The sequence below is a fragment of the Ricinus communis genome, chromosome 1 (genome assembly GCF_019578655.1).
Source record: "Ricinus communis isolate WT05 ecotype wild-type chromosome 1, ASM1957865v1, whole genome shotgun sequence".
NCBI classification, from domain to species: Eukaryota; Viridiplantae; Streptophyta; class Magnoliopsida; order Malpighiales; family Euphorbiaceae; genus Ricinus; species Ricinus communis.
Window position 1 is genome coordinate 29,100,216 of NC_063256.1, and position 72,089 is coordinate 29,172,304.

Here is a 72,089-nt window from a genome sequence, read left to right on the forward strand (position 1 = left end):
AGGCTAGCATCCAAAATGACGTCGTGAGCCTTCTATATCCTAAGGGAACTAGCCTCGTGCGAGTTCACTCTATACACGTGCGAGGTCAACCCTCGTGATGAAAAGACATAAAATATTTTATGCATTTTTTAATGTTATTTCTTTTATAGCCTTATTTTAATCTTGTCCCATTTCAATTTCATTATAATGTTAATTTTATTTTCCCTTTTGCATACTTACCTCATCACATGTCTCTTATTACTTGTGTCATGTTTAATCACTAACCCGAGATATAGAGTAGTCGATTTCTAGAAATCCACCCCTTGAGGAGGATTGATTGTTTATTATCTATTTGTTAATTTGTATTAAGGTAATTAGGGCCATTTGCATGTGTAGTTCCCCCCTTGATTAATCCCTGATTTTCTTAATCCCTTTCCGCTTTTTATTTCCTCCCTTTTTTCTATATATGTTTAAATTATATTTAGTATTTCACCTCATATGTAAATAATGAATAAAATTGGACTTAGCAATTGTTTTTATCATTCCACATGTAAAGATAATAAAATTAAAGCTTACCAAAGTAAGTTCCCACATCTCGCATGTGTTCACCCCAAATGCTAAGGCTAAAATAAATCAGACACCTAGTTAGGGTTAATAAAAATCGTGAATGATGATGTGAACACCATGCCATATGCTAAGATAAAATCTAAAACACCAAAGTGCCTCCTGATTAGTACTAGAAAAAGTACTAATGTACTTTTCATCTAAGACTAGTCAAGGTACCAAAGTACCTCCTCCTAGGTTAGTCATTCAATTACTCACCTCTAATGCTAAAAAAGATTAAAAAAAAAGGTTGATGCGTAAAAAGAATATAGCGTGAAATAGGCTAAAACAATATTATTAGGATAGACAAATGCTCGTCTGCTCTAGTGGAGGCTAGGCTTCATCGCTTAGGCGGATAGGGGTGCTTTTGTAAACCTTTCTTATTCATACCTAACTTTTCAAACCTAAAATCTTTGATTTTAGGGAAGGGAAACTTAGGCTCTCCGCGAAGCCACCATCCTCACTCCATGTTCAAGCAAGTTTCAACAATACTATTGTGACCGTTACAGAAAAGGCTTGGAAAAGCCACATACGATGAAGTTTTTTTGTTGCCTTACTTAGTATAATTATATACGAATTTTAATGAACTTTTACCAATCTCATCGGATGGCGACTCCTGCTTTGATTGGTCTTAAGGCCTTTCATAATCTCTTAGGACCCTCAACTAAATGGCTTTTTTTTGAAACGGGCCTATTACAAAGAATGGTACCTAGACATAGTGACGAGGTCGCTCAGCACTTGGGCTACCCCATGAAAAAGTCATGCTCACAATGTCACTATTATAGGGACTACTCAATTGAGTAAGACCCAAATAATTAAGTTTTTTGTATTACCTTAGAGGGACCCGTCATGAACTGGTATCATGATTTATAAATGTTTGCCAAAGTTAAGTGGCAAGATTTGTGTAATTCATTTGTTAAGCAATCTAGTTACAATACTCATCTTGAAGTTTCAATAAGAGATCTTAAATCCACTAAGCAAAAGCTGAATGAGTCCTTCTTTGATTTCCTAACCAAGTGGAGGAATAAGGCTGGGCTGGTAAAGAATAAACTTTTTAAAAAGGACCAAGTTCGTATGGTGGTCCAAAATGTTCTTTCATCCTAGGTTGAGAGGCTTCAAATGATGAATCTGAAGACATTCATAGACCTATATGATGATGGGCTTCAAGTTGAAGAGACTGAGAATGACAAAAGGAAGAGTGTCCGAACTGGCGAGAGGATGAACTATCAGGCTAGAAGGAGTAGGGCTCTTTATGTGAATGTTGTTTAGCAATTAAGGAGGTTCTCCAATTTCAAGCAGTCTCTTTCAAAAATCTTCAAAAGGTTGGTGCAAAATGGCCTGCTCCAACCCACTACCTTTAAAAACCTACTAAATTCTAACATACCCGGATACAAGCCAAACACCTACTGCAAATTTCATAAGCACCTGGACACCATACTGACAACTGCATCCGCCTAGAACATGAAAATTCAACACTTGATTGATGCCGGAACCGACCCTGACCAGCCTAACACTAAAATAAATCCACTACCTGACTATAATAGCACACCACCTCCAAACCAGGTTTCTATGATCACTCTCGACTTCAATAAAGAGGAGGTCATAAGTTCAAAGACATACCTTTCTTGAACCTCAAACAAAGCCAAAACATGAGCTAAAAAGCCTATAAAGAATCTTCACTGAGCTAGGGACACCTTTACCTATGGTGTTCCGTCACCTAGTCAAGAGTAGGAAACTCAAGCCCCTAACACCAAGAAGTGTTTCGAACCCTCACAATGGCCAGTATTGTGAGTATCACCAAACTTTCGGGCATATAACAAATCAGTGTAATCAACTGAGGCACAAGATCCACGGCCTAATAGACTATGGAGATTGGCGAGTGGAGCAACCTCTTCAAGATGAATTTGAAGACCTACTAGGGCAGCCTTAGGGCAATTTTAACTTTAAGATTTGATATTCGAGACCTCTTTTGGCCAGCATCTGAATTGAAGGTAGGTTGGGGATTGGATAATGAGGAGCATGTAATTAGTGACACTTGCCTCTTGGGATTGTCGAAGGAAGGCGAAAAGAATTCAGTCATTACCATTGATATTTGGTACAATTTTGGAGATGAATATGAAGTCTAAGACCACATTGCTAAGGACATCTGAGTAGATAATGATTCATATAAGGAAGTTGAGCCATGGGCTAAGGATAATAACAAGGAGGTGTAACAGCCGAAGCAGGTTAAGAAAGGGCTGGAAGAAGAGGTTAATGGGTTATTAAAAGAGCTAAAAAAGAATAAGAAGATAGTTGACATTTAAAAGCTGTTGATGCACTCACAAGACCATAGAAAGGCTCTGATTTAGGCCTTGTCAAGCATTACTATAAGTATGACAGCCACCCCCAAGGAAATGATCAAAATGATAATTAACAAAACCTTCAGGATGATCATTTTTTCGGATGAAGATTTGCCACAAGAATGAAGAGACCATAATAAGGCTTTATACATTACGACTGAAATGAAAAGAAAAAGGACTCCCTGTGTGATGGTAGATGATGGGTAGACCATCAATGTTTATCCTTCTCGCATAATTCCTAATTGGAAATGACTATGAATATATGAAGCCATCTAACATAGTCATAAGAGCTTATGGCGAGACTAAGAGACGTGAGAAGGACGTTCTCACCACTAGTAAAGACGAGTCCTATAGAATTGTAGGTATAATCCATTATCTTAGACATCCCAGTAACTTTTGCTTTATTATGAGGAAGGTTGTGGCTTCATGCCCTTGGAGGAGAACCTTCCACTGTGAATCAAAAGGTCAAATTCCCTCATGAAGAAGAGATAGTCATTTTCAATGCTAAGGGTGGCAAAGTCGTCTCGACTATTTAAGAAGTTGTAAAGGAGCTTGATGCCCAGGCTGGGTTTCAAATTGTTGTCCTATACGAGGATTATATGGATATGAAGGTGGCTAGCATGTTCAAGAAGATGGATTTCATGCCTAGGATAGGGCTGGGGATGAATCAGTGGGGAATTACGAAGCTACCGAACTTCAAAGGACAAAAGACCTGCCATGGCCTGGGGTACCATGAGGATGAAGATTAAGGAAAATTAAAGGGTAAGACAAAAAGACATTTTTGTCAAGGAGTACAAGCCCTATTTTAGGGAGCCTGAGCCTATAATTGTAGCTGGGACCAAGATGCTGGGTTTCGAGACATTCAAGAGCTTGATTTTTGACAAGATGGTTGAGCTGAGCATTAGAGACGTCCGAAAGAAAGTCATAGCCAAGGTCGAAGAGTTGAAGCTAGAGGAATTCATTTGCCTGCTTGAGGACTTAAGTCCATAGGGTTTAGCTGCACTAGTAAAAGAAAATATCATTGATGTATTTTATGGAGAAACTGATGTAACAATGTTCGGTTTTTATGAGGATGATGACTTTTTTGCTTCTAAGATCAATGATATGAACTCTCATTTTACTTACTTGTGTGATGTCCTTTCTGATGGTATTGTGCATTTTAATAATCATGACATTTGCATATTTGATATTAATTCCATTTAAATTGATTCTTTAATTTAGGCACGAATGAAAATCCTAGGCATATTTTGATTGCTCATGATATAACTCTTGAGGAGAGAAGAGGGTACGAAAGAATACTGGAAAAAGAGAAAGTCAGTATTTACTTGGTCTTATGTCGATATGCCAGGTTAGATAGAAAGATAGTGGAGCACTATATTCTAATCGATTCACACATCAAGCCTATAAAGTAGAAAATGAGAAGGCTGAGTCGAAATGCGTAAAGGAGATCTGAGATGAGGTTGCCAAGTAAGTAAAACCCATTTTCTTGATGTAGTCAATTACCCCAATTGGATGGCGAATATTATCATGGTCCTAAAGAAGGACAAAAAGGTTAGAATGTGTCTAGATTATTGGCACCTAAATAAGGCTTTCCCTAAGGACGACTTTTCCCTTCCTCGTATAGATGTAATAATCGACAGTGCGGCTTGAAGCTCGATGTATTCTTTCATGGATGGGTTCTCCGAATACAACCAAATTATGATGGTGATTATGGACAAGCTGAAGATAACTTTCATTACCGATTGGGGGATGTAATATTACAAGGTTATGCCTTTTGGATTAAAGAATGTGAGAGCAACTTATCAGAGAGCAACCACTATCTTCTTTTATGATATGATGCACAAGGAGGTGGAGGTGTACGTGGATGATATGATGGTTAAGTCTAAAACAAGGGAAGGACACTTCCAAGCTCTTGATAATTTTTCAGGACGAGTGGAAAGATATAAGTAGAGGCTTAACTCGAAGAAGAGCTTGTTCGGAGTGACATCAGGAAAGCTACTAGGGTACGTAGTTAGTCAATGAGGCATAGAGATCAATCGGATAAGGTCAAGGCGATTCAAGAAATGCTAGCACCAAAGATAGAAAATGAGGTCAAAGGATTTCTAGGACGTCTGCAGTAAATTAGTATGTTCATTTCTAAGCTCAAGATGATTTGTGATCCTATTTTCAAACTTTTGAGGAAACATCAACCCGTTGTGTAGGATGAACATTGTCAGTAAGCCTTCGACGAGATTAAAGAGTACCTGATAAAGCCGCCGGTATTGAAACCACTAAAGGATGGGAAGCCATTAATCCTCTACTTAGCCCTAGAAGAGGTACCGATAGGAGAAATGGTAGCACACTATGGGCCCAATGACGTGGAGCATGCGGTCTATTACCTCAGTAAGAAGTTGCTGCCTTATGAGTCAAAGTAAAATCTTGTGAAGAAAACTTGCTTGGCTATCTATGAGAAAGTTGAGACACTATTTCCAATCTTATAGGGTTTGAGCAATTTTAAAAATAAACCTGCTAAAGTATTTGTTCAAAAAGTTAGCTAGGTGTTTAGTGCTCCTAACAAAGTTCAACATCGAGTATGTTACCAAGAAGGTAGTCAAAGGAAGGGTTATAGCAGAGTTCTTAGCTCAAAATACAATCGAGGGAGATGACTCTTAGGATTTAGAGTTTCTTGATGAAAATTTAGGGGCAATCAAGATCCAAGAATGGAGAATGTAATTCGATAGAGCGGTAAATGCGAGAGGTGTAAGATTAGGAGTAGTTCTGATTATGCCCGAAGGGGAGATATTGCCAATGGCCAATTGATTGGACTTTAAGATAACAAACAATATGGTAGGGTACGAAGCATGTTTATATGGATTAGAACCGACCATGGTAGCAGGAGCAAAGCGGTTGATGGTCTATGGGGACTCCATGCTAGTGATTCATCAAGCCATTAAAGAATGAGAAGTGAAGGAAGAGACATTGAAACTATAAATTAGCTATCTCAGGACTTTAGTTAGCAATTTCTCCAAGTGTTCATTCATACACTTAACCAGAGATGAGAACCAAATGGCGGATGCATTAGCCACTCTTTTGTCTATATAGGACAACCCCACACAGCTCCCAATAAAGCCATTGGTAATTATAAAGTCTAGAATCACTTACTACTATAGAGAATGGATCATGGATATTTAGATGTGTCTGGAGGAGAAACCTTGGTTTTACAATTTGTAAAAGTTTGTAAAAAGCAAGGAATATTCGGAAGAGGTGGCTATAAGGGATAGGTATGCATTGCATATTCAGGCTGGGAACTACATCAACCATGATGGGGTGTTATATAGAAGGATGGCTTCAGGTGTTCAGCTCAGATGTTTGACTAAGGGAGAAGCACAAGTAGTGATGGAAGAAATACACAAAGAGGTGTGGGCCTCACATGAACGACATAGTATTGACTAGGAAAATTATGCGTCAAGGCTATTATTGGTTAACGATAGAGAAGGATTGCATAGCCTTAGTTAAAAAGTGTCATAGTGCTAGTTGTACAGTGACTTGAGTCATTTGCCTGCAATTAAACTTCACAATCTGAAGTCTCTTTGGCCTTTTGTAGCTTGGAAAATTGATATCATTAGAGATATAAAGCCTCCTTAAAATGGGCATAGGTTCATAGTCGTTGCAATTGATTACTTCTCTAAATGGGTTGAGGCCGAGTCATTCACTATTGTGGAAGCAAAGCAGATGCCTAGTTTATAGAGAGGAACCTAATCTACATATATGGGGTCCCACATCACATTGTGACAAACAATGGCATGCAATTTATGGGTGAAACAACAAATCTACTAGAGGAATATAAGATCGAGCATCACAAGTCTTCTCCATATAGGCCTCAAGCGAATGGTGCAGTGGAGGCAGTTAATAAGAACTTGAAGAAAATACTCTCAAAGATGGTGTGAAATCACAAGGATTGGTCATTTCGATTATCTTTCGGACTTTAGGGATATCAAACGACTAAATGGATATCGACATGGCAAACTCCGTATTCCATGGTTTATGGAACTGAAGTGGTTTTACCAGTTGAGCTAGAGCTAAAGTGTCTGAGAGTTTTGCTGGAGACTGAAATACCAGAGTATCAGTGGGTTGAGTAGAGGTATTATATGCAATTATACCAGAAAATGATAGCTAGGGCGTTCAATAAGAAAGTGAAACTGGAAAAGATTAAAGTTGGTGAGTTGATGTTGAAGCATACAAGATCTACTATATTTGATCCTAGAGGAAAATTCAGGCCTAATTGGGAGGTCCCATAGCGTGTGAAGAAAATCCTGCCTAAGAGTACTGCTAATATTTCAGACCTAGAAAGATTTCAACCTTGATCGTCTAAAAAAATACTATGTATAAAAGAATAGAAAAAGAAAATAACAGAAAAAATAGTCTGTTGATCAGAAAACCTAAAAAAGCTGGTCAGAAAAAAATTAAGGCAGTAAAGAGAGAATATGTTCATCTTGAAAATATGAAAGGAATGGCTAATAACAAGAGTTGTATCATGAGAGATAAAAATATCCCCAATTAGGCCTTTTACTAAATGAATAAAATTGTTTAGAATTTTTATCAAACATGTATATGTCTATTTGTTACTTTATGCACTATTAAAAGAAAATATAAAAACTAAATCCTAAGCAAAATCAATGAGATCTAAAAAAATAGAAGCATCTTTATTTTCTTCTTTTTGCGTTTGCATCCCTAGATTCAGCAGCTAGCTCTTGAGTTCTCCAAAACCTTGCAAATCTAGGTGTAGTAGTAGTGTGAAGCTAAACCCAAGCCTTGATATTGTCATTTGTGGTGGCCTTCAGCATCAATGTTGTGCTCCATAATACGATGGGGCCATAACCTCTCAATCTTGTCCAAGAAGTCTTATCTCAGTAGGAAACCTTCAAAGTCAGGAGGGGACTCTAGGATCAGTTGCTTTTGCTCGTATTGGTGATAGAGTCTAAAAAGTGTGTACAAATTGGATGCTCATAACTTAGGTAAGGGAGCGCATCCACTATATACAAGGATTATGACGTGCTTAATCCTCCACCAAGGATAAGTCTAATGAATGAATGTGTCTGGAATTCCCTTCATCCAAGAAAATTGGTTCTCGTGACCTCGAGGTATACAATGTTAGAGTGAACTGCACATGCTTCAGCTCATACTTGTTAATGTCCCTTGGGATGGTCAATATTTGAAGCTTCTCGCTCAACGAAATCTGTAAGAATAAAAAAGAAAAAGAAATAGAATATAATAAAGAAATAAAGAAAATAAAGAAGGGCTAAGTCGAATATCTGAGAGGGCAGCTTAGGCAAAATAGAGTCTATTAAGTTAAAAACCCGAAAGGGCGATTAAGTAAAAGTTATTGACAAATTTTTTGGTCTGCAGACTTAGATTTCTCAAGGTTTTTTAGGGTTCTTTTTGTCTCGTTGGTCCATTCTAGAGGTTTTTAGTGTCCTTAGGTGCCTTCTGAGGTTTCTTTCCTTCACTATTCAAAGTTAACTTTGTTGGACTTGTTCTGATATCATCATATGGCTTATATAACAGATAGACAAAAGTTAAGTAATAATATATGGATTTGCATAGAAGATTGAGTCTATATAATCAAGGTTTCTATCTTTTGCCTTTTCTCTTTACTTAATTGTTTGATTTGTTTAGATCACTTCCAATAATTTTTTTATTAAACCTATTTCTCTAAACCCTAAATAATCCTTATATTTTAAAAATGCTAATTTATCCCTTCTCTTGTTACTTACTTGCTCTCGAGAATAATGCTTCTTTTAAGTATCTCTCCCTCAATGCTCTTCATAGTTCTTACTTTCCTCTATATTTCTCCCTTAATACTCTCTATAGTCTCAAGTTACTATTCACACCAGTTAGGATAATCTAGTCCAAAAGTATGTCATATTAATCATCTTTATAGCTATAGTACAATTTGTTCTCATTTCTATTTTATTCAAAAAATTCTCATAGTAGCTCTTTTTTTATAACCATAAGATTTGTTAAAAATTGTACTCCTTTCTGATAGATTCTATAGCAAAATTGTCATACCTGAACTCAATCAATTAAAACTTTCATTCTTTTATTATAAATCTAATAGCCTAACATAAAGAGTGTTGTTTAGATTTATCATTTTACATTAACAATAACTTGACCATTTTCCATTGACTAGCAATTTCGATTAGGAATAAAGTGTTGATAGAATTAAACTTAGGGGATGTTAAGTATTTGACTTTCAAACAAAAGCGAGCAACTGTAATTAGCGTCAGAATCCAAAGGTTAAAATGTCAGTTGCTCTTGAAATTTTAAATATAAAATAAATAAAATAAAAAATAAAAATACAATAACTATTAGAAACTGTTTACTTATTGAAAATTATGTGAGTTTTCTAAAAAAAAATATATTTTCCAAATAACTAAAATAAATCGTTGTAATCCCTTAACTTTTCTGTCATCAAGTTCTTCTTTTTATTCTCACAGGCTATGTCCACACGAGTAACCATAACAAATATCAAAACAACTAAAACTCATTGTTTTACTTATTTATTTATTTATTTATTTACTGATTTTATATTTTAAATATATTATTATATTGGTCGAACTTATGCGTTTTTAAAAATAGCGTAAACTACACGCCTTTAATGTCTGTGATTGAAGGATTTAAAAATAATAACTAGTAAAGTTGAGAAGTCCAATTGAATCAAAGTTGAGTTTGGAGGGCCAATTGTAAAAAATAGACAAGTTCAGGGGCTATTTATATATTTAACCATTAATTTATACTTTAAATATATTATTATTTTATTAAACTTATACGCTTTTAGATGACATTAAATATACGTGCAAAACGTATGTGACCGAAGAGTTTAAAACTAATAATCTGTAAAATTGAGAAGTCTAATTGAATTAAAGTTGACATCGTTAGACCAATTATAAAAACGAAACAAGTTTAGAGACCCATTTATATATTTATTCATATGTTACTCATATAAAAGGCCTTCCATATAAAAAACAGACACTAAACTATTTTATCACTGTAATCAATTTATTAATGACTATTTTTATTTATATATTTTACTTTCATTTTTAAATATAATCGGAATACATAAAAGATTTTAAAAATATTATTTTAAAAATTTATTACAAAATATATAATTCTCAAATATTCAAACTTTCAATTTCTAAAATAATTTATAATCATTTTCTTATTCCGATTACTTTTTTATGAAATTTTTTCATTAGAAGTGAAACTGAATAGGTTGCTCTAACTGTCAAATTAAGTTCATTTGATCAAATCCGTAGCTTCGTTTCCGAGTAGAGTCCAAATTCATAATTCTGAAGCGGACAAGCTAGGGTTTACTTTCATTTCTCTTTCTATTCTCCGTTCTCGTTAAGCTCTAGATCACTCCTTCTGATATCCAAAGGTACGGCGATCAAATCCCAATTTCGAAATTCCAATTCCTTTGTTTGATTTTTCTTACCACCGATTTCGATTTCACGCATTACACCTCATGATCTTCTTTGATCGCAAATTAGTTCCCCTTCTGCATCGATGCCCATTTTACTTGATATCTACGCATTTAAAAAACTTGAATTCTTGTTTTAGAATTGAGTTAAATGATTTCTCAATTAAAACGCCAGTTTTTTTATTTTTGCATTTGCTAAAAGCCTGAATCAGATAATTTCTTTTTCTTTTGACTTCTGCAGGTCTTTTGAAGAGTGGTTTAGGTTGAACTTGGACCATAAATAGCATGGTGAGGTCTCATTGCATCATGCTTGTAGTTATTTTTTTTTATGGGTTTATCACTGATTTTAACTGCCACTTCTTTTTCTTTGCCATAGAATTACCTTCTTGGAGCTTTCAAGCCAGCTTGTAATATCTCCATCACGTTTGCTGATGGGAAAACTCGCAAGCAGGTACCTAGTTTAGTTTATGCTAATAAGAAAAGAGAATTCATAATATTAAACTTGAATGATGTTCAATGAATTTTCACTTGTAGTTATAGTTTGGACTCCAGGATTCTTTAGCATGAAAAAAATGGATTGTGTACTTCAAAACAATTTCCCCTCCATTCGCTATAATTGTACAATTGTGTATATGCTGTGGTAGTGGATCATTCTTTGTGATACTTTGGATTGTTTCTTAAACCCATTAGGTTTATATGTCTAATGATTTCAGCATATTTATGTTTGTTTACATGTCTAGGTTCCAACAAAGAAGGAAAATGGTCAAACAGTTTTGATTCCACTTTTCCAAAGTCAAGAAAATATTGCTGGAAAGGTGAACAATTAGTAGCAGAGTTGTGTGTTATTTATGGTGTGAAACATCTTATACTTCTCGAAGTTTGTCTTTATATATATGATGTTTTGGAATTTCCAATCTGGCTTGTTTAGATCTCAATAGAGCCATTTCAAGGGAAGAAAGTTGAACATAACGGCGTCAAAGTTGAGCTTCTTGGTCAAATAGGTAAATTTTCTCTCAAAATTTTCCATGTGATAAATTTCTAGTGAAAGATAGGGTTATGCTACCTAGATTTACATGCTTTTTTTTTTTCTTTTATTGTATTTGAATCATGCCCTTAAATATTTTTGCATTCTTCAAGGAGTATATAATTGCTAATGACTCTATTGTCTAGAGTATCTGATTTTTCTCTTTGGTGGATAAGGAAGAACTTATTAATAGAAGGAAGATGTATACTAGTTAAAAGAAGGACAATAAAATCCTCTAAATAAAATGGATCTGAAAATAAAAGCGCTATCTTGCACATCAACAGCAGAAACCACTTTTTAAAACCTTATAAAATATAACATACTCAAAGAAGCTAGGAAGATGTTCATATCCCATAAAAAATTTGGAGAATAGAACTTGAACGCCAATATATACTGGGACACACCTCTAGCCCACTTATCCAGGTTAAGTTCAACATATCATTGTAGCTCTATGCTTAAAATTCCTAACATTTCTTACGAGCAGATTTCTTGTAAAGCTAATGCTCCTTAAAAGTACCAGAAAATCAAAACTTTGTATTATACATAACACATAGCAGAATTGGAAGTTGTTTGAGTGAGGCTTACTACTAAAATAGCATAAAAGCCATAATATGGATAATAGAGATTGTAATTAATTATTAGGTGGCCTTATTTGCAACTACGACAAGTTATGTTTGGCCTTTTACCCTTTGACCACAACTTCACATGGTACTCTACCCTTCCAAATAAAATTTACCAAATGGTAAAATAGGATCGTTATGAATAGGAATAAGAAACTTAAAGAATAATCTACAAGAAAATAGAACTGACCCGCTTATATTTGATATTTAATAAATTAATAATTCTATTAACTGATAAAATTGCAAGGAACTAACTTTGTTCCTCATTGAATAATATAAGATTCTATTATTAAATTATGATCAAACCTTGGAAAAAATTATTTATAATTATTAATATTAATTATTAGAGAGAATATTTAAAAGAAAAACATCAAATGTCTATATATGTAATTTTTCTTAGTGTTTATTATTTTAATGCTTATGATTGATGGTAAATTTCAAATATAAGAAGCTATTAAGTACAAGAATTTTAGTTCTTTGAAGTTATCATATATAAAGAAAGTTAATTTTTTACACATGTGCCACCAAAAGAAGTGAAGCCAAAATTGTATTCCCTGTAAGAAAAGTACAGTCATTATTTTTTTTCTTGCAATTACCTCTTCGATTGAAGACTAAGTATTTAGCTTGTATTTTTTATTATTTAATTTTTTTAAATAGTAATTTATTGATTTTAAGTTTATATTTGTGGTTTGTTTTGAATACATTAGTCACATACTATTTTATAATATTCATTCTTTATAAACTTAATAAATTAATATTTCTAATTTTTAATAACTTCTTAATCCAACAAGTATATTAATTATAAGAGTCAATCGTAACAAGATATTTAAGTGTCTAAATATTTTTTATTTAGTCTAAAAGTGTTTGAAAAGAAGAAATAATCAATCAACTGACCTAGATTTTAACCCCAATCTAATTGGGGCTGGCCATGTGTATTTTTTTTCTTTTTTTCCTCTTGTTTCATTGTGCTTATGGTTACATACATCTATAGAAGCTTAGGGACTATTAAATTGTTCTTTACTTCTTCATCCTAAGTCATCACAGACCTTCCTTAGAATTTTCCATTCAATAGCTTCAAATTTGCTAGTCATATAGTCAACTAGTGTTTATAGTAAGTGAAGGATGTTTATAGGTTCTTCAATAATTGGAATCACCATCAAGCAATAGACATTTGTGCACTTCTTTCTCTATTTTCTTTCTTTCTTCTTCCTCTTTTCTTCTTTAATTTATAAGTGCCACTGTTTTTTCTTTTTGCCAATTGCCCATGAGTTTACAAGACGTGGACTTCTTTTCAAAGACATAAAGTAGGGGGTCTAATCTAGTTAAATTGAGTCAATTCTATGTAGTATGTACTAATTGAACTTAAATACACATGAGACGAACTGCAGATTTTATAAATTAACTTTACAAATTGATTATTATTATAAAAGAATCACTGCTTGAATTGGTTAGGTTTCTAGTTGATTGAACTCTTTTATGATTTGCAATTTCTGTTGTGCCAATTATCTGAATTTAGTAGTTTGTTGGTCAATTGCTTTCATAAGATTTATGACTTTCAGTTTTTCCTTTCCTGTGGTGAAATTCATAATAAATTCATTCCACTTTGCAGAGATGTACTTTGACAGGGGCAATTTTTATGACTTTACTTCCCTAGGTGAGCATGCCTTCACTCTCTAGTTTTTTGTGTTTTACATTTTGTTTATGTTTCTTTTATTTATTTGAGGAACAAGATTTGATTATTATGTTCTGAAACCTAATCTAGATTGAATAAATCCATTAACCAACTTTCTATCCTCCTTGGTTTACTGTTTTATTCCCTTTCTTGTTAAAATCCAGGTTAACATTGTGACCAATGGTTACATAAGCTCACTTGGGAAGAAACTTGATCAGTTTGATTGTTTGCTGGTTTTCCATTTTACAAAGAAAATCATTGAGCATATGTGATTAAGGGCTTGAGTGAACACTTTTATGGACAAATGCATGTCCGAAAGAGGCCCTAGTTGAGACTACTTTTGACAAACCTATGAAGCATGGACATGGGCACGGGCTTGGGACACGACATTTTCTAAAAAAGTGAGACACGGATATGGCAGGGACACGACAAATTTAAAAAATATATATATATATTATGATAATTATTATAATAGAAATTTATATAATAATGTTTATAAAAATTAAATTAGAAGTCTAAAATACTTTCAACCTCTTCATCTTCACCAACTTCATCTACAAACAACAATATCTGAGAAGGAAAACAAGTTGTAGAAAAGATCTTGAGATGGAGAGAAAGTGGAGAACAAATCGAAGAGATAAAGAGGTAGAGAGAGATTTCTTTATGTTGAAATAAGCGTGAGACATAGAGATTAAGTGTGGCTAGGGTTTTCTCAAAGATTTATTTTTTTATACTTTTACAATTTGGTCCATTAACTTTTTTAGTTATTTTAAAAAGTACCCATATTTTTCAAATGGTCTAATTATCAATTAAATCCTAAACTTTTACATTTTTTAACAATTTTATTCAATTGTTTCAAAGTTTTAAAATAAATATGTGTGCTTTTAATTTGTTTTAAAAAACATATAGTGATGACAATTTTTGAAAATTCCAAGGTAAGAAAGATGATGTTGTAAATCGACTGTGCTTACTTAAAGAATAATAATTGTGAATTAGCAGAAATAGTTTGTCTTAGATTTAACAATATGACCATTAAAGGTCTTACATATGTGCATCCTTTCACAAATCTCACATATAAAATGTAAATTTTTTTTTGCTGAATCATTAATTTTTCTTTTAGTAAGAAGACTTGACTTGCCATGTCATTTTCCCGATTGTAAAATTTCAAAAATTGTTGCCGAAAAGAGTTTTTAAAAATAAATTGAGCCTATGGGTCTTTGTTTAAAATTTGAAATAATCGAATAAAATTATTAACAAATATAAAGTTCAAGATTTAATTGGTAATTAAGCCTTTTCAAATTTACCTCAAAATTTATCAAAGTTTATTATTTCTCATGTCCCCCGCGCGTCCCCGGTGTGCCCACTGGTTAAAAAATGAGCAAAGGACATGTTTTCTGGCGCTGGCATGTCTGCATCCCCAAAGTATCAGAAGCGCATATGGCAACCCCCTAGTAGTGTCGGTGCTTCATATTGACAAACACACTTCTTTGCTTTGATCAAAACTTGAAAGTATTGAAGACTTATGGAACCTTTTGGTTATAATTAGTCTGGATTTATTATTTCGTCAGTCTTAATCCCAAACCTAGCTGCTTTTCACAAAACCATCAGGGGTTTATTTTTGCCAATAGCAGTTCCCTCACAAAGGATGAGCTATAATTTATTTTCTATTCAGTCGTCTTTACTCCTTTTTTTATAATTAACTGAAAAGCTTGTATACTATCCAGTTCTATTATAGACATGGTTATATATCATCAGTTCATGTTTTTATGGATAAATCTTACCTGGAATCTTGTTGGTCTATGTTTCTTCATATATTTCTGTGTTTTCTTCTAGTTAATCTAGAACAAAACTGATATTTAATATCTCATATTTGTGCATTAGATACAATTTCTTGTGTGCATGAATAGGTTCTTTCATTTATTTTTCTAACAATGATAAAGAATGTTATATAATATGTGACACTGTTTTGGATCTTTGTTCATCTCCAGTACAACACTTCAATGTTGGAAAGACACCCCAAACTAACCTAAACATGTTTTTTTTACTCAATTCTTTTTAAATGTTTGCTTATGGTTGAGAACAATCTAGTCATGTCATCTTTTCACAGCCAACGCCTTAATTCCAGTTTTTGTAATTAAGCAAGTTTATATAAGTGATTGATTTAATCTCCATTTGCACTTTGAACTCAAACATAGTTAGTGTTAATACTATCTAGAGAAAGGTAATTGTTGCATCGTGGTCATGATTTGAATTCTCTTGCTTGCAGTACGCGAGTTGGATGTTCCTGGAGAAATATATGAAAGAAAAACATACCCATTTGAATTTTCTACAGTAGAAATGCCTTACGAGACATATAATGGGGTAAATGTCAGGCTTAGGTATGAAATTGCTAATTCTTAATTTTGTCGAGGTATCCTTGTTAAAGTCTTTGGTTGAATATTTTCACTGATGTTTTATGGACCATCTGCAGTTTATTTGTTACTATATATCAGTTCAATGATCGATCTGATTATGGCAGTTTAATTACATAGAGCAAGTGTTTAGATTCTTTCCTTCCATCTATTTTGTGCCTCTAGGTATAAAAACTTATTGGTAGAAACTGTTGCTTGATCGTTATTGATATATTCTGCTGGAGTCTGAATTGCCTTTTTCCTGATCTAAAAGCAGTTTTTTTATTGTTGAACTATTTGATAGAAGTTCTGATTAACTATGATAGCTCCTTCTATTATTGTTGTTTCTGGAATCTTAGTTGTTGCAGCAAATTACTAAAAGCCCCATGACTTTTGACAAAACCCACAACTACATCCGTCTTGTTTGAAAATTGTATGAAGTCCTCACTTTTTACTTTCAACGCGCCTTATTCCGCACAGTACTATATATTTTAGTTACTAGGTTCGCTGTAGATAACATTTTCATCCTTGAGTTTTGCAAAATAGTAAGGGACTATAATGTTGTTTTATATAAAATGTAATGAGTAAATGTGATTTTACATAGAACGTAAGGGACTAAAATATGATGTGCGGACTAAGTGGTATGTTTTTTTTTTTTTTTTTGTTGCTTTAGAAGTTTAAGGATGATTCCATTCAGTTTTGAGAGAATTGGATGTAATTGTAAAAATTTTGCAAAAGTAAATGGGTTTACTCTAGTAATTTGCTCCAGTTTCTGTATAGTATGATTTCTTCTGGGTATTGTAATATTAACTGCTATATTGAGGATTTTTCAAAAAAAAAAAACTGCTATATTAAGGACCAAAACATAATATTGCATACATATAACTTTTCATTTGTGCTTGTAGAATAATTTATTCGTGGACAAATTTCTATCATGTCCTTAATGTTGTATATGGATGTGGACATGATGTCTTGATCATAAACAACTGAAAGGAGGTCTATCTCTGTGGCTGTAGCACTCTGCATTTTAGCTTCCTGTGTAGTTGCCAATCATGAATATCAATATCGCAAAAGTGGATTACTGATAGGAGTGTCTAAATAGAATGTTTTAGTTTTCTACAACAGTGGTGTTTTTGAGATGATAAAGGTGAATATGATGTTATAATATAAAAATAATGCCACAACACTTTGCTTCTTTGCTGTCTTACAGGTATGTTCTGAAAGTGACTGTCAGTCGTGGTTATGCAGGAAGCATCATTGAATACCAGGACTTTGTGGTAATATTCACATCTTCTTTCTTTCTAGTTCATTCATGCACAACACAGCCACTAGTTATAAATTTCTGGGGCATGCTATTGGGATCTGTACTGGAAACACTACATATTGAAGTCCTGAATAGTTAGTCATCTATTTATCAGTACCAAGGTAGTCCAAAGCTAAAGGCACACTCAAGGTGATAAGTCCTTTTATTGCCCAAGGCGCAAAGCGCAGAAAAGCGCCCGCCTGAGCCAAGTGAGGCGCAAATTTCCATACTTAATGCTTGTTTGAAAATTCAAGGCAATAACACGTATATAATTTAAAGGAAACATCTGTAGGATAAATAAGAATGCTCCATAGTAAGAAAGACAAAATTCCTATACGAAGCATTAAGTTAAGAAACATAATAGAGAAACTTAATGTTGCACAATAGAATCATATTGTTGTTAAGTTTGTTAAATTATTTGAAGTTAATTCAACTAGAAACAAGATTACTGTTTGTTAGTAATAGAAAAATCAAAGTGAATTAAATTACAAATCAATCTCAGATATTCAAGTAGTAGAAAATTTAAATAAATCAAATTTGAATTAGTTCAAATCAGTTAATAATAGAAAGGTAAGAAAAATTATATGGATTTGGTCATTTACCTGCACGTTTGCACGGATGTTATAATTTTCTTTATTATAAAATATAAAATAAGTTTATAGACAAAATCTAATAGAATTCTCAATATTTTATAATTATTCATCGCATTTTAGAAAATAATAATAATATAAATATTTTAGAATATATTTTTAATAAAATTTCTAATGTTTAAGATTTTTATTAAAGCAAAATATAAAATTTATCCTTAATGGAAATATGTGTAGCATAAATAAGAATGCTCCATAATAAGAAAGACAAAAGAAAATGAAGATAACTATAAAGAGCATCAAGTTAAGAAACACAATAGAAAAACTTGATGTTGTAGAATAGAATCATATTATCGTTAATGTTGTAGATATATTTTTAATAAACTTTCTAATGTTTAAGATATTTTTAGAGCAAGATAAAAAAATTATTTAAAAAATACTTATTCATTGATTTCTTAGTTATATATAAAATTGCTACAAGTATACTTGATATTTCTAACTTTTAAAATAAAAAATCAATGTATAATTAGGAAACTAATTGGTTAATTAATATAATATGAAACATTTTCTAGAATTAGAATCAATATTAGTTAACGTAATATTAGAAATACGATTAAAATGCTATTTTTAGGATAAATATCATTATTTTATTAGGAAAGTAACTTATTAATTGATAAATTAATATAAAAAATCACACATAAACTTGAAACTCATGTGTCAAAATTAAGTGCAGATATTAAAAGAAAAATCCTGTGTTAAAAACAGTGAGGCATGTCAAAATTTTTTATGACTCAGGATTTAATATATACTAGTCATGTATTTGTGCGTTGAACGATTGTTGTGATTATTTTGATTATAAATACAATATAAATTAAGTTTATAAAATAATTTAATAGAATTATTAATATTTTTTAATTATTTGTCATATTTTTAAATAATAATATTAATTTAAAAAATTTTAAGTCTCATCCTTAATAAATTTTATATTATCTTAAAATATTTAATGCAAGAAACATAAAAATAATTTTAAAATATTAATTAGATATATTTATTATATTTAAAATTAATACTACAATATAATTGATGTGTTATTTTCTATGATTAAAATCATTGTTTAAGTTAAAAAATAATTTATTAGTTAATATATTTACTATATGATAAATGTAAAATTATACATCAATATGGTATTATATGTCAAAAAGATTCTATATTTAAGAAATAATACTATAAGAAAAATATTTATGTCTTGATTTATTTATTATGTATATAATCTATATAATTAATATGCTACTTTCTAGTAGTAGGAATCTTTGTATAATTAGGAAACTAATTTATTAAGTAATCTAATATTTACAATATAATTAAAATGTTATTTTCTAGGATTGGAATCACTGTTTAGTTAGGAATGTAATTTATTAATCAATAAATTAATAGAAAAACCATAAAATTTCAATTAAGGTTGAATTTCACTTATAAAAAATAAGTACAAATGTCAAAAAAGGTCCTATAGTGACACATGTCAAACAATTCTACGTCTCATAATTTAATATATATATATATATATATATATATATATATAATACTTATATGTAAAAATAAATCACGTAAATGAAAAGATTTTATATCTAAGAAATAAGTACAGGTAAAAAAATATTATTGTCTTGCTTTATTATTATTATATATAATTAATATGCTACCTTTTAGTTGTAGGACTCTTTGTATAATTAGAAATCTAATTTATTAAGTAATATAATATTTAAAGTATAATTAAAATTCTATTTTCTAAGATTAGAATAAATAGATTAATAGGAAAAAAAATATAAAATTACACATAAGCTTGAAGTCCATGTGTAAAAGAGTAAATACACCTGTCAAATAAAAATTATGTGTGTCAAAATAGCTACACATGTCAAAAATATTGTCTCAGAACTTAATATTGATATAGATGTAGATATAAAAAAGATAAGTACGGACACAAATATCAACAAAGATTAATGTCTTGATTTATTTATTATATATATAATTAATATGCTACTTTTCAGTTGTAGGAATCTTTGTATAATTAGGAAACTAATTTATTAAGTAATATAATATTTAAAATATAATTAAAAAAGCCACATCATGTAGAATTTCAATAAAAGAATATATGTGGCATTGATGTGGTTATATAATAATTTATTATGATATTAAATAGTAATAAAATAAAATGATAATATTAAATGCATTTTAAAATTAAATATTAATCAAATAAAATGATATTATTAAGTGTTTATTAAAATAAAATGATAACTAAATATAATAAAAATTAGTGATTATATAATGCCCTTAACTTACTATATATCTATTATTTTTTATTATTTTCTATGACCATTAAATTTTAAAGTAATTAAAGTAAAATGGTAATATTACGTACTTATTAAAGTAAAATGGTAATATTAAGTACTTATTAAAGTAAAATAATAGCTAAATTTTCTTATAATATAACATATTTGTAGTCAAAATAAGATATTTTAAACTAAAAATTTAAATCATAAGATTATCAATAACTGTTCATTAGCATAAGTAAATTGCTAGTTTAAAATATAATTAAGATGCTATTTTCTAGAACTAGAGTCATTATTTAATTAGCAATATAATATATAAAAGGAAAACATAAAATTACACATAAGCTTGAATTCCATGTGTCAAAAATAAGTAACACATGTCAAAAATATTTTATATCTTATAATTTACTATAGATATAGATGTAGATATAGATAAATTCAAAGTTGTTCTGGCAGTTTAGTTAAAGCTATTCCGAAATATAATAGAGAAGAGAGGGAGGGAGCACAGAAAAATAAAAGTTAATAGGATAGACAAAATAAAGAGATAATTGGAAAGAGTGAAAAAAGAAAAAGCAGAAAACATTTGTCAATAGTCTCCCTACAGAATAAACTTTTGGCCCTGTTTTAAGGATGTACAGGTCATTAACGCCTCTCGCCTCATGAAAGGTGCTCTTTCAGTGCAAAAAGCGAGTGCCTGGCAAATGGGATGGAAGGTCTAGTAACCTTATGACTCTTCATCTTGCCTGACCGATTTTCACTACACTGATCAGTACCCATGGAAAAAGGTCAAAATCATTATTGTAATGGATAAAAATAAAACCTTGGTTGTTGAGCAGCTGTTGGTATTTTTTGCATAGGATAGTGTAGTAATGCTTGCATTAATTGCTCATGTTACTAGCATAGCACTCTTATCTTTATCTTAACATCATGGTAATTTATCAGGTTCGCAACTATTCCCCACCTCCACCGGTGAACAACAGCATCAAGGTAATTGTGGTCATTAATTGTAATGTGAACATAAAATGTAGCTTTCACTTCTCAATTTGATGCAGGACAAGAATATTGGGGTAGAAATTTAACTATTGGGTAGTCTTTAATATTCCTATTGTCAATAAAATTCCCAACTGCAACCAAATCTGAACTTGCCATATAATAAGTTAAGAGAAAAAAAAAATTCTTAATTCCATAATTAAGATTTAATTTCCTAATTTGGATATTCTTGTCCTGCATCACAATTTTCCATGTCTGATGACTCTATGGTGCTTGGTGGACATCTCTCCAATTTATTTGTAAAGGAGCAAATGGGCATGCCATCTAGGGCTGATAATCAAGTCTTTCCTTTTTAACTTCTTATTTCTTTTCCCATGGTAAAATCTTCTTTTTCTTATTGTTGTGAAAATATACTTTCTTAGTTGTAACAGTTATAACTAGCTGTAGTTTCCCATCCCAAAGGCATGTGCAATCGCAGTGGATGCTAGCTGGCCCATTAAGGATGAAAGTTTAGCTTACTACAAAATTCTGACAATAAGAGATTTATGTGCAATAGTTGTGGCTATCAAACAGAAAGGATCAGGATGTTCCAAGTAATGTGGTCATTGAGGTTATCACAATTTGATAGATATCCTTGAATGGGATGCCTCCTTGCACATAATCAATAAAAGAATTGACTTAATAACAAAGATTTTAGAGTCTTTTTTCTTTTTCCATAGACACTATCAGCACTCTTTTCTTAGCATGTTGGCTGGCATCCACATCAACAGCTCCACATGCCTTTAAGATGGAATCATAGAGCTGGCTATGATTGATTCAAAGAATTGGCGATTGTTGAAAATTTTGGAAAACTAGTCTTTTTATTTTATTTTATTCAATCTTCTGTGCTTGCATCTTTTGCACCCCTGTAAGTTGAAATTGAAACCATAGCTCCATGTGCAGAGCCAAACAAGCATGTTTTTCTTGTCATGTTGATCTTTATATTGATCATGATCATTTATGCAGATGGAAGTTGGAATTGAAGATTGCTTGCACATTGAGTTTGAGTACAACAAAAGCAAGTAAGTCTACCACTGACTGGGCCTTCAATCAATCTCTTCTTGATTGCTATGCTCTTTTAGGCAATAGTTATTTATTTGTCATGGGATATCGAGGTCTGTAACCTGAAAAGATTGCATCTTTATTCTATTGGACTATATGGTAGCTGCAGCTGTTCATGCAATCTGTTTGCCTTCATCTATACCTGTATATGGCTTCACGCAGGTGAAATATTATGTGGCCTGGCAGTTTGGTTACAGCCACCTTGGAATTTAGGTTGCCTAGGTTTAGCAAGTGATTTTTGTAACCTGTGGAGTCTAGTCACTAGATGAACTGTACATGACTAATCTTCTGGTATGTAGCTTTGGAAGGGTACATCTGTGCAACTCATCAGAAATTAAATTGTACAGGTACCATCTCAAAGATGTGATTATTGGCAAAATATATTTTCTTCTTGTAAGAATCAAGATAAAGAATATGGATCTTGAGATCAGGCGCCGGGAATCAACAGGAGCAGGGGCGAATACACATGTTGAGACAGAAACACTAGCAAAATTTGAGCTGATGGATGGAGCTCCAGTCAGAGGTATGTTCAGCATTCCTGGTGAAGTTAATTGCACAATGTAAACAATAGAATCACTGATACAGTATGGCCAACCGTGCCAAGAGTTCTGTTTCTTGTCCCTCACCGTATGTGCTGTATGTCATTGGAAGTTCTAGATTAATGTTTATGGACCATTAACGTATACATATACCTGCAATGGGCTAAAGCATTTGCTCATTTTCACAGGTGAATCAATTCCAATCAGACTGTTCCTTAGCCCATATGAACTGACTCCGACACATCGCAATATTAACAACAAATTCAGTGTGAAATATTACTTGAATCTTGTTCTGGTTGATGAAGAGGATCGACGCTACTTTAAGCAGCAAGAAATTACAATATACAGGTTGCAGGAAAATTCCTGATCTATTATCATGCTAGAACAGGTATCTGATCCCATGAAAGGAGACCAGAAGATTAACTGCCGCATGACACATTGTAAAGCTTTAAAGTTTTAAAAATTAAGTTAATAGGCCTGAATCAGAAAAAGTATTGTTGGAGCAAGGTTTCTGTTTTGGATATTTAATTCAATTGGCATTGTATACTTGCAGTCGCAGTTTCCATTTTACACTGCTGAAATCGTGTAAATGAGCCACCTTTGGATGTGAAAAATTTGGATTTACTCTTACAATTTTATAGCTGCTATTGTGACTTGCCATTGCCATAGATCGTCTCCCTGTAGGATCATGTGCCATTAATCTTGATGCTGGTTATTATGAATATAGGGATAAGTAAAAAAGAAATATCGACGAAAAAGGTTTTGTAGTTATAAATCGTGATAAAAATAAATATTTAAAAAAAAAATTGATTTATAAAGAATTAATTATAAATTGTTATTATCATGTTTTTATATTTTAATATTTGATAACATGAATTTATAATTTAATAATTTATAATTTTATTGTTTTATCAAATTAGTAAGTTTTTTAATTATAATTTGACAATAAGATAATTAGTAAGTTTTTTACTGCAACATGACAATGAAGTACTGATATTTTCGATTTGATAAGAAGTTTATGCCTTGTAAGTCAATTTCTTGAGTCTTAAAGTTATACATTTCCACTCGTCCTGAGAACTTATCAAGTGGTTAGAAGTGCCATTTCCTTATTTCGAACTTATACCATTATATCATCAACATACACCTTCATCTCCTTATGCATCATGTCATGAAACAAGGTAGTGGCTGCTCTTTGATAAGTCGCTCTCGTGTTCTTTAGTCCAAAAGGCATAATCTTGTAGCAGTACATTCCTCACTCAGTGATAAACGACGTTTTCAGCTTGTCCATTGCTGCCATTATGATCTGATTGTACCCGGAGAACCCATCCATAAAAGAGTACATCGCATTTGAGGCGAAACTATCAACTATTACATCTATATAAGGAAGAGGAAAGTCATTCTTAGGGCATGCCTTGTTCAAGTCTTGGTAATCCACACACATCCGGACTTTACCATCCTTCTTCCGGGCTGGGACAATGTTTGCCAACCATTCAAGATAGTCAACTACGTCGAGGAAATTGGCCTTATTGTGATCCCTTTCCTCAAGTGGTAGGTCTTCATCCGAGAAGGTGATCATCCTAGTGGTCTTTTCAATCACCGTTTTGATCATTTCTTTAGGGGTAGCTGTTGTGCTAACACTTATACTAGACAAGGCTTGAATTAAAGCCTTTATATGGTCCGATGGGTGCATCAGAAGTTCCCAAACATTGGTTGTTTTGTTTTCCTTCTTCCATTGCTTTAACAACATGATATCCCCGTCTTCAAGTGCTTACTTATCTTGCTTTAGTTCTTGTACCCCAGTTTCTTACCCTTACCCATTGTCTCAGTTTCCTAATCAGAATCTATGTATGCCTAAATGTCCTTAGCCTCAGTGTTTTGGACTTCACACTCATCCTCAGAGCTATACCAGATGTCAATAGTCATGACCGACTTCTTTTCCTCTTCTTTCCAAACCTCTTGAAAATAAGGCGCACAAGCGGCTTTATCGTCACCTGACCCACAACCACTTAGCACAGAATCCTCAATACGAATGTTGGCTGAAGGAGGCCTGGAATATTGGATCTTGAACTCGAATTTGTTGAAGGCTACCCTAGCAGGTCTTCAAACTCATATCGAGGAAGTTGCTAAACTTGAGCATGAAATTCAAGACCTTATTGATGCTAGAAAATTGATTGACCTTGACCAACCCAGCACCAGAAGAAACCCCTTACCAAACTATAATAACATGCCACCCCTAAACCAAGTGTCCATGATCAACCCTAACTTTAGCAAAGAGGAGATTATGAACCCTTTCGATTGATACTTATAATTAAATTACTAATCAACCCCTTTGATTAAGTATGTAACTTCTTAAGTTTTTCTTTGCTCAACCTTTATGCACATACTTTCATATTAGTTTCCCTCAAAAACTCAATTGCACCTTAATGGATCTTATCCATTTAGATGGATCCACTATAATCTTTACTTGGTTAAACAATATGAACAAACAAGTGTATATGAAGGGGTTAGTGGGAGTATATTAAATTTCCTAATATTGTATGTTGACATATAAATAAAGAGAAAGTGGCAAATCCTTTATCATGAGTCTACCAAGACTTACACATCCATAAAGAGTTAGAACATGCAATTACTTTCTAGGATTGAGATCTATAAAGATAGATGTGTCAAACTGCATGAATGTTTTAAACTTCATGCACATAAACATATATGTTAAAGGAGTTTAACATGGAAGAATCAAATAATGATTCTTGGCAGTGTCTCATGACATATCTTTTTCCAAAGATGTGCCATAGACACTCATTGAGAAAAAGATCATTACAGAATAATTTATGCCAAATCATAATATTTTATTATGTACATATGTCATATGTTATATACTAGATTTTATGGTTATTCTAGATGTTGATTATGAATCACATAGTATAAACTCACAAGATGAATCCATTTCATTTTTAAAAGGAACACATGAGTTTTGAAGAGAGTCTCAAAAAGGATATTCTTACAACTTGAGTTCAATACGGCTCATTATATTTGGACAATATATGAAAGACATTTAGATCTATAATATTTCTTTTAAGAATTAGGTGTGGTTCTTAAGTATTATTGATCTAAAGACTTTGATAAACAATGTAGCCATTTTCAAAGAATTAAGGTCTCATCTACGATCTAAAATATTGAAGCAATACCAATAAATGACTTATTAGTAGAATATAAAGATAAAAGGAAAGCTCATTGAGGATAACAAAGTTTATTCTCCAACAAAGCTGTTTGACCTAGCAAGAATATAATCATCATAAGAAATTTGTCGGTATTGGATACCATGATGATTGACTTTGGTAGTGTTTTAGTGCAAGTGGGAGATTGTTAGAGTATGTCCTAAAGACAAGGAGTTGTCAAATGATTTTTGTTAATTTATACATCATATATTATATCAATTTTACAAAAGATATTGTTCAACTCTTAATGGTACGAGTACTCATGGTATTATCAAAGAATAATGCAAACCATTAAAAATGAACACCATTAAATGTAAACACAAATATAAGAGAAATTATAAAGCGAGTTTATAATGATAAGGTTCACATTACATATGTTCCTAAACTTTCTTCAAAGTCGATGTTTGATTATGAATTAGTTACTAATTGTTAGATATTGATCAAATGTGCGATACTACCATAATGTGTTATCACTTACATATAAAGTAAGCAATCTGTTTCATAAGGTTGACAAATGGGGATTCTGAGATAAGCATATGGGTGCTTGTTACAAGAACAAGTTCATTAAACACGACCCCACTGAGTAGTCCATATGGAATTTAATCCAAGTGTCTATGGACAATACTCTTATTACAATCATGTAAAATGTGATCCCTAGACTTGAGATAACAGTATATTATCTTAGACGAGGATTACTACACTTTGATACTATCTTATATTGTCTTATCCATAGAGCACTCAAGGAATAGTCATTGGGTATAGTAAGATCATATGAAAATAATAAGTTATCAATAGAGAATTCATTGCCTAAAGTAATATATCATGAGATCTTATCTTAATGATTTTTTATATAATTTAACATGAAAATCCTTAGCCAATATTGTACGAATGAAGATTATGAGAAAGTGTTTCATAAATCTTATTTAAAATGTTATATGCAATTACCAAGAATAAATATGATTGGTTTAATTATAGAGTTGAAACTTACTCCATACCCTATGAATCAATTGGGATAAAAGTATAATGACAGGATTGAATTATATTGTAAAATTATTCACTACAAAGGTTGATTAAAACACTTTAATCATTCCTACACATTTGGGTGGTCATGATGCATTGCTAGATACCAATCTTGATCTATAAATATGAATTAAGTTAAATGAGAGAATTAACATCAAATTAAAGGAGTTTAGTTTATAATACATATTCATTGCCAATATATTAGGAACCTTTTGGGTGACACAAATAGGCTTTAAATGAGGATTGAAATGAGGCTTTTAAGCATTGGGCTTAGACTCATATATATTGGGTCTAATTAAAGGTTAATTAATTAATAGCTAATGGGCCTTGTATAATGGGTCTATGATTGATTTATTATCCATGGATTAGATCTTAATTAATCAAAGTCTAATTAGGAAACAAGACCCCAACTTAATGTAAGCTAGGGTTTTGTGATAATTCTAAACATTTAAGGACTTTGATTAAGAATGCCATATATATATAGAAAGAGATGATGGGGCGGCTAGGATTGATGATCTTTATGAGAAAAATATTTTCTTTAGATGAGTACCCTAGGTGGATCAATCAAAAAGATTAATTGATTCATCTCGACTTTGATTAAGAATGCCATATATATATAGAAAGAGATGATGGAGCGGCTAGGATTGATGATCTTTATGAGAAAAATATTTTCTTTAGATGAGTACCCTAGGTGGATCAATCAAAAAGATTAATTGATTCATCCCCTTTGCTTAAAAATAGCATTCAATTTCCTACATCTCTTCTTAATCTCTTAAAAATTGTTTAAGAAATCTTTGGTTAGAAGCTTGTATGGATCACCAAAAGAGAGTGGTCATTTGAGTTGCTTTGAAGTGCATCAATCATTTTTAAAGAATCAAGAATCAACAAAGCTATAAGCATTTCTTGGAAACGGCGGCATACTCCCTTTGTAAGTCGTCTCCATCTTTTAATTGTTTTATATGTTATGACTATTTTATATCAATGAGATCCTTAGTGAGAATTGAAAAAAATTTATTTTGCTTTCATTGCGCCTTTACTTATACTTTAATATCAACTCCCAACATATTGCTGCCTAATAAGGCCTCGAAGACGGACCCACATTAGTCAATCCAACAAGCCTCGTTCCTGGAGCCTTATCATGAGCACTAGAACCAGACATTAGGGTTGCATGACACAGGCCTAGAAGGAGCATGTTGGGTTTGGATGTTAGGGCGTTTACCCTTACTCGGGCCCTTAAGGTACTTAAGGCCAAGCCCATTAGATAGAGATCCACTACTGTGTATCACATGAGGGCCATTCTTTCCTCCTAGCCCCTCGTCCTGGACATCCTCGTTATTTAAGACAGCAAATCTAGAATTTCCCAACTGGGCCTTCTTTGACTTTCGTGAGATTCCTTATAGTTCCTACGCGACATTTTTTCATTGCCAACATCCTTAGGCCAAAATTCTCCAAGATTTCCAAGTTGATAATTTAATCCTCCTTTCTTATGATTCTCGCCGATCACTACCATATTATCCCCAGCCAGCACACCGTCTTTTTCTCCGGCCGACAGTCCTCCTTCCGGTGACCACACTTGCCACAATCAAAGCAAACCAATTCGTATTCAATCTTTCGAATAGGTCTTCTGAGTTTGAATTTGGCTAAGAGAGGTTTGGTAAGGTTAACCTCAACACAGATACGAGCAAACTTTCCCCTAGACACTGACTCGATAGCATCATGAATCCTTATTGGTTTGCCTATTTTGCTGCCCACTCTCATGAGGAACTCGGATCATAGTATTCTATAGGCAAACGAGGGATACGAACCCACACCAAAAAGATGGTCCAGGGAATCAACCTCAGGATCAAAATTATGGTACCACTGTCTAACTGTAAGATAGTGGTCAACCACCATCCACGGCCCTCCAAACTTGGAATAATCAAAATCGTCCTTAGATTCAAACTTGACTAGGAAGAAATCATTATCCAGAGCCACCATGTCAATCCAAAGCACGTTAATCTTATGAAGCAAGAAATTAAATCCAATCGTTATAAAGCAAGAAATTAAATCCAATCGTCCCAATAACTTTACAATGAGGGTCTAACGCCAGGGTTTGCGAAGTCTAGTCTTGTCGTCTTTGTTATAGATAGATAAATGGTATCCAAGGTTATTTAGAGCAAAAGGCAAATTATTTAGTAAAGATGACTAAGAAAAATAACTTATGTATTAATAAATGGATATTTTGATGTTACATCAAAGTTAACGACAAGGAGATAAAAAAACAAAATCAAAAAGTTTATGCAGTGTGAGGTTTTTCTTTTTGTTTTCTTTTCTTTACGGAAAGGCAACTGTCAGGTCTGTAAAGTTCATCTATGTGCTAAGAGAGCATCAATTTGGTTAAAACATCTAATATCTATCTGTATACGAGTCTTCATTGAAACATTAAGCTCCATGCTTGGATCCTTCCTTATCTACTGAACCCAAATCCAATACCTCCTCTTTCCTTCTACTTCCCATCCTCAAAAGTCCATACAACTTTCTAAATTCCCTTACTGTGTGAACACTTTCTCTGCAGAACACGCCTCCTTCCGCTTCACCTGTCTCCTGATGATCACCTGACCGAACTGATCTACTCTCACTTAACCTTTGCGCCCCCACCTTACTGTTGTTTTGCATGGCTGAAATCACTGATTTCAGAGCCCGGCTTGGAGAACTTCTGTTGGAAATCATGATCTCGCCAATCTCAGCTGGACTTAAACTTTGTCCTCCAGCCTGGAAAATTTCCTCCACCTGAGAGAAAAGCTTGTGTTCCTTCAATCCTAAGTAACTATTTGCCAAATTCTTGAATGCTGAGAAATCACATAAAGGAAACTGTACATGAACATCAATCCTTCCTGGCCTCATTACTTCTGGTTCAACAACTTGATCTTTACTGTTCATTGTAAATACCATCACTCTTTCCTCCCCACAACAGGAAACAATTCCATCCATGAAATTCAACACCCCTGATAAGCCCACAGACTTCGACTTCTCCATCAAGAATCGATCAAGATCCTCGATAACAATCATCGAACGGCTCGTAGTTTGTAATAGAAGCATATTCAAATCAGAATCATCAGAAACCTTGGAGATATCAACATCATACACATCAAAATTCAGGAATTTAGCCATGGCTGCAATAAAACTAGATTTTCCAGTACCAGAAGCACCATATAAAAGATAACTTCTTTTCCAAACTCGTCCCAGTCTGTGATAATACTGCTTTGACTTCAAGAAAGATTCTAGATCAGCTTTTACCTTGTTCTTCAAGTCACCGTCCATAACCACCGTATCCATGGTGGCGGGATGCGTAAAGGGAACCCATCTCCACCTTCCATTTCCTTGAGGCTCCCTGATCTCAAGATTCATATAAAGTTTGATTTCTTTTTTTCTCTGCTCAATCTCATCGACAGCTGAAAGAATATGCTGCAGATAAGGCCGCAGGATTCTTTTCTTATCTTTCTTCCTTAGCTTCAACACCAAAGTTCTTTGCCCATTATTATTTTCAGATTTCTCGTTGCTCCACCACACTCTAGCACTTAAGAACTTATCCTGGATGACTTGCTTTTCATCGAGATGGAGGATGATATCATTGGATTTAGGACCCGAGAAGAGGTTTGTGAAATCGGAGTCTTCCATAGCAGGCAAAGAGCTTAGATAAGTGAAGACCTTACGGAAGAGCTGGTTTCCTTGGAAATGTTCATTGAACTGTGGAACTTTGTAGAATTGGTATACATGAAAATGGTCTTCAAATGATCTCCAATATCCTACAAGAATTTGCAGAAAAGATGTTCTAAACAAGAACCGGAGGAGGAAAAACACAGGAATGACAGATACAAATACAAGAAATGTGTTGGTGGAAATCATAATCTTTATAAAAAATGAAACTAAAAGATTATTTTTGCTAGTTAGGATTTGGGAAGATGATCTTGTTAATAAAGAAGTGGGAAACTGATGCAGCTTTGTATAGACAACTTGAGCCGGCAAATAACGAGTCAAAGAGAATAGGGAAGGAAAGAAGAGAGGTTGTTGCCCTTTGGCTGTGAAATTTGAACTTGTATTTTATATTATATAATGGAATATCATTATTTATAATAAAGATTAAGAGGTTTGGCTTTAGTTATTGAACAATTCAACAATTCAACATGTATATGCTTTCATTATTCAATTCCCTTGACTAAAGAGGTAGGCTCGTGGAATTTTATCAAATGGGTTTCGTTTATTTATACTTTTCATTAATTTATTAACATTGAAAGATTCGTGGGATTAATGCTCAACTTAATTAATATGTTATTACTGTTGTTCCTATTTAGCATTAGGAAAATGTTTGCTAAGCGTCTTAGATTTCGGCCGCAATTAAACTTTTGAACTTTAAACTAATTTGATTACATTTTTAAAATTTAAAAATAGAACAATTGTACTTTTAAAATTAATTCTGTTTTTTTAGTGTAACCGTATACAAATCAATTAAATTTAGACATTAAAAAAATTATTTTATTTTTTCTGTATAAAAAAAAAATATTAACTCTATCTTTTAATAAAAAAATCCATATCATCATTATTAGTTAAATTATGAGTTAACTTTTTTATTTTTTAAACTTTGAGAGTTTAATTACTGAAAGTTTAGATAATTATTCATATTTTTATCAAAAATTTTACCTACTTTAAATAATATTTTTATTTATAAATTAAATTGATATATAAGTGTTATATATTTATTAAAGTTATATATATAAAAGATTTTGAACTCAAAACTTCAATTTTTGATATTTAATATCCGGCTACCGGATAAAGGCTAGTAATTTTCTATTGGCGTGACTTGGTATTTTAGTCATTTATAAACTGATCTTATTAAATTGTTTAAGAAAAATCAATTCTTTTATATTATTCTCCAAAACAGTTTTTCAAACCAAAAGCTTTTAAAAGATACTTTTATCAATCGCAATAAAAAATCAAAACTATAGACTATATCTTGGAGCAGCATGCGAGAAAATTACAAAATGATTGTACCATTACAAAATGATTGTACCTTACTAATTTCGTGGATTTTCCGTGTCATTTACAGAATTTTCAAAAAATGCGTCACCTATCAATTTAGGAAAATTATGTTGTGCACCTCGGATTATTTTGCAATATGGCCGGGAGGTTGGACCATATCTGCGGAATAACAGTTCTATTTTTTTATTTTTTAAAAAATTTAAAATTATAATAAAATAAATTATAAAAATTAATATTATATTAAAAAATATATATTGAGTAAAAAATCTTATTATTTATAAAAAATTAGTTTTCTACTTTTATAAATTGTATGATTGTCATAATTATTTTAATTTAAAAAATAATATAAATTAAATTTATAGATAAAATTAAATAGAATGTTAATATTTTATAATTATTTAGAATCAATATACTTTTGATAAATAATAAAATAAATTATTTATTAAAATCAATTTAATATATTTTCTAGAAAGTCTTTGTATACTTAAAAAAAATTATATTATTAGTGAATGAAACTAATTTTTATACATTTAAAAATTTAAGAATTTCATCAACATATGTAATTGATAATTTCATAAGCAAAAGTGTTATAATTTCATAATATACATCAATATTCGTTATTTATAGGTATAATATTCATTGTTTATTTTAAATATGTTCAATTTTTATTACATCCATTTTTAAATGTTCATTGTTTTAGTGAAGGTTGTTCATCATTTTTTATCTACATGTTTATTATTCTATCTTTTTTTTTTAATTCAGTAGTTATAACCTTATATATATTTTTCAAATCACTATAAAATATTTGTTTTCGTATGAAAATAATGTTGATTCTCAATAAGAGTTAGATTCATTGTTTTTATGATGCATATTTAGATATCTTATGATTGATATAAACATTTATCATTTATATGTATAATATTTATTATTTTGATAATGGATATTTATTAATTGTCTTTATAGTTAGTAAATAAAAGAAAAAATCAAGCTAAAATTGTACTACAAATATTTATATTATAGTATGAATATTTTTTTTTAATAAAATAAAATTAGCAAAGATTGAATTTCTAATGTTTAAACATAAACATTCAATATATATTTAATCAACATAAGTATACCAATCCATTGAATATAAATTTTAAAAAAATATACATAAAAGTTGTGAACGCACGTATTGTACTGGCCAGGCCCCTCAATTTGGAGTAATTTGAAAGGTTATTTCTTTTCTCTTTTTCTCTTTGTTAACCGTGCACAAGAACACAAAACAGAAGTAAAAACAAATGATCTTGCTTTAATTAAACTTTCTTTAATTAAAACCTGTAAAGAGTTGGATAGTTTTCCACCAACTTGAAGGTCACCAGCAAAATAATTTATTTCCAAATTCTGCCAACTACCAACCAACCTCCACATATACCTACATATTGTAAAATTCAAGAGAAATTCTCAGATAAATAATATTTGATTTATATTAATTAGATTATACATAATCATTAATTATTCATAATTAATAATCAACCAACATAAATAATAATAAATAATGATAACTAGTTGTTAATATGTAAATATTATTTTAATTATAAATACGTTTGATTTAAAAAATTTAAATTAGATTTTTTATTTCAACAAATACTCTTATGTATAAGATTTAATTAAATATTGAATTGAATACGTATAATGACAATTCATAAAGTTATAATTGCTAATATGTCATACAACATAAGAAACTTTTGTTAATTAATCAATTAATGTATAAATTATATTTATATAACATAATAGTAAGATTTAATTAATATTTTTAGAAGCTATAATTATTATTTAATTAAAAAAATAACTTATAAATTAATATACTTTTAGATTAAAATTATCTTTTACTTAAAAAGTAACATATCAAATAACGTATTAATAGAATAATTTGAATAAAAAATAATTCTACGATAAATATATAAACTACACACCAGCATAATTCTATATGTATAAAATAACATGTCAACTTTTTCTTATCTGTTGAAATATATATATAATAATACAATTAATTTTATTTACGGATGATCTAATAAATTAAGTCTATTTAAGAATATCTCTGGAAATATCATCTTCAACATTGTTATTTGGTACAGTTTGAATATTGAAGCAGCATGTTTTGAATGATTTTCAAATGCAGCCACATATGGAATTTCAAGCACCTTTTTTAATAGTTGCCATGAATATGCTGGTCAAGGTTTACAAGCTGGATAGTCCTTGAACAAATTCCATAAGACATGTATCTTTTAATGGTCAGTTGGTCAAACATGTTATGTTGATAGTAATACAAGTTCATGAGTAATGGCTAATCCTATGTTTTGGGAGCAGCTGCCGGAAAAAAAAGGGATTTACGCACACAATTTCTTGTATTAGAAGAAATTGTCCTATGTTGCTTCTTGTCTTGGTTGTCCTGTTTCTCTAACCCTGTTATGGTCGCTAAGGTTTATTTCCTCAGCATATAGTTTCTATGTTATAGCAATTCAAACCCATTTTTTCAAACAAAATAATTTGATTTGTATTAGAGCTTTTATAATCAGATTTCAAATCTACATAAATTTTCACCAAATTCGTTTCTAAATCTAAATTCACCTTGTATTTAGTTTAAAAGAATCCCATAAAATTATATAAAATTTATTTACAAATTCAAAACTTAATTTAGTTCATATTATATTTTATTTCAATGAATTTTATAAATTTTTTCTATAAATTCAAACTTTATGTTTTTGAGTAAAATTAAAACTTATTTAAATTTTATTTAATCAAATTTAAGTGTATTGTAAAGAAAACTCACAATTTCTAACATTTTTTAATTTAATCACGTCTTTTTAATTATTGCAATATCATTCAAAATGTATCATATTTTTTCAAATCAATACACCTTTCCGGTGAAACAATCGGCAGTCGGTGTATGATAGAGTTTGACATCTAAGTTTGACACGTTAGAACGTTGCATTTTTCACCCTAAACTCACTGTCTTAAACCTAAAGACCATTTTTCTTTAGTTAATAGCCATGTTATAGAATATATTTTAATTTGATATGTGTTATAATAGGTTAGACAAGGTTACGGGGTACGCATGTTTAAAGAGACTGGAAACATGCAGTGTAGCACAACTAATTATGTGTTTGGGATGATATGTAATGAAAATCTATACTACTTATTGTGGCATATTGATTGTCTACAGATGCCTCAAACTAAACGATCAAAGTACATCAGTAGGACTAAGGCAGCATAGATGCTAGTGAAGGAATGACTATAACACCTTCATATGCAAGACCAACGGCTTCAAGTCAAGTTGGTAGAGGAGACAGGGGTGGCAAAGGTGGTAGAGGAGGCAGAAGTGGGATGATTGAAGGAAGTGTTTTGGGCACTCAAGAAAGTCAAGCTAATTAGAATCTCTTAAGAACTACATAGAACTGTTTGGAAAGTGGATCTTTTTTATAGTCATATGGATTAAACTACTATTTTGTCTAATATTGTTATATTGGCTTGTAGAAGCAAAACAATTAACTTTCTTTTTGTGTTATGCATTAAACTGCCATTGAGTGCTATCAACTAATAGAAAAGATTTTAAGCATTTTGCATTATTTATAATCCAATGCACAAGTAATTTGCTAAAACACATTAAATTTTCATAAATGATAAGGAAACGTAGATCATTACAAACAACATAACCAACCCAATACTGCTAGCTAAAGAAAACATAACATAGCTAGTCAAATGCATCATAATATAGCTGGTCAAACATATAAGGTAGCATCAAATATTTGCCCTCCTATACCAAATGCACACTTAAGTGCAATAACAACTAACAATACAAAAACTACTAGGAAAACAATACAACTTATTTTCAAACAGTTTGTTATTTTTTTCTCAAACATCTTTTTCCCCAAGTAGTTTTCAATTGTCTGCCTCAAGGTGCTTGATCATCTTCCTCATATTAGAATTAATTACACACACATCATTAAAGCTTTTCAACATATTATTATATAACTCATACTTTTTTTCGGCATCTATCATCTTGCCAACCATCACTTTCTCTTTCTCCCTTTCATCTTTCAACATTAACCGACTCATCACCTCCTTCTGTTGTGTTGGATTGTCACGATCCACCCATTCAAAATAATTACAATCATCATACTAGTCATAACCAAAAGTCCACAATTAAATTGGACCAACATATAACTCACAACTATGAATTGAACAATAAAAGCTACACAAATATACAAATAACTTAACTTACGAATGTGGCAACGAAAAAAATCTTCTTCCTAAGTTTTCATGTCATGGAGGTAAATATACCAGCATCAAGCTTGTGCTAGCACTTTTCTATTCCATCTTATTTGTATATGAAGCTCAGTTGTGTGAAAAGTATGCATTTTTGCTCGAACAAGATTTCAATATAAAGTTCACAGATGTTCAAATTAACAGTTAGGGTTTTTTCTGTACTGTCAATTGAAGAAGAAAAGAGGTAATTTGGCTTCTAGGTCAAAATTTGAGGATTTAAGGTAAAATGTAAAAGGTTCATAGCCTCTAAGTTTAAAACAGTGAGTTTAGGGTGAAAAACGTAGCATTCCAACCTATCAAATGAGTTTGGCTTAGGTGTCAAATTCTCTCATACACCAATTGTTATGTCATGATTGTTTTATTGGAAAAATGAACGGTGTATCAATTTGAAAAATATATACATTATACATTCAACAATTAGAAAGAGATAATTAAGTCAAAAATACGCTAAAAGTTGTGAGTGTTTTTTGCACATAGGTCTCAAATTCGTAAAACTAATAATAACTATACTAAATTTTATAATTATAACTAGAGTTTTCAATTAGTAAACTAGAATATTTCATAAAATTAAAATATTCTCCTAACTTTATCATTTATTTATTTTTTATAATCTTTTGCTATATTTTAAATTTTTTATTTGAAATGAATTATACAGTTAATTAAAACTGAAAACTCATTTAGAAATGTATAAATTTAATATAATGTAATTTCAAATAAACTTTTATTTATACTAAATAAACTATAGCTGTGTTTCATTAAAATTCATTAAGAAAATTATTTTATTTTAATAAATTCCTTAATGAATCCTAACCAAACACAATATTATTATGTTTGGCCAAACAAAAACTAAAACTAAATTGAAATTCTATCTTATTAAATTGATAGGATTTCTAAATCAACTCTCAACTTATTATTATTTTTTTTCTTATACTAGCATACAATACAATTGATTCAGATGTCTTATTTTTCCCGCTTCTCTTTCATTTTTGTTAATTTTTATCGTTACTTCATTATATAGATTTTTAAAAAGTCTAAGAATTTTGGATTCAATATTACACTAAAACCAAACACAAAATCGATTCCATTTAATGAAGTCTACATTTATTATATAGACTACCAAATAGTAAAAATATTTTTCTTTTCTTATAATTTGTAAATGAAAATTGAGTTCCCCGCAAGATTTGACCCAAACACAACTTAAAAGTAAATTTAAATGATCTTAGTAAGCACATGCAATTTGATACTTGTACCAATAACAGCTGCAACATTTATGCCGAACAAAACAATCCTAGGTAATGATTTTACTAAAGAACAGCCCTTTCTTTGTGTACCCAATTGACCTTCAAATGATCAATAAATAAAGGATTGAATAATTGATCCAATTAGTAAAGTCCACATGCTTTTGGAGAGATCATTCCTCAACCATTAGATACTAAAAGACAATCTTCTTGGAGTTTCTCTCTTCAATATAGCAAAACTCCAAATCCAGAAGAATAAGGATAGTGACATACTTGAAAACCTGAGGCCAAAACTCACCCATGTTAAGGTGCTGTCATTCTTCTTATGATAAGACTAGTCAGTCACTGTGTGTTCCATGTGTAAAGATGCTTTCTATTTGGCCTTATTTTTCTTCTGTGATCTCCTGTACAACAGCCAAATATAAGAGAAGGTGATGAGAAGTGCAGAGAATGTTCATACAATCACTTTAATCATTGATGACATTGTGTGGTCAAAACATGCATTCATGATTGAAGCTGGAATTAAGGCAGGCAGCAAGAGAAAAAATGCTTGCAACTTTCCAGGTATGAGATAAGCTTTTGCTTAAAAGGCTGTACCTGCCTCCTGCTTTAAACAAGAATGGAGTTGACACCAGACTCCAGTGCCAGCTCTTTCCATAACCAACTTTAATCATTACTGGTTGTGGAAAGTACCAAATCATATATGAACTCGATACAAAAAATTATTGCCAATGCATATGGTAAAGCCCCAAGCCCTGTTGACATGACTATTAACTAAAGAGAAACAGCTTCCATTATCCACAATTCATATACCAAGATTATATAGTTCATATGAACACACAAAGTTTAGTGAACACAAAAAAGTTTAGTGAACACACAAAAAAGTGCACACGTGTCTTGGGCGTGTATATCATTTGTTCATATGCTTCCGCACAGCAAATCAAGACAAATGATTTCAATTATTCCAATAAAAGACAATATAATACGAAAAAGATTACTATGCATACAGCAGAGAAACAAACGAAAATGCACATGAATGTGTGTCTCATGTGGGTCAATTCATTCAGCGAAAGGAAAAGAAATCAAGAGTTCCATACAATGAACATTTACTAACATACTTTCCAACTGCTACATCAAATCACGGAATTCTATAAGACAGCTTTGATAACAATTGGTCAGATCAGAATAAAAGGTCACTATTCTCTCGAGTGTAGCCCTGTTAATAAAAGAAAAGCACCCCGTAGTGACAAACAATCATTCTTCTATAACAAGATCCCAATCCTAAGACTATAAATTGAATCCCAAGTGGCCTAAACATCAATAGCTCAATAGTGGATTACAAAGATAATGAATTCAGCATGAGATCCATAAGCAAAGCCCTAGATATATCAAATAAAAATTTCTCTGGGATGATCTTACAAACAACAGATTCTTCGGAAGGAATTAAAAAGAATGTCAAGGGTCCTGGGCATCTGAATCTGACTGAAGGTTCAAGATTTGAGAAACTACAAGCTTAGAGAGTTCATTAATTGTGGCTTGAACCTGGTAATCATCTGATGATGTAGACCATCCAGCTGGTTGTGAGCTTGACCTAGTGTACTCAGTTGCAGCAACCTTTGTCTTAGTTGATGTAGCAAGCACTTTCTCCAAATCTGTCTGGGACAGTGGCCTTGGTTCCTGAGAAAAGAACCATGCTCAAACTCAGTAAAGAATCAAAAGCATTTTAAACATCTAGATACAAGAAACAGTGTGATACCAAAAGTTCCCAAGACTCGATGCAAAATAAGGCTACTTAAGAAGCCTTTAATTTTCACTTCATCTTTCTTTTTGAGGAATAACATTACCTTAAAACCTAATTTATGGAGGAATTGCAAATTGATCCCAAGAGAACAAATGTACAGCAAATTTATTGCTTAGTTATAAAATATCAACACTGATTTCGGACAAATGCAGAGACGCAAAAGAAGAAACAAAAAACACCAAAACAAATTCAGGTATAATTTACTAAACTAAGTAAATACTGTTAAATCATTGAAAAGGCGTGGAAAATTAGTCAGAGAGCAATAAATCACAAGCGTAAAGGGGTAACAGAATTTTAACATGGCAAAACTATTTCCATGACTGAAAGGAAAGGGGACATTTACATTTAAGCATGTTACACCAAATGTAGCAAACAAGATCATAGCTCTTTCAATTCCATATATAGCCTACAAGCATGCATCCAAAGAATTTTCATAGGCATAAGTATATCAAAATATCTCAAAAACTACATTGGATGTGACACAGAGTTGCACAAAAGGAGAAGAAAAGGGTATCTGATGACTGTTTGGAGTGCCTTGAACAGATACTTGGGGTTACTGTGGCTGGAAGCCTTGAGAGAAAGAGTGCATAACAAAAAGAAGAGAGGTGGACAAAAGAGAAATCATGCTAGAGAAGTCCATGTGCCATCAAAACAGCTAGTCATAACATATTCAAATCTAATGAATCAAAGACCTACAAATTTAACCAAGCTATATAAATATTTATCAGATGGACTACTTTATCTGTTCAATAAGGACTGCATCTTATAAATGTTGATATGCTAGATCACTTAGTAGAAGTAAAAGCTTTCTAAATATAATTATTCCTATAGGGGGAAGCTTCCTAATAAGAAGATAAACCCTTAATAGAACTGACTAAAAGAAAGTATTGAAACAAAACAATTCCCGAGCCTTAGTCTCTAATTGCGTTGAGATATCACCTGCATTCTATTCCTTCAAACATCATAATGTTCTGTTTCTCACTAGCTGCCTAAAGGTTTTGTTTTTTGTGATTGATTTCAGTTTTCAACGAGGCAAGTCAGTGATAGCACAAGAAGAAACTTTTTGGGGTATATTTCACCTGCAGTTCTTAATTTTTAAGTGTAGTTTCTATTGCAGTCTTTAAATTTCCATTTGTATCTCAAAAATCATTGCACTTTAATTTTAGTAACGCTAAAATCCATTTTGCCTGATTACGGAAAAATTTCATTGCGGACATTGAAATGGCATCATAGCTTGACGTAGATTTAATATTTTTATGAGTTTCAAAAGCTCATGGTCGTATGATACCATATCATATTTTAGTACGATTTCTTTCAGAACTGAGCTAAATGAATGTTATTGTTACTAAAACTAAATTGTAGGGACTTTAGGATGCAAAATAAAATTTAAAATTGCAATAGGAAACACAAAATCTGGGACTGCTTCGCTGACCTGAAATAGAAATAACATTGTGGAAAAATCTCTTGTATAATGCTGGAAATAACAAGTCAAAATCCCAAACTTAAAACATAAAGTTCATAAAGGAATGAACTGTGTCGTGATGAAAGCACTACCGTGAAACTGGCTTTGATGACACCATGATATCATCTGCTACATTCTAAGTGACGCTACATTGGATGACCTTAAATAACTTTCCAAGGAGCTCTTAGTAGATAAAAAAAGAAAATTTTAAAGAATTGAAGGAGGGAGGGAGCTGAGTACCACAGGCATATGACAGAGTTAACAATAAGGCAATAAAAACAGGTATGTCAAATTGTTTCCTAGGTGGGATACACTACTACATGTGAAGTTTGAGTTCAAGAATTTCTTCTCACAGGAGAAATAATTTAGCTGCAAGCATGCTCATGTATATCAGATATACCAGTCAAAACGGATCTTATACATTTAGATATTAAATTACCCAGCCTTTTCCACCAAGAAATTACATTCACCATATATGAAACTAAAATTTATATATCCCAAGTTAAGACAATTGAACAACCGAGCAATATAGCAAAAGAAAGGTATGTTCAATATACTCACACTGCAGTTTTTCCCCTTCTTTTCTTCATCCAACAAGTCCCTGATAGCAAAGTAAGCTGCTTTCTTGCAGAGTTCAAGTAGATCCGAACCTGTATAACCTTCGCACAAGCTTGCGATGTAATCAAAGTCAATGCTGTCATTCACTCTCTCACCTTTCAAAATAACCTTCAATATGGCAGCTCTCTCCCTGCGATCAGGGATCCCAATCTCAAAGGACTGGGGGAGGCGCCGAAGTATCGCTTCATCAAGTTCTGATGGGCGATTTGTTGCAGCAAGAACCATCACTCGTGCATTGTCTGTAAGCATGTAAGGTTAAAAAAAAGGAAAAAAAGAAAAAAAAATCAGGCCAAGCTAATCTAAATGCAATTATTTCAAATTCACATCTGATATGATACATGTCAGATAGTCGCTATGTAACAACTGCTTTCGGTAAAGGACTCACGATCTGTTGTAAACCCATCCCACAAGGCCATGAACTCAGTCTTCATATTTGTTAATGCCTCATGATCTGTTGAACGGCGCTGCCCCAAGAAACTGTCAACTTCATCAATAAATATAATAGCAGGCTGAAGCTTATAAGCCAGGCTAAAAACAGCAGCCACTGCAATAATATAGCAGAAAAATCAATAGTGAACCAGGTTAGTGCATAGTCCCTAGCCGAAAGTTCACAAATGCAATTAAGTCTTCACTTAACCTACTTCCGGTCAACATGAAAATTCATTTTGTATGCATAAACCCAAAAAAAAATAAATAAATAAATAAAACAAAAGGCATAACAAGAACTCAAAGGACAGAAAAGACAGCCAAGATCAAACAGAAAAACAGCTTTGGCAACCTCCATCAATAAATTAACAAACTGTACAAACAAATAAACTTCCTTTTAAAAAATGAAGAATCCAAAAGTGAAAAAGAAACTTACCAACTTCAAAAAATTTATCACATACACTTTGACAGACTTAAAGAAACATTCTGACAAAATACCAAATTTAACACCCATTCTTTAGCACAATAACAATGCAGCGATTGTGCTATTTGACCATTCCGATATTATCTATTAATAGGGACTAAAGAAAAATTTATCTGCTACCAATTAGACTATTTTCCATTTATAAAAGTAATAAAAACAGAACAAGGAATCATAAAAGTTAAAGACATATAAATGTCAAGTGCAAAGAAAAAAAACCCACCACATTAGTTTCCAAAGAAAATAGCACAAACATAAATTCTATACTCACCGAGCTTTTGTGCATCACCAAACCACTTGCTCATCAGATTGGAGATCCTCACATTAATAAAAACAGCTCCAGACTCTCTTGCAATAGCCTTGGCAAGCATAGTTTTACCGGTACCTGGTGGTCCATACAATAAGACACCTTTTTGCGGACCAAGAAGCTTCCCATGTGAAAAGAGCTCAGGTCTCTTTAGTGGAAGAATCACCAGTTCATATAAAGCTTGTTTAATAGTTTCCAATCCTCCAATTGAATCAAATTTCACATCAATTTGATCAGGATTTATGACATCGCAGGCTATCACATCCTGTTAAAAACAAACAGAAATCAATCATAATTGCAACAATTTAATATTACTCAACCAATGATATTGACCCTAAACCTAATAGAGCCTTCGTCAGAATCAATCATAGCTTTATACAATAAAATCAATTGCTGGAAAGAAATTGCATCTTCTTCCATATGCCAAAAAGAAAGAGGAAAGGCTTCTCCAATGCAATTTTTTTTTCTTGTCCCCTATGATGTTTATATCATGCATAAATAACCAAACCTAGGTCTACTGATCACAGCACGAATAGTTATTCCGATTCATAAAAGAAGTGGGTAGTAACTTAGATTCTCACCTAAAAATCTCTCTCCTCTCATTTAAAGCTGGATGTTTCATACATATAGGTATTCACTTTCTGCATTTGACATAAATATCTCTGAAACTAATCATCAGAAAATTTCAGCCATTACCAAGAATGTCAGACATCATCATAGCCGATATTAATTTTTGAAATTTGTTCGACCTCCAAAATCCATACAAGGGCATTATACAGTATCTCTAGAGTTGCAAAATGCAATTCATGAAACATAAAGAAGCCATTCAACTACATGCTTAGAGTTTTAAATACCTCCAACTTGCAAATCTGTTACTAGTCGTTACCAAACAATTCATTAGTCCAATTTACACCAGAAAATTCTTAAACTACCAATATACATACTTCCCTTTGGTGGGCTCTAAATCCCAAGTTAATAATAATTTATCAAACCAATATAAAATCTTTTCTATAACAATAAAGAAACTCAATTCCAAGCTTTACAGAACCAAAACCATTCTAAGCCACAGAAAAGAACCCCAGAAAAAAGTAAACTGGAGAAATTAGAATTACCTCATAGGGGTTGGTCTGGACAAGAGGGCGACCCAAGCGCTTCGCGATTTCCTTCTTCTTCTTCTTCGAAACTTCGCGGTTCGGGTCAAGATGTTGGAGCCCCGCAAGCAGTACAAGGTAACTTAAGGCTGCACTTGCGGCGTATAATGCTAATTTTTGCAAAAACGTCGTCTCCGATGATCCCATTTTCCTTTTCTGTTTTCTTTCGTATGAGTTTTCTTTTTTTTTTTTTTGAAATCTTCTTTCTTATGAGTATTCGAACTCAATAGAATTGTTATAAAAAATAAATAAAATTGGATTATTTATAGGGTCCTCTAGCTTCAGAAGTTCTTGGCGACTGCTAAGAAAGGGAAGGGGAAGAGTTTTCTTCGAAGTTGTATATTTGTTAGAGTACGAAAATGCCCTTTCCATTTAACGTCGGTTCCAGACGCTACGTCATTGGTCTTTAGTTATAAGGCACCAGATGCGCCAATTTTAATTATTTAATATTTTAATTCTCAATTTAATATAATAAATACTTAAATTTTATAATCTCTTAAATATTTTAATTATTTTAATTTTATTTTAATGTAATAAACGGCCATGTGTTTAAGGTAATCACAGTTATAATCATATTATATTATAATTATGATATATATAAGAGTGTAAAAAAGAAAGATAAATAAATTTACTAAAATAATTTTATTGATTATTTAATTAATTTTATTAAGTAAATTATTTATTAATTGATTTTATTAATAATAAAAATACTCATAATTTATAAGTATAAGTCTAATATTAAAAATCCAACTCTACAAGAATATTGGGAGCAGCGATTTTGGATGTGCACCTAAGTGTTTTTAGCAACTACGGCATTGTAAGATTTTTCAACCTAATCAGAAACACACTAACTAGTCACTAAGGCTAGCGCAGAAATAGGAGTCGCCATCCGAATAATCACAAACACATTTTTACTAATGAGTGGCTTTTTTCATATTCGATAAGGAAGCTTAAGCCACAGAGTTCAGAGATGGATCCGGAAATCAACTTCCTTATTTATGTATATTAGTCTTTAAATTTATTATTTAACAAAATATTCTCTGTAAATGCAAGCATTTTATATACAAGCATGTCAAAATATCACACAATACACCTAAATCTATCCCATTTTTATTCAAGCCCAGCCCATATTTTGGTTATTAATCTTACTTACTAACCAATTATATATAAGGTCCGTATATTCTAGCCCAATTACATATTATACTCTTTAGGTTCCAGCCTTTAAGCCTCCTAGACTAATTGTTACGAGAAAGCTCATTTATTGTGATTTCAATCCTAACTAAGTTCAGACCTTGACTAAACATGTCAATGCCCACTAGCTTAATTAAAATATAGGTTTTATGCCCAATTAAGATGGATTAGCCTATTTAGACAATCAAATTTATGTTGGATCTGTCTTTTAGCTCTAAGTATATATGACCTTTTTTATTAATCAGTCATGTAATCATGTATTGGGTTAACATACAATAAACAACAAAAATAATAAAAGAAATAAAGCATAAAAGAAAACTCTAGCTATTACAACACGCCTACAACTATGATTACAAAACCAGAAAGGCTTAAAACTGAACAAGGGACAAGAATACATTATAAAACGCTAAAGAAGTAAAAAGTAAAAGGGTCCAGCATGAAGAGCTGATCGGCTCTAGAGTCTAGGGGCGGGTTCTTGTCGATTTTCCTTTTTCATCAGTAAGCCATCATCGTACAAGCCTGTGTAGGTCTTGGGATTCATTATTTATAGCTTTTCCACCTATGATAGGAGAACATTTCGGATTATCATCCGAACTTGATCCTTTTTAGAAGGCTTGTTCTTCACTAAAACTGCGTTGTTCCTCCATCTAGTCAAGAAGTTAGAAAAGGATTCGTTAGGTTTTTGCTTCGTCGATTCTAAATCTCTTATAGAGACTTCTAGGTGCGCATTATAGTCATATTGCTGCACAAAAGTATCGCAAAGCTTTTTTCAATTAGATTTTATGGGTCTTTTCAAACCATGGTACCAGTTTACAGCTAGCTCTTCTAATAAGAATACAAACTCTTGATGATTTGGATCTTAGCCAAAAGAGTAGTACTCATGATAGTAGCATATTGCTTCAAGTGCACTTTTAGATCTCCAGCTCCATTGAACTTCTGCATTTCAGACATATGAAATTTGGGAGGCAACTTGTCTTCTCCAATCAGCATCGGTTCATCGAAATCAAAGATTGAATCTAAACCTTGATCTTTTACCATATCTTGCATCTTGTCAAGTATTTTATCAGACTATGCAGAATCTCAAATTCTATAACAGTTTTTGTAGTAAGAGCAGACTCTTTCTTAGCTTGTTCTGTCATGTAGTCATCTAGATTCCAGAGGTGATCACCATGTGCTTCTTTATCACGAGTAGTTATTGCAGTAGTAGTAGCAGTCTTTTGGATAGTCTTCTTCCCAAAAATCTTAGCCAAAGCTTGCTGGAGTTCCCCTCGGATCATAATCCGTAGATCAGCCATGATTGCAGCCTTGATAGCATCAATGTCTTGCTCATGGGCCATCTTTGAAAGTATTGGACTTCTTAGGCTCTTGTATACTATTGTCTCGATTGCTAGTGAAATGAGTCCTCTTGACTCCCTTCTTATTTTATCCAAACTAAGGATGGTAATCTAAAATGGCTTCAAAATAAAGAGTTAGTATGATGCATGAAATTCATGTTATGCATGAAGCACATGCAATGCATAAAGACAAAGAAAAGGGTTAGCAAATAAATAAATATTTACAAGTTACTACCCAAAACACCCTTCCAACCTTAATTCTCTTGCACACGATTCATGGTGAATCTTTCTTGCCTAGGATTTTGGGTCTGGATTTTCTATCAGTAGGGGATAGTAGGCTCGAAGTGCATGCCATAAGCTCTTAAAGCATATTAAAGCAAACAATGTGATGTTTTTCAATATAAGTATAAAGTCTGCATATTTTCGGGCCTAAGGCCTAATTCCACATGTTTTTGGGCCAAGACTTTCTAATATGTGGGCTTAAGTACTTATAATAAGGAACATCTCACATAGCAAGCAAAATGGGCTCCTATAGGAGATTACTACTGTCATTACTATGAGCTGAGTCTTGGATAAGGATAAAAGGCTCTCACAAATAAAAAGTGTTCTTCTTTGGCTCATCTCCCCAGTTAAGGGTCCATGCAACGAAGGAAATTCAGTCATTACTTATGAGTGATGGTTAGCCAGTATGATAATTTCCAAGGTTCAAGTGGAACTAAAGAACCACTAACCGACAACATCGGGGCTATACGGACCAAAGTGCATAATGGGTGATAATGGTGTTGTGATGTAAGAATCACTTGTTAAATAATAAAATTAAAGACAAAGATACATTAGAATTAACTTCTCTTATCCCAGTGGAGTCGACACCGTGGGCACGATTTCGGGCGCGCATCCAAGTGTCTTTAGCGGCTACGACACTGTAAGGCTTTTCAACCTATCGAGGACATGCTAACTAGTTATAAAGACTAGCACAGAGATAGGATTCGCCACCCGGGTAATTCACTAGGACACTTTTACTAATGAGTGAAGTTTCTCAATTCTATAAGGAAACTTTTTCACCACCCGACTTGTGGGTCCGTGATCGGCACTAGGGAATGGGTAGGCGTAAGGCCATCAAACCACGTAGTAAGCCTGACCATTCACTAACTTTATCAAATTTCAATCCAAAAGTACTGATCCACAATTAACTTTAACCATCAGGTTCTACATATTTAGAATTTGGACTGCTAACATGAATAGGTAAGACCAGAATTTACATGAAATTGCAAAATGATAAATCTAAAATTTCTACTGTGGAGATTCTAGAAGTTTAAAAGTCAAACATACCAAAAATTTGATACATAACCCGAAGATGAAAGAATCAGGCTGCTAGATGAAAAGAACTGCAGAAAAACTAACCACACTTGAAAAATAGTTAAATTGAGACTATCAGTCTCGGGAGTGAGTTAAAATCATATATCCAAAAAAATTACAAACACTTCAATAACACATTTATTTAATTTAACATAGAATATTAAGTCATGCAAAAATATACATGTCATGCCATGCTTCTATAAAATAAATTTCACATACTACGGGACGGAATACTTCAGTAGAACTCTAATCCCCATTACTAAATAGTCTTAGCCTTTCGGCTCTCTCGTTCCAACAGAACTGGCGCCTAGAGACCGAAGCTCGACCAGGGTCCTTAAGTCCAATCTGGTCACTTGGATTTCCAATAAAGCCGGCGCTTAGAGAGTAATGCTCGACCAGGGACCTTTACTCCGGCAAACTCAGTCTACTTAGCCCAAAGAGTTAAACTCGACCAGGGCAAGTCCTAAATTTACCTTTTTAAAATTTACTTTTTACTATTTGTCTTCGATTCACATCAGTGCGCACTCGGTCCTGATGTAACCCATCAGGTGGCATGTTCTACTTCCGTCTCATCCCAAGTCAACATGCATTCACAATAACCATAATGTAGAAAACGATACATATATAAGTAGTAATTAAATAAATAATTAAAATCTTAAATCATTTAATCAGAATTGCTGTGAAACTTTAGCATGACATACATGTGAAGCAGATATATGACTTTAACTCACAGTTCTGACGATCTCCTAACTCTGCTCTGAAGCCTCGAATGGAGCGAGCCGAACTGACGGATTTATCTCATCATGAAAACAATTTGATTAGTAAATATAAAACCTTTGGCAATTAACCCTAGGCCTAGACTCCAAGAATTAACTGTCTAAGAATCTCGGCTCAGAAGAATTCTATCAAAAATTTGGTAGAACCTCCCCTAGATTATGGACATTTACCCTTCGTATAACGGGTCTAGAACCTGCCAGAAAATACTTCAAATATACAGCGATTAAATAACGGGAGTCGGGCCACCAGAATTGCAATAATTTTTCTGACTCCGCAACACAACACAAAACGCGATTATTGGCAGGCGGTCCGACAAATAATTATTTTAACTCACAATATTTTTCTAATGCTCAACATAATTAAATAAACATATAATTTTATCAATGAACTCTAAAATCTACAGTCTAGAGAATTACCGAGACGCTTGATCACTCGATTAAAATTTCATTCCCCTTATTCCAACCGCCGGAGTCCGATCGACAATTCGAGTACGCCTTCGGACTCGAGACAACGCGCTGACGATGATTCCAGCTTCTGATCCGACTCCCAATCAACCGTAGAAATTTACGAATGATCTCGGCCGTCGATTTTCATATGAAGTCCGATCGCCGCGAAACAGGTGCCATTAGAAAACTTGAGCTGAGGAGAATCCGGATATGCCCTCCGATCGGTCAAAGCTCACCAGAGACGACCGAAAAAGCCTGAAAACTCAGTTGCCCTCACTTCGCCGAAACTCTTTCCTCTGGCCACCTTCGTTGACGCTACTGCTCCCAAAAGGAAGCCCACTCTCAAGTGAGTTGATCGCCACCCGACTTGGCCGCCATTGCCGCCGGAAACGCCCTACATGGCATCGACAGCCGCTACCTCCTTTTTTTCTTATTTTTTTTTGCATTGCCGCCACCGCCTGTTGGAGCTGCTGCTGCCGGCGCCAGCTCTTCCACCGCGCTCGAGCTCGACCAGCCACGTGACGGCAGCTCCTCTCCTCCCTCTTCCCTTCTTCTTCGGCCACCTTGACGCCATCTTCTTCTCCTTCTTTTCTTTTTTTTTTCTTTTCTTACTTATCAGCATTTAGTCCCTGAACTTTTTTCCTTACCACTTAGTCCTTCAACTTTTTAATTACTAACAATTTCACCTTGTAAAAATTTTGATTAACCCTTTATCTTTTCTTTAGCTTTTCAAATAAGCCCCTAACTATTTAATTTGTGCCAAAATTAAAATTATTAAAAATAGAGAATTACATATTTACCCTTGCTTTTAAAAGTAAAATTACCAAAATACCTTTACCGACACATTTAATTACAAAAATACCAACCATACAAATTTTCATTTAAAATCCTAATTTAAAACAATTATAATTTTAATTCTTATTCCAAAATTAATTATCAATTTAATCCTAACACTTAATTAACTTAATTAATCAATTTACTAACTATTTTTCCATTAAATCAACACCATTAGCTAATTAAAATTCATCATTCCTAAATAAATTCTTTTATAAATATTATTTATTAATTCTATCATAACTCCTAAATATAGAATTTTAATTTATATATTCATATTGGGAGAAAATTAAGTGATCAAAGATATAATTTATTTTTCAAGAAATTTGCTTAATTGCTTTCTTGAAAAATCAAACTAATTAGATATAGAAAAATAACTCTCTTATTTTTATCTAGCATTGAAATTCTATTTTAAATCATCCCAATTTAAACTAATAAAAAAATAAATTAATATTAATTTAAATAAAAAATCATTATTAATTATTACTAATAATACTATTATTAAAAAGAAAAAATTCCGGGTATTACATTCTCCCCTCCTTAAGAAAATTCGTCCTCGAATTTTAAAATAAAAGGCTCACACTAAGACTGAAACTAATGAGAGTAAGAACATTTCTTCTTCAGCTCGGGTTCTCGGGGTACTTTCCTTGATAGAATAATTCAACCACAAGACCTTTGTAATACCCGAAATTTTTTCTTTTAATAATAATAATATTGGTAATAGTTAATAACGAGTTTTATTAAATTAATATTACTTTATTTTTAATTAATTTAATTGGGATGATTTAAAATAGAATTTCACTGCTAGATAAAAATAAGAGAGTTATTTTTCTTTTCTATATCTAATTAGTTTGATTTTCAAGAAATAAATTAAGTAAATTTTTTGGGCAATAAATTATGTTTTTGGTCATTTAATTTTCTTCCCAATATGAATATATGAATTAAAAATCTATATTTAAGAGTTATGAAAGAATTAATAAATAATATTTTATAAAAGATTTTATTTAGGAATGATGAATTTTAATTAGCTAATGGTGTTGATTTAATTAGAAGAGCAAAAGGCCCGTGGGCTAGGGTGAGCTGAGGGGGGACAGTGTAAGTGAGCGAATGTGTGTAAGCCCAGTCAAACATGACTGTTCTAGGCGGGGCGGGCCACCCACCTTTGAATAGTGTTGGTCCGTGAAAATAGTTAGTAAATTGATTAATTAAGTTAATTAAGCGTTAGGATTAAATTGGCAATTAATTTTGGAATAAGGATTGAAAATATAATTGTTTTAATTTGGAGTTTTAAATAAAAATTTGTATGGTTGATATTTTTGTAATTAAATATGTCGATAAGGGCATTTTGAAAATTTTACATTTAAAAGTAAGGGTAAATAAGTAATTCTATATTTTCAATAATTTTAATTTGGCCCAAATTAAATAATTAGGGGCTTAATTGAAAAGCTAAAAAAAGTTGGAGGGTTAATCAGAAATTTTGGAGGACAATGTAATTAAAGAAGTTGAGGGACTAAATAGTAAATAAAAAAAGTTCAGGGACCAAATGTCAATAAGAAAGGAAAAGAGAGAGAAGAAAAAAAGGAGAAGGAGATCGGGGAGAGAGGAGATCAAGCGGGGGAGGCCGCGATGGCCGACCGTCCGGGTGCGAGCTAACCAAGGCGTTGGCGAGCAAAGCCGAGGAGTGGCAGCGTCGGCAGCAGAAAAGAAAAAAAAAGGAGAAAGAGAGGCAGCGGCTGTTAATGCCGTGCGTGGCATTTCTAGTGGCTTTGGCGGTCGAGTCGGGTGGCGATTGACTCACCTGAATGTAGGCTTTCTTCTAGGAGCAGCGGCGACGCAAGTGATGGCCGGAGTTGGAAGTTTGCAGTGGAGAGAGAAAGTAAGGGCAGCCGAAATTTTCAAACTTTTCTGACGAGCTATTGCCAATCAGAGGGTATATCCAGACTCTCCTCAGCTCAAGCTTTCCAATGACACCAATGTCGAGGTGATCAGACTCTGTTTGAAAATCAATGTCCGAGATCATCCGTAAATCTCTCCGGATGATCGAGGTCGGATTGGAAGATTAGAAGCTGGGATCATCATCAACGCGTTGTCTCTAGTCCGTAAGCGCATTCGGATCATTGATCAGACTCCGGCGGCTGGAATCGAGTCGACCTAGTGATTAAGCGTCTCGGTAATTCTCTAGCTCGATGATTTTAGAGTTTGTTGAGAAAAATTGTATGATTAATTATTGTTTTGAGCATTAGAAAAATATTGTGAGGATTGTTAGTTAAAATAATATTTATCGGACTGTCTGCCAATAATCGTGTTTTGTGTTGTGTGGCGGAGTTGGGAAAGATAATGAAGTCCTGGTGTCCCGACTCCCGTTAAATAAATGGTTGAAATATTTAAAGTGTTTTCTGGCAGGTCCTGGACCTGTTATTTAGGGGGGTAGACATTCGTGTTTAGGGGAGGTTCTGCCGAATTTTTGTTAGAATTTATCCGAGTCGAAATTCTTAGACAGTTAATTCTATGAGTCTAGACCTAGGGTTATTTATTAAATATTTTACTTTTTCTGAATTGATTGTTTCTGTGATTAGATAAAACCGTCAATTCGGCTCGCTCCACCTGAGGCATCGGAGCAGATCTAGAAGGTCGTCAGAACTGTGAATTAAAGTCATATATCTATTTATGTATGTCATGCTAAGATTTTAAGTAATAGTTCTGATTAAATGATTTATATTTTAATTATTTATTTAATTACTATTTATATATGTATCGTTTTCTGCATTATGGTTATTGTGAATGCTTGTTGACTCGGGATGAGACGGAAGTGGAAGATGCCACCTGATAGGTTGCATCAGGACTGAGTACACACGGGTATGAATCTGAAACAGATAGTAAAAGGTAAATTCAGGATTTGCCCTGGTCGAGTTTAACTCTCTGGGCTGAGTAGAATGAGTTTGCCGGAGTAAAGGTCCCTAGTCGAGAATTGCTCTCTGAGCGCCGACTTTATTGGAAATTTAAGTGACCAAATTGGATTTAAGGACCCTGATCGAGCTTCGCTCTCTGGCCGCCAGTTCTGTTGGAATGAGAGAACTAAAAGGCTAAGATTGTTAGTGTTGGGGTTATAGTTCTACTGAGGTACTTCGTCCCGTAGTATGTAAAATTTATTTTACTGAAGCATGACATCACACGTATTTTTGCATGATCTAATATTTTATTTTAAATTAAACAAATGTTTTATTGAAGTGTTTGTATTTGTTTTTGGATATATGATTTTAACTCACTCTCGAGACTGATAGTTTTAATTTCACTGTTTTTCAGGTGTTGTTAGCTTTTCTGTAGTTCTTTTTATTTAGCATCCTGATTCCTCATCATCGGGTTAATGTATCAATTTTTGGTATGTTTGGTTTTTAAACTTCTAAAATCTCCGCAATAGAAATTTCAGATTTATAAATTTTATAATTTTTGTAAATTCCGGTCTTGCCTATTCATGCTGGCAGTCCTCATTCTAAATATGTAGAATTTGATGTTAAGATTAATTGTGAATCAATGCTTTGGATTGAGTTCGAGTTTCAATTTGATTGAGTTAGTGAAAAGTAAGGCTTACTATGGGATTCAGTGGCCTTAAGCTTACCCATTCTCTAGTGCCGGTCACGGACCCACAGACCGGGTCGTGACAACCTTGGCCATCGGTAAAACTCAAGAGCAAAGTTGGTGAACTTGAGAATCCACGATCCTGGTTGACTGCTCCTTGGAAGTCAAATCTTCACTTACTTCCACACACCTAGGTTGCAACACAAGCGAAAGATAAAAAATATACTTCCTCTACACGGATATACGAAATACCAGATTGACTTGCGAGAAAATTTGGCGGCAAGTCCATCTTGCATGCCACCTCACGAATCTTGCCGATAATTCTAAGAATTCCACATAATAAGGGCTAACTCGCATTTCTTACCAAACCGCATCACTTCTTGTATAAAAGATGCCTTACGAATACATACTCTTTAATACAAATATCCACGTGCTCCCACTTCGGGTTTGCGCAACTCCTATGCTTTCTGAAAGCCGTCTTCAGCCGCTCGCGAGTAAAAGAGATCTTCTCCGAAATGATCTGGACCTACTCTGGTTCTGCCAAAATCCACTCGCCAACTTCTTTCCTAACAACGTGTCCCTTGCACGTTCAGAATATCCTTAACATCCACATCAGATCATCCACGTCATATCATCTATCTAATTGCGACAACCGATACAAAACGATGCCATCTTGACAGAAAATTCCTCATTGATTGGAATCTAGAAAGTCTCCTCTATAATCTAACATGGAGCCTACTGCGCCATAGATTCATTCTGATAGCAACTCAGCTTGTCATCAAGAAAATCCCAAGTTAACATAATTTACTTTAAAAGATTTACTTATTTATTTTCTTTATAATCATCACTGATAAAAATTATTATTATCTTGAAAAATACCTTTTTAAAATCATAAAATCTCTAGTCATTTTCTTTATATAAAATTCTACAATATTGCGCACCAGGGTGATGATACCCCCCTATCACCAAGGGTTGCAATGCATGATGTATGATGCATGCCCTAAAAATGAGTTATGGAATTGTGCATGCCTAACAATGAAATGCTATAATGAGTTCTTGCGGGACTGGGCGCAATATTGTATTTAAAACACTTTGTTCTACATAGAAAAATAATTAGTGTTCACTTAAGTTTCTCTGGATTCGGAGCATCCGAAAAAGTACACCAACCACCATTCTTATGCTTCTTACAACCACAAAACTCAACCATATAGCTTTGACCTCTGCTCGATATTCCACGTACTAACTTCGGTTATACTCCTTAAGGCGATACTTGATGTGATGACGAAGCAGTTCATGACACGACTGCAACTACACTCTGCACCAATAATGATTGGTGCCTACCGCCGAAACAACAATCGAAACATCCAAGGCCGGTCTGCACTAATCAATTGGAGAAACGGCACGAGTCTACCACGCTTCTGACCCTGCTATCGCTACAAAGCTCATTCTCAATATGGCATCAAGGCAAGCTCACAAGAAAAGAAAAGATAGACTCTCTAACAGTGAAAGCTGAGACATTGGAGTCAATGAAAACAAACAAGACAGACTTGATCCTAGCTCTGCATTAGTAAGAATCTTAACCTAGGTCGAAGGAAATCTAAAAACCTAAGCTCTGATACCAACTTTGTCACGACCCGACCTGTGGGTCCATGACCGACACTAGGAAATGGGTAGGCGTAAGGCTACCAAACCCCATAGTAAGCCTAATCATTCACTAACTTAATCAAATTTCAATCCAAAAGTACTGATCCATAATTAACTTTAACCATCAGGTTCTATATATTTAGAATTTGGATTGCTAACATGAATAGGTAAGACCATAATTTACATGAAATTGCAAAATGATAAATCTAAAATTTCTGCTGCGGAGATTCTAGAAATTTAAAAATCAAACATACCAAAAATTTGATACATTAACCCGAAGATGAAAGAATCGGGCTGCTAGATTAAAAGAACTGCGGAAGAACTAACCACACCTGAAAAATAGTTAAATTGAGACTGTCAGTCTTGGGAGTGAGTTAAAATCATATATCCAAAAATAATTACAAACGCTTCAATAACACATTTATTTAATTTAACATAGAATATTAAGTCATTCAAAAATATACTTGTCACGCCATGCTTCTATAAAATAAATTTCACATACTACGGGACAGAGTACTTCAGTAGAACCCTAATCCCCATTACTAAATAGTCTTAGCCTTTCGGCTCTCTCGTTCCAATAGAACTAGAGCTCAGAGAGCGAAGCTCGACCAGGGTCCTTAAATCCAATCTGGGTACTTAAATTTCCAATAAAGCCGGCGCCCAAAGAGTAATGCTCGACCAGGGACCTTTACTCCTGCAAATTCAGTCTACTCAGCCCACAGAGTTAAACTCGACCAGGGCAAGTCCTAAATTTACCTTGTACTATTTATCTCCGATTCATACCGACGCGCACTCAGTCCTGATGTAACCTATCAAGTGGCATATTCTACTTCCGTCTCATCTCGAGTCAACAGGCATTCACAATAACCATAATATAGAAAACGATACATATATAAGTAGTAATTAAATAAATAATTAAAATCTTAAATCATTTAATCTGAATTGCCGTGAAAATTTAGTATGACACACATCTGAAGAAAATATATGACTTTAACTCACAGTTCTGACGACCTCCTAGCTCTACTCCAAAGCCTCGGGTGGAGTGAGCCGAACTGACGGATTTATCTCATCATGGAAACTACTCGATTAGTAAATATAAAACCTTTGGCAATTAACCCTAGGCTTAGACTCCAAGAATTAACTGTCTAAGAATCTCGACTTAGAAGAATTCTACCAAAAATTTGGCAGAACCTCCCCTAGATTACGGACATTTACCTCCCGTATAACGGTTCCAAGACCTGCTAGAAAACACTTCAAATATACAACGATTAAATAACGGGAGTCGTGTAACACCCCCATCACATGCTAACCAATAAACATTAGCCAGGAAGCATACAAGCGTCGTAAAATATATACTACAGGTAGATAGGTCAATATGTAGGTTGTTAAGAATCTAGACACAAGGTTATTAACATATAAACATATGATTATACTTAAACATCATTTAACAAGTATTACAAACATCTTCTTATGCCTTATAAGGCATACTTCCATATATATCACATAATTGCATACAAAAATGCATCGGGAGGAGACTTCACAAACCGGCCCAACTTGGCCAGGTAATCGCTAAAAGCTAGACTTCGCATACAACCAACGGATGCACTACTATTTACAACCTGAAAAGAAAAAATTTTGGAGAGGGGTGAGCCTCCAGCTCAGTAAATAAATAATCAACATAATCTATATCACATACACTTAATACAATTTCCACCCAATCACATAACTTTCCATGATATTCATAGTTTAGGTATAAAGTCATACCATTCTACTCAATTCATTACAACCATCATAGAAGAAATACAATTCAACAATTATGGTTAGTTCTCACGGCTTGTGGATCCCCTTTAATGTGCTGCTCCGCCTCATCCTCACATATCACACACATAAGGCCGCTCGCCTCATCTCACATTATACACTTTTATAGCCTCTCTAGGCTTTAGCCTCCCAAGGCTTTATATATATATCTTTTTTTTTCATAGGGGAATCCACCATTCACATGCACATATGCACTTAACATCACAATTCAATCATTTCACTTATATCATATTTCAGCAATAACAATTATTCCACTCAACACCAATCATTTCCATCTCAGTCATTCAAACATAAACAATATTAAGCAAACGCAACCATTTGCGGAACATTTGATTAAATATATGAACATAGCAAATATTAACTATTTACTTACTCAAAATATACTTATTCCTTTAGCATATAAGAACCTCCTTTCTCCACAACTTCCTTTCCAGACCTTTGAGTACCTGTCAACACATTCATCAATTCACATTTCATGCATATTACAAATATTCATGTAAATGCGAGTTCTAATGCATTACAAGATCATCCCCTCTCTAATTCATAGGTCTAACTCTTCCTCTAAGACTCTCAATTACTGTTTTAATATCCTATAAACATTTTCCATCTAGTTAAATACCAAATTAACTCAAATTAACATCAATAAATTGCATAAAACTAATCTCCAACATTTCTGTTTTCTAGACAGAATTTAGTACCAAGGTATATTTATTGCTGGGAAAAATTGGCTTAATACAAAAATCTCATATTAAATAGACATATCCATTTATGCGTCTAGTTTCATCTCCAAGAAGAATTACTTAATTCCGACTTCTATAGATTTAATTATTTTCAAATTACTGAGCAAGGGTCATACAGCTAGTTGTACCCGAGCAGCAATCTGTTTGCGCAATTTAAGCAACCAAAACGGCAAAAATAGCAAAATCACAAAACTACAAAGTTATAGAGCACTCTTTAAAATTTCCATAGACACCAATTAAGCTTAATTTGGACTTATATAACCCATGTTATGCCTAAAATACAGAACATCAAGGTTGCTGGAATTTTGACAGTTTTCTATCTTAACATACTTAAACTTAAATCAAGCTTAATCTTTATGCAATCATTCAATACTCTACTAATTCATGATAATCAGAGCTTTAATTAATCAATGAGAGCATCAAATGAAGTTTTTCCAATTTGTAATCAAGAACCCTAATGACAAATTAATAACACTCAAGTAACAACTTACCGATTTCAGCTTTTGGGTTGCTAATATGCTTAAATCCTTTAGCTTTAGCTTGGCTCCTTCAATAGTTGACAAAATCCTATCTTAATCTTAAGTTTTTCTAGGTATTCCACTCCTTTCTCTTATTCCAAATTTTGTGTTTTTGGCTATGTACGAATTTTAGAGAAATGAAGAGGTAAAATGAGCTTACTCATGGTTCCAATTTCCAATATTCCTCTCTTAATGCCACCACCTACTAAACTATTTTTATCACCCTAAATTAATTCTTACTAACCATATATAGGTACTAACTTTTAATTGTATCTTTTAAGTCCAATCTATTTACCCAACCTTCAACTATTGGTTCAATTAAGTCTTAAGGCTTAATACACATAACCCAAGTACTTAATCAACTTATCTAAATTAATAATCTAATATCATGCTTCTTATTCTCTACTTATAATTAATATATATCTGTTCTTATAAAATAAAAATATCATTGATATACCATCATATGCCCAATGATTAAATGTAAATGCACATAACATGGATGATGAGAAAATGTAGGCGTTACAACTCTCCCTTCCTTAAGAAATTTCGTCCCCGAAATTTTAACAACTCACCAACATTGCAATGGAATAGATGCGGATACTTCTGTCTCATATGCTCTTCCACTTCCCAAGTTGCTTCTCTTGTTGAATGATGACTCCACTTAATTTTGACCATAGGAATGTCTTTCTTTCTCAATTTCTTAACCCTTCGATCAAGAATTTCTATCGGTTCTTCCACATATGTCAACTTTTCTGTGATTTCTATCTCTGGCTCTGGAATGATATGACTAGGATCTGATCTATATCGCCTCAACATAGAAACGTGAAAAACATCATGAATAGAAGACAACTCTGTAGGTAATGCTAACCTATAAGCCAATGGTCCAACTCTTTCAATAATTTCATAAGGTCCTACATACCTCGGACTCAATTTCCCTTGTTTACCAAACCTTAATATTCCTTTCCATGGTGATACCCGCAAGAAAACTTTATCACCCACAATATATTCCATTTCCCTTCGATGCAAATCAGCATAACTCTTTTGTCTGTCCTGTGCTACTTTCAAATTCTTTTTAACTATCTCTATTTTATCCACTGTTTCTTGTACCAATTCTGGACCTTCAAGCTGTCTTAAACCTTCAACATCCCAGCATACTGGACTTCTACATTTCCTCCCATACAAAGCTTCATAAGGAGCCATACCGATACTAGAATGAAAACTGTTGTTATACGCAAATTCCATCTGTGGTATGTAATCATCCCAGTTACCCTTGAACTCAAGTGTGCAAGCCCTCATCATATCTTCTAATGTCTGAATAGTTCTTTCTGATTGCCCATCTGTTTGAGGATGAAAAGCTGTACTGAAATGAAGCTTAGTACCATATGCTTTCTGCAAACTCTCCCAGAAATGAGAAGTAAATCTGGGAGCCCTATTTGATACAATAGATATAGGCACACCATGCAATCTAACAATCTCAGAAATATACAATTCAGCAAGTTTATCAAGTGAATCTGTTTGCTTCACAGGTAAGAAATGAGCACATTTAGTAAGTCGATCAACAATTACCTAAATAGCATCATGCTTGTTAAATGTACGCGGCAATCCCATAACAAAATCCATAGTAATCTTATCCCACTTCCACACAGGGTATAGATAAAGAATGAAGTTTACCTGCAGTGCCTGGTGCTCTCCTTTCACTTGGCCGACATGTCAAACACTTACTCACAAATTCGCCACATCCTTCTTCATTGCCCGGCCACCAATAATAAGGCTTCAAATTTTTGTACATTTTGGTACTTCCAGGGATGCATTGCATAAGGTGCATAGTGCGCTTTATGCATGATTTCCTTCTCAAATTTCCTACATCGGGTACACATACACGATTTCTATTCAATAACACACCATCATCTTTCAACACAAATTGTGTATTCTTTCCTTCTTGTACTCTACCCTTCATCCTTTGCAAATAAGAATCTTCACACTGTGCATCTTTAATTTTATCTCCAATCAAAGGCTTTACTTGTAATGTGGCTAACAGATCATTGTCATAAACATAAAACTTCACATCCATAGCTCTAAGTGCAACTAAATATTCTACATTGTAACAAATCATACTTGAAAAATTTTCCACTGACTTCCTACTTAAAGCATCAGCAACAACATTTGCTTTTCCAGGATGATAATCAATAGTGCAATCATAATCCTTTAGAAGCTCAATCCATCTTCGTTGTCTCAGATTCAACTCTTTCTGCGTAGGGATATATTTCAAACTCTTATGATCAGTAAATATCTGAAATGTCTCCCCGTATAAATAATGTCGCCATATCTTCAATGCATGTACAATAACTGCTAATTCAAGATCATGTGTAGGATAATTCAGCTCATGAGGTCGCAATTGTCTTGAAGCATAAGCTATAACCTTCCCATGCTGCATTAAGACACATCCAAGTCCTTGCCTAGAAGCATCGATATACAACATAACCTCCATTTTCAGATGGCAATGCGAGTATCGGTGTAGTAGTAAGCCTTTTCTTCAACTCTTGAAAATTTTGATCACATAACTCCGTCCACTGGAATGGCACATTCTTCTTTAACAAAGTTGTTAGAGGCTTAGCAATAACTGAAAAATCTTTTACAAATCTTCTATAATAGCCGGCCTAACCCAAGAAAACTTGAACTTGGGAAACATTTCTAGAAGCGGTTCCCATTCAATAATTGCTTTAATCTTTGATGAATCTGGTTGCACTCCATGTTTAGAAATAATATGCCCTAAGAATGCAATTTCCTCCATCCAAAACTCGCATTTTTGAATTTTGCATACAACTGTTTTTCCCTCAAAATCATGAAACAATTCTCAAGTGTTGTTCATGCTCTTCCGGGCTTCTAGAGTAAATCGGAATATCATCAATGAACACAATAACAAAGTGATCTAAATATGGCTGGAAAGTCTTGTTCATCGTTGACATAAAAGCAGGGAGCATTTGTTAAACCAAATGGCATCACAATAAATTCATAGTGCCCATACCTTGTTCCGAATCATCTTGGCAATAGATTTCTCTTCAACCCGGAGTTGCCAATAACTGATCTTAAATCAATTTTAGAGAACACGGTTGCACCTTTTAACCGATCAAGCAAATCATCAATTCTCGGCAATGGATATTTATTCTTCAACGTAATCCTATTCAATTGCCTATAATCAATACATAATCGCATACTACCATCCTTTTTCTTCACAAATGAGAATCGGGTGCTCCCCAAGGTGAAGTACTTGGCCTGATGAAACCTTTATCAAGTAACTCTTCTAATTGCTTCTTTAATTCTTTCAATTCTAATGGAGCCATTCTGTATGGTGCAATGGAAATAGGTGCGATACCGGGGATGATGTCAATCTCAAAATCAACCTCTCGATTTGGTGGCAAACCGGGCAAATCATCTAAGAATATGTTAAGAAATTCTCCGACCAACGGAATGTCTAATTCCCTGGACTAACCTTAGTAGTATCTATAAAACTAATTAGATATGCTTCACATCCATTTTTAATTAACGACACGTCACTGAAATCAAACAATTAGGAATTGTCTTCCTTTCACCCACCATTACTATTTTCATTTCTCCTTGTATTTCCATAGCCACTTCCTTCGTTTTACAATCAACAATAGCATGATTTCTTGACAACCAATCCATCCCCAAAATAACATCAAACTCTCTAAGATTAATAACAACCAAATCGCATGTAGTTTGACACTATCTACTACTACAGGACATGATCTCACTATCGATTTCATCGTGATAATACCCCCGGCAGGCATAGACATATATATCATAACCTAATGCCTCTATATTAGCATGAACATGCGATGCAAAATCATGTGATATGAATGAACATGTGGATCCAGGGATCAATAAGAACATGTGCATCGGAATCATGAATAGAAAGTATACCAAGAATAATTTCAGGTGCTACAAATGCTTCATTTCTAGTAGTAGCAAATACTCTAGCTTGTGCTTGTGGTTGACCAATTTGTTCTGATGGTGTTGCTGAAATAGTTAAACCTCCTCTGCCACCTCTTCCTCTGCCTCTGCCTGAACCAACTGGAATATTTTCACCAACACTACTCTGACCCACTGTATAAGATTCTCCAGCATTATTTCTTCTCATAGGACAATCTCTAGAATAATGTCCTGGCCTACTGTAAGTAAAACATACTACTGGTCTAGGTCCCTAACATTCTCCAGTATGTCTCCTGTTGCACGTAAGACAAACAGGAGCAAACCCTCTACTGGCTGAAACTTGTCCTCCCTCAAGTCTGGATGAATTGTATCCACCTCTACTATAAGGTACTGTGGAGGATCTACTAGACTGACCACCAAACCCTCGTCCACGATAACTACTCCGCTGTGAATTAGAGCCTCTAAACGAAGAAATACTAATATGTCTTGGAGGATTACTATAAGCACCAATGATCTTCTTCTTTTTAGCTTCCATAGTATTCCTTTCAAATGATGTTTCTTCAGCTCTCAAAGCAGCTTCAATTGAGGCATTGTAATTATGAGGTTTCACTGCCATTTTCTCACGAATGTCAAGCCTCAAACCCATCTCAAATTTCTTCCTTTTCAGTTCTTCAGTGGCTATTTCTTCTGGTGCATACTTACATAATCTCACAAATTGAACTTCGTACTCTGCAACTGACATATCATTCTGTTTCAACTGAAGAAATTCAAGCTTCTTTCTATCTCTATAAATTTCTGGAGTATACTTCTAAAGCAAATTCTCTCAAGAAATCATTCCAAGTCAAAGTCATTGGTCGATCTTTGCTTCTTAAAACTGTTTCCCACCAATCAAGTGCATCTTTTTCTATTAAAGATACTGTATATAGAAGCCTTTGTTCGGATGTGCAATTAAATCTATCCAACACCCTTTCTGTATTTCGTAACCATTCCTCAGCCTCAGCAGGATCAGTAGTACCTTGAAAAACATTAGCACCTTGTTTCCTAACTCTTTCATAATTCTTATCTATCACAGCCTTTTGTTGTTGAGTCTGAGGCGCCGGTGCTTGTTGTTGAGCTGCCCGTTGCATCAGAAAATCCATAAACTGTTCCATAACATTTTGTACATTCGATTGTGCAGCATTTTTAGAATGTAACTCATGCTCATCATGTTGATCATGTTCAGATGCATTTTCATGACCATGCACAGACTCTAATGACTTATCTGGGCCAGTTGCGTGTTCTCCTTGTCTCTCCATCTATATATATGAAATGCAAATATTCAGTCAAGTTCAAAGAACATATATCATATGCTTAATGATGTGCAACATGAATCTACTCCCAATGAATCTAATCCCTGCTCGATACCACTAAAATGTAACACCCCATCACATGCTAACCAATAAACATTAGCCGGGGAAGCATACAAGCGTCATAGAATATATACTACAGGTAGATAGGTCAATATGTAGGTTGTTAAGAATCCAGACACAAGGTTATTAACATATAAACATATGATTATACTTAAACATCATTTAACAAGTATTACAAACATCTTCTTATGCCTTATAAGGCATACTTCCATATATATCACATAACTGCATACAAAAATGCATCAGGAGGAGACTTCACAAAACTGGCCCAACTTGACAGAACTGCTAAAAGCTAGACTTCGCATACAACCAACGGATGCACTACTATTTACAACCTGAAAAGAAAAAATTTTGGAGAGGGGTGAGCCTCCAGCTCAGTAAATAAATAATCAACATAATCTATATCACATACACTTAATACAATTTCCACCCAATCACATAACTTTCCATGATATTCATAGTTTAGGTATAAAGTCATACCATTCTACTCAATTCATTACAACCATCATAGAAGAAATACAATTCAACAATTATGGTTAGTTCTCACGGCTTGTGGATCCCCTTTAATGTGCTGCTCCGCCTCATCCTCACATATCACACACATAAGGCCGCTCGCCTCATCTCACATTATACACTTTTATAGCCTCTCTAGGCTTTAGCCTCCCAAGGCTTTATATATATATCTTTTTTTTTCATAGGGGAATCCACCATTCACATGCACATATGCACTTAACATCACAATTCAATCATTTCACTTATATCATATTTCAGCAATAACAATTATTCCACTCAACACCAATCATTTCCATCTCGGTCATTCAAACATAAACAATATTAAGCAAACGCAACCATTTCGCGGAACATTTGATTAAATATATGAACATAGCAAATATTAACTATTTACTTACTCAAAATATACTTATTCCTTTAGCATATAAGAACCTCCTTTCTCCACAACTTCCTTTCCGGACCTTTGAGTACTGTCAACACATTCATCAATTCACATTTCATGCATATTACAAATATTCATGTAAATGCGAGTTCTAATGCATTACAAGATCATCCCCTCTCTAATTCATAGGTCTAACTCTTCCTCTAAGACTCTCAATTACTGTTTTAATATCCTATAAACATTTTCCATCTAGTTAAATACCAAATTAACTCAAATTAACATCAATAAATTGCATAAAACTAATCTCCAACATTTCTGTTTTCTAGACAGAATTTAGTACCAAGGTATATTTATTGCTGGGAAAAATTGGCTTAATACAAAAATCTCATATTAAATAGACATATCCATTTATGCGTCTAGTTTCATCTCCAAGAAGAATTACTTAATTCCGACTTCTATAGATTTAATTATTTTCAAATTACTGAGCAAGGGTCATACAGCTAGTTGTACCCGAGCAGCAATCTGTTTGCGCAATTTAAGCAACCAAAACGGCAAAAATAGCAAAATCACAAAACTACAAAGTTATAGAGCACTCTTTAAAATTTCCATAGACACCAATTAAGCTTAATTTGGGCTTATATAACCCATGTTATGCCTAAAATACAGAACATCAAGGTTGCTGGAATTTTGACAGTTTTCTATCTTAACATACTTAAACTTAAATCAAGCTTAATCTTTATGCAATCATTCAATACTCTACTAATTTATGATAATCAGAGCTTTAATTAATCAATGAGAGCATCAAATGAAGTTTTTCCAATTTGTAATCAAGAACCCTAATGACAAATTAATAACACTCAAGTAACAACTTACCGATTTCAGCTTTTGGGTTGCTAATATGCTTAAATCCTTTAGCTTTAGCTTGGCTCCTTCAATAGTTGGCAAAATCCTATCTTAATCTTAAGTTTTTCTAGGTATTCCATTCCTCTCTCTTATTCCAAATTTTGTGTTTTTGGCCATGTACGAATTTTAGAGAAATGAAGAGGTAAAATGAGCTTACTCATGGTTCCAATTTCCAATATTCCTCTCTTAATGCCACCACCTACTAAACTATTTTTATCACCCTAAATTAATTCTTACTAACCATATATAGGTACTAACTTTTAATTGTATCTTTTAAGTCCAATCTATTTACCCAACCTTCAACTATTGGTTCAATTAAGTCTTAAGGCTTAATACACATAACCCAAGTACTTAATCAACTTATCTAAATTAATAATCTAATATCATGCTTCTTATTCTCTACTTATAATTAATATATATCTGTTCTTATAAAATAAAAATATCATTGATATACCATCATATGCCCAATGATTAAATGTAAATGCACATAACATGGATGATGAGAAAATGTAGGCGTTACAAGTCGGGCCACCAAAATTGCAATAATTTTCTCAACTCTACAACACAACACAAAATGGGAGTATTGGCAGGCAGTCCGACAAATAATTATTTTAACTCACAATATTTTTCTAATGCTCAACACAATTAAATAAACACATAATTTTATCAATGAACTCTAAAATCTATGGTCTAGAGAATTATCGAGATGCTCGATCACTCGGCCGACTCGCCTCCAGCCGTTGGAGTTCGATCAACGATCCGAGCACGCCTATGGACTCGAGACGATGCGTTGACGATGATTCCAGCTTTCGATCTTCTGATCCGATCCTCTATCATCTAGGAAAATTTACGGATGATCTCGACCATCGAATTTCAAATGGAGTCCGATCGCCGCGAAACCGGTGCCATTGGAAAGCTTGAGCTGAGGAGAGTCCGGATATGCCCTCTGATGGGCCAAAGCTTGCCGAAGACGGTCGGAAAAGCCTAAAAACTCAGCTGCCCTCACTTCGCCGGAACTCTCTCCTTCGGTCACCTTTGCCGACGCTGCTGCTCCCAAAAGCAAGCCCATACTTAGGTGAGTTGATCGCCACCCGACTCGGCCACCATTGCCATCGGAAACGCCTCGCATGACGTCGACAGCCGCTGCCTCCTTTGTTTTTTTTTTATTTTTTGCACTGTCGCGCCGCCTACTGGAGCTGCTGCCGCGGCCATCGCCACCGCGCTCGAGCTCGACCAGCCACGGATGGCAGCTTGTCTCCTCCCTCTTCCCTTCTTCTTCGACCACCTCGACGCCATCTTCTTCTCCTTCTTTTCTTTCTTTCTTTTCTTACATATCGGCATTTAGTCCCTAAACGTTTCTTTCTTACCACTTAGTCCCTCAACTTTTTAATTACTAACAATTTCACCCTACAAAATTTTTGATTAACCCTTCAATTTTTCTTTAGCTTTTCAAATAAGCCCCTAACTATTTAATTTGGGTCAAAATTAAAATTATTGAAAATAGATAATTACCTATTTACCCTTGCTTTTAAAAGTAAAATTACCAAAATGCCCTTACTGACACATTTAATTACAAAAATACCAACCACACAAATTTTTATTTAAAACCCCAATTTAAAATAATTATAATTTTAATCCTTATTCCAAAATTAATTGTCAATTTAATCTTAACACTTAATTAACTAAATTAATCAATTCACTAACTATTTCCAATTAAATCAACACCATTAGCTAATTAAAATTCATCATTCCTAAATAAATTCTTTAATAAAATATTATTTACTAATTCTTTCATGACTCCCAAATATAAAATTTTAATTCATATATTCATATTGGGGGGAAATTAAGTGACAAAAAATATAATTTATTTTCTAAAGAATTTTCTTAATTGCTTTCTTGAAAAATCAAACTAATTAGATATAGAAAAATAACTCTCTTATTTTTATCTAGCATTGAAATTCTATTTTAAATCATCTCAATTTAAACTAATAAAAAAATAAAGTAATATTAATTTAAATAAAAACTCGTTATTAATTATTACTAATAGTATTATTATTAAAAAGAAAAAATTTCGGGTATTATAACTTACGCCCCAAATCTAGAGATAGATCCGAAAGCCAGCTTCCTTATTTATATATTTTTGTCTTTAATCTTATTGTTTAACGAGCTATTCCCTATAAATGCAATATAAATATTTCTACACATCAAGCAATACAACATGTGAGGTCTACCTAAGTCTAGCCTATTTTTATTAAACCCAGCCCATATTTGTTTCATTAGCCTGAATTAACTATTCAATAATGTACAAAGAGGCCCACCTAGTCTAGCCCAATTACAAATTATGCTTTAATTACCAAGCTTTTAACCTAAATGTACTACATCTTACATGCCAAGACTTAATTCAATGATCATATTTTAAGTGAGTTGATTAATTAACTAAATATGGCAAAGCTCACTAAGTCTAATTGAATTTTAATTTAAGCCCAAACTTATGAATATGTTAACCTAATGGACCATAAATTGCATGCTAAAGTCCAAGTTTTAGGACCTAAGTCTAGATGTTCAATTTTAGTTAACAGTCATATAACAATTATTTACCATTATCTAAATAAAGCAAAAGAATAAAATAAAATAAAGAAAATAATAAATCTAATTATTACAACCCTTCCTACAACTAATAAACTTAAGGAAAATGATTAAAATTGGCAAAAATCAGCAAAAGGGCTCGGAAATCCATGAATTATGGCAATTTGGGATAAACAACTGATTGATGACATCACAAAGCCGATTCGGCAATAGTGCATAGCCGGTTGATGACATCATAGAGCTGATCAATTCTAAAGCTTGATTATGGTCGATTTTGCAATTTTTTCAATTCTCCCTCTCCTAGAAGCCGATTTAACATGCACAAGAGATAAAAACATGAAAATATAAAGTAGAAATCATAACAAAACAAATCAAATTAAGCCAGAAACCACAAAAATAACAAAGAACAAAGGAGTAACTCTGGGCTTTCACTTTCCCGAGGAATACGACCTTGATACTCGCCATTAGTGCTAGACTGCATCGATAGGTACACTGCCTTAGATTGTAGCTAACACGAGTAGCACCCATCAAGTTTTTTTGGCGCCGTTGCCGGGGACTTATATGAAAACTAGAGTGAAATTTGCATTTTGTTAATTTAGCCATTTTTTTCTTTCTTATTATTTTATGATTTTTATTTTTATTTATTTATTTATTTTATTTTATTTGTACGTATTTATTTAGTTTAAATTTATGATTCAGATAGTGAATGATAAGGAGGTTCAATGCTAAACTCAAACTCTTTGTATGATGCATTAGAAAATGGGATTAGGAACCAAGAGAGTGCTAAAAATTAGGATACCCGTGCATCTTTGAAGCTCGAGTGGAATCGTTTTGCAGGGCTACCGATCAACTCTCCACTCCTATCCTTTCATCTCAAGTTTTTTATGAATTTTGTTGTGGTTTACATTTGAGTAATGATTGTCCATTGTGCAGTGATTTTACTCCTTATTCTTATAATTGTGAACAGGTGAATTATACGGTAATTGGCCAAATGACTCGTATGGAAGCACCTATAATCAAGAGTGGAGCACTCATTCACCCTATGGATGGAGCTTAGATGGCCTAGAACCACCAGAATCTCAGCAACCACATCATCAGCCTAATCTTGCACCTTCAACTCAAGATGAAGAGTTAGTGTCGGAGGAGCTGATGATGAGGTTCATTACAAGTCTTGATGATAGATTCCAACAAACAGAGAGGATACTTGAAGATCAACAAGCCTCGATTAACAATATAGAGCATCAAGTAGGCTTAATCTTCAAGTTACTAGCTAAAGAGCAATTGGGAACTCCATCAAACGCTACTGAATCCGAGGAACGTTTGAGCGCCGTCACTTTGCATTCAGGTGAGAATTTTTCTGGTTTATCTATTATGTTTGATGATGATGCTTATGTGCAGGACGACTCTTTGAACATGGAGATAGAACCAGAAAAGGAAGAGGCAAACATGATCCCTCTAAAAGACCACCAACAGGAATACACAGTTGATGATGCTGAGTTGCAGTTAAAGGAATTTTTGGTGGATTTTCCACAAGTCCCTTCGATGATGGAAGATGAGCACGAGTTATCCAATGAAGAAGTCTTGGAGGAGCTCGAGTTTCTTCTAGCAAGTGAACCAAGCCAAAGACTAGAGAAAACCATCGATGTTCCTGAAGAAGTTGCCCAACCGTCGATCCTTCCAATTGTTGAAACTCCAGCTTTCAAATTGGAAGAGCCCCTAGAGCATCATGACTACGTGCAATTATACGAGGAGCGAGTTTTGCCCATCATACTGGCAGCTTGCTTGATAGTCGGGAAGAGGAAGTCGACGATTATCCCTTTAAGCGGATACTTGAAGCCATTTCATTGGAAGAAGGATGGATGGTCATCAATCCCCACCGTTTGCTTTTCACCATGAGTCCAGCTAAGAAGACTCATCACATAAAAAAGAAGCGCTTTTGGGAGGCACCCCAAATTTTATTTTATTTCTTTTTCATTTTTAATTTTTTTTACCCTTTCATTTTGAAACATTTTATTAGTTTTAGTTTTCATATTTTATTAAATTTTTATTTCAGTTTCGATTTTAATTCCTTATTTTATTATTTGTAGCCACTCCTCTACCACGGACAATACATTACGATGCACCTCTTTTCACTCCGGAGCCATAATCAGGGCAGTATTAGTTTCTTTTTCCTTTTTCATTTCATATATTTTGTACACTGAGGATAGTGTGTCCTTCAAGTGTGGGGTGGTGATATCAATATATACTTGCTTTCATGTTCTATTATTTTGTATATGAAATTCAGATCCTTTTCTAGTGTATATATCGCATTTCATTTATTCCATCTCAGTTATTTGTTTATTCTTTGCTTATGCTTTAGGTATCCGTTCATACCTAGAATGGGTAACTTGCAGATAGTGGCTCCAGTTGCATATGCATGAAGGCAGGTGTTTATCAACAAGGAATCCATTGCCTTGAGTAAACAAGGAGAATATCCTATGCGATTCGATAACATCTTGACTAAGAAATCCTTGGCCAGGGTAATTATGATTAATGGAAAAGGGGTTTTCGCATTAATCATATTTAGTCGAGATGTATCCTGGATCTGGTCATAGAATCAAGTTAGTGGATTTGACAATTTCATATTCAATGGAAGAATTTAATTACACGGTAATCATAAACAAAAGGTTCATGGATGATCAATGCCTTTATTATTAATTAGGTAATTATAATACGTTGCTAGATGTCACTTATAATTTATGAGAATGATTGAGGGGCAATTAATTAATTGTTCCCTTAGTTGATTAAAGTATTTAATTAATATTAAAGAGTTTAATATTAAATTCCTATTGTCAATTAATGAACCTAGAAAGTCACACACATTAAGATCAACACAAGCACGACGATGGACTTGACTTGTACCTTGAGTAGGAAAACTAGCATCTTCCGAAGTTAAAGTCCGTAAATGTCTAGCTAATGATAATATATAATATATAACTGTTATATATTGAAGGAGCCTGACACATGTTATCACAAAAGAGTTTGTAATGACATGTATTTGTATAGTAGCTTGACACGTATCATCACAAAAGGCTTTTATGATGACACGTGTCAAGAAAGTAGTTTGCATGTGTCATAACAAAAGAGTCTTCTAATGACATATGTTTGTATAACTATATTAAGGATTATGAATCCTTAACACTATATAAGAGAGTTTCTTACTCCTATTATCATAAGAAGAAGAGAGATAATTTGACATACTTACTATTATAAAAAGGTTATCATAGTAGGAAACTTGAAAGAGGAGAAGGAGTTCTTCATCTTTAAGAATTGAATAGCTTTGCTTGAGATTTATTGTGTGAGATAATCTAAAGGATTTGCAATTGCGAATCTCTATTTGATTCTCTAACAGAAACATCATCAACAATCAAGAATTGAATTCTGCTCTTTAAAGGTTGTAGTCTTTTTCTTTGTGTTCTTCATGTTCATAAAAGAAAAGTTATTTCCTTTTCTCAACTTAAATCCTCAATTACAACTTATAACCTTAATTTCCAAGAGATGTGAAATGTGTAGAGCTTTCGCTGTGCCACTGCATGTGTTTTTCCAACATTAGCTTGTCCTAGAACCGTAACATCTAAGTAGACTTAGCGGGCCTTGGCATGCTTTAGCTAGGATTGGGATTAATTAGAATTAGGATCACAATAAACGTGCCTTATCATAATAAGTAGTCCATTAAGTCTAAAAGCATAATATGTAATGGGGCTAGACTAGGTGGGCTACATATATAATTGACCAGTAAACTAGGCTAATAACTCTGATATGGGCTACGCTTGAATAAAATGGGTTAGACTTAGGTGAATTATGTATATTATTTAGTATGTCTGTGTATAAATTGCTTGCATTTATAGAGAATAATTTTTTAAACAATAAAATTAAAGACTAATATACACAAATAAGGAAGTTTGCTTTCGGATCCATCTTTGAATTTGTGGCGTAAGCTTCCTTATGGAATATGAGAAACACACTTATTAGTAAAAGTGTCCTGGTGATTACTCGGGTGGCGGCTCCTATCTCTGTGCTAGTCTCAGTGACTAGTTAGCCTGTTCCCGATTAGGTTGAAAAGCCTTATAGTGTCGTAGTCGCTAAAGACACTTGGGTGCGT

General features: G+C 33.3%; 4 protein-coding genes across 7 annotated transcripts; 1 reads left to right on the forward strand and 3 right to left on the reverse strand.

Annotated features, from left to right (window-relative positions):
* The first annotated feature begins 10,150 nt into the window (after window positions 1-10,150).
* Window positions 10,151-23,570, forward strand: LOC8276863 (vacuolar protein sorting-associated protein 26A). The gene is made up of 12 exons (XM_048377784.1): window positions 10,151-10,338; window positions 10,622-10,668; window positions 10,757-10,831; window positions 11,121-11,195; window positions 11,309-11,381; window positions 13,634-13,678; window positions 15,963-16,074; window positions 17,297-17,363; window positions 21,243-21,287; window positions 22,296-22,351; window positions 22,739-22,914; window positions 23,119-23,570. The coding sequence occupies exons 2-12, from the start codon at window positions 10,666-10,668 to the stop codon at window positions 23,295-23,297; spliced, it is 906 nt and encodes a 301-aa protein (XP_048233741.1). The 5' UTR covers window positions 10,151-10,338; window positions 10,622-10,665; the 3' UTR covers window positions 23,298-23,570.
* Window positions 23,571-24,182: 612 nt separating this feature from the next.
* LOC125369935 lies at window positions 24,183-24,677 on the reverse strand. Its single transcript, XM_048373406.1, has one exon. It carries the CDS (start codon window positions 24,675-24,677, stop codon window positions 24,183-24,185), a length of 495 nt encoding a protein of 164 aa, XP_048229363.1.
* A 4,673-nt stretch (window positions 24,678-29,350) lies between these two features.
* Window positions 29,351-31,231, reverse strand: LOC8276861 (AAA-ATPase At2g46620). Its single transcript, XM_002515630.4, has one exon. The coding sequence runs from the start codon at window positions 31,048-31,050 to the stop codon at window positions 29,587-29,589; it is 1,464 nt and encodes a 487-aa protein (XP_002515676.1). The 5' UTR covers window positions 31,051-31,231; the 3' UTR covers window positions 29,351-29,586.
* Window positions 31,232-35,915: 4,684 nt separating this feature from the next.
* On the reverse strand, window positions 35,916-44,319 carry LOC8276860 (outer mitochondrial transmembrane helix translocase). Of its 4 annotated transcripts, none has more exons than XR_007216268.1 (7): window positions 43,935-44,319; window positions 42,787-43,087; window positions 41,994-42,152; window positions 41,552-41,847; window positions 39,270-39,404; window positions 38,026-38,131; window positions 35,916-36,288 (listed from the first exon to the last, which is right to left on the reverse strand). XR_007216268.1 is itself a non-coding variant. In XM_015717184.3 (6 exons), the coding sequence occupies exons 1-6, from the start codon at window positions 44,118-44,120 to the stop codon at window positions 38,111-38,113; spliced, it is 1,098 nt and encodes a 365-aa protein (XP_015572670.1). In that variant the 5' UTR covers window positions 44,121-44,319; the 3' UTR covers window positions 37,569-38,110. The 4 variants fall into 4 exon arrangements, 2 of the variants coding, with proteins under 2 accessions (XP_015572670.1, XP_002515675.1); XR_007216267.1 differs by having other exon boundaries at window positions 35,916-36,342; XM_015717184.3 differs by lacking the exon at window positions 35,916-36,288 and having other exon boundaries at window positions 37,569-38,131.
* Window positions 44,320-72,089: the final 27,770 nt, after the last annotated feature.

Coding starts and splice junctions, on each gene's coding strand:
- LOC8276863 (XM_048377784.1), top strand. Junction 16,075..17,296: donor GGGGTAAATGTCAGGCTTAG/GTATGAAATTGC, acceptor GCTGTCTTACAG/GTATGTTCTGAAAGTGACTG. Junction 17,364..21,242: donor TTGAATACCAGGACTTTGTG/GTAATATTCACA, acceptor GTAATTTATCAG/GTTCGCAACTATTCCCCACC.
- LOC125369935 (XM_048373406.1), bottom strand. CDS start 24,677: ATGTTGTTAAAGCAATGGAAGAAGGAAAACAAAACAACCAATGTTTGG.
- LOC8276861 (XM_002515630.4), bottom strand. CDS start 31,050: ATGATTTCCACCAACACATTTCTTGTATTTGTATCTGTCATTCCTGTG.
- LOC8276860 (XM_002515629.4), bottom strand. CDS start 44,120: ATGGGATCATCGGAGACGACGTTTTTGCAAAAATTAGCATTATACGCC. Junction 43,088..43,934: donor TCCAGACCAACCCCTATGAG/GTAATTCTAATT, acceptor TGTTTTTAACAG/GATGTGATAGCCTGCGATGT. Junction 42,153..42,786: donor TGGTGATGCACAAAAGCTCG/GTGAGTATAGAA, acceptor ATATTATTGCAG/TGGCTGCTGTTTTTAGCCTG.